This window comes from Pristis pectinata, chromosome X (genome assembly GCF_009764475.1).
Source record: "Pristis pectinata isolate sPriPec2 chromosome X, sPriPec2.1.pri, whole genome shotgun sequence".
NCBI classification, from domain to species: Eukaryota; Metazoa; Chordata; class Chondrichthyes; order Rhinopristiformes; family Pristidae; genus Pristis; species Pristis pectinata.
In genome coordinates, this window is record NC_067450.1 from 9,910,458 (window position 1) to 9,970,086 (window position 59,629).

At 41.3% G+C, this 59,629-nt stretch overlaps 1 long non-coding RNA gene across 2 annotated transcripts; it reads left to right on the plus strand.

Annotated features, from left to right (window-relative positions):
• Nucleotides 1-15,065: 15,065 nt before the first annotated feature.
• Nucleotides 15,066-50,037, plus strand: LOC127567026 (uncharacterized). Of its 2 annotated transcripts, none has more exons than XR_007955833.1 (3): nucleotides 15,066-15,103; nucleotides 19,852-19,963; nucleotides 48,529-50,037. It is a non-coding gene; the product is annotated as an uncharacterized LOC127567026 (long non-coding RNA). The 2 variants fall into 2 exon arrangements; XR_007955832.1 differs by having other exon boundaries at nucleotides 48,613-50,037.
• Nucleotides 50,038-59,629: the final 9,592 nt, after the last annotated feature.

The window sequence follows — 59,629 nt, forward strand, 5'->3', positions numbered from 1 at the left end:
CCATTTCATTTTTTCTCCAAAATATAGTTTAGGACTTTTTTTTGAAGTGCTCAAAAATTCACAATGAGAGCAATTTGTTAGTAAGCCACACTCCCCTGCAGTCAAAAGAAAATAATGTTCCCTTTACATTTAATCATTAACCCTGCTTTTTTCCCCCCTAGTGTAATGCAATTGAAAATTCATATTTCCCCCAGACTGAAACACAATAACAACAGGGTCATTTTGCATCACTCTGGAAATTGAACCAGCAGTTCCAGACGCGACTCATCCTTGCTTGGCTGATACAGTATCTGTGGTAGGGACAGCAGGATGACATTGCTCCCCATGCGACACTCCAAATGGAGTACTGAGGGAGAACATGGATCAAGTTGTATAAAAGTTGGTAAGTCATGTTGCAGCTGTACAAAACTTTTGTTAGGCCACATTTGGAGTATTGTGTGCAGTTCTGGTCGCCACACTACAGGAAGGACGAGAGGGCTTTGGAGAGGATGCAGAAGAGGGTCACCAGGTTGTCTGGATTGGAAAGTATTCACTATAAGGAGAGGCTGGACAAACTTGGGCTGTTTTCTCTGGAGCATCAGAGGTTGAGGGGAGACCTGACAGAAGTGTACAAGGTTGTGGGAGGCAATGGATAGGGTAGCTAGTCAGAGTCTTTTTCCCCCAGGGTGGAAATGTCAAAGACTAGAGGGCATAGATTTAAGGCGAGAGGGGACAAGGTTAAAAGGAGATATGCAAGAATGGTAGGTGCCTGGAACGTGCTGCCAGGGGAGGTGGTAGAAGCAGATATGATAGCAGCACTCAGGAAGGATTTAGACACATGAACAGGCAGGGAATACAGGGATACAGACTATGTGCAGGCAAACGGGATCAGTTAGATTGGCACCATGGTCAGTGCAGACATGGTAGGCTGAGGAGCCTGTTCCCATGCTATGCTGTTCTATGCTACCAACCCCACTACCCTTCCCCCTCCAAGGTCCTAATTCTCAACCAATCCTCCTCTACCCACTGACAACCCGACATCTGGTCTCCCCTCCCCCAAGCCTTGATCATCTGACTGGAAATCATCCATTCCTCCACCTGATCACCAGGCTTAATCTCATCTCTCAACCCCCACTGGCTATGGCTGACTGGGCCCAACCCATCAAAATCCTGATTTCAAGAACACTCTCCTTCAGCTGGCTCACCAACCACCTCCAAACTTCCATGTCTGGAACTTTCTCCCTTGCAACCACTTAGACCCAACATTAATTGCTTTACATTTTGCATGCTGGGCTAACAGCACATTAAGGGATTGCCTTTATTAGAGCAAGGTTGATACAGAAGTGCCTGGTCTTTGGGTGCTAGCAAATTCCCAAACAACAGGCCAAATCATTGGCATGTCATGCAGCAATGAATTAATGCACCTTTACAGACAGTTTCTATGATGGTATATTCTGCATCCATAAATATTTTAGGAGGCAGAAGTTAACCCAATTTGAAAAATCCTTCTTTTAGACTTTTCTTTTACACCTGAGGTTTTCAATTCTTTAGTTTGTTTTATATTCACTGTGGCATAGGTACACTTCAAGAATGTTGGTAAAAAGAAAATGGCCCAATACGATTGTTACCTACCAACAATCCTGGTCCATCCAATCAAAGTCATGTGTAAATGCAAAGGGCCACAGAAAAAAAAACTGCTCATTTACGGTTTTCCCAAAGAGTGGACATCATGGCAAACCTGAATCCCAAAATATTATATAACCAAGGCCTGGAAATTCTATCACATGGAGTGGGTCTCACATCCTGAGGCTGCCTTAACCAGGGGGCTAAGGCCTGCCAGGTGATGGAGAGGCGAGGCCTCAACCTTACCTGGCCTTCCTTGGAGTCACAAGCATCCACCCTTCCTTTGGGTAGGTCTTCCTTCAAGTATTTTTGTAGCGACTGTTCCCATCACACACTCCCTCCTGTCACTGATGTTGCCAGCTCATACTGATCATCTCCCTGGCTAACCCAGTTCCCTCAATGCTGGCACAATCCTCTCCCCCAGCAATTTTAATTTCCTTTACCAATCCAAACCTGGCCTGAGGCACTCCCCCATTCTCAATGCTCTCTTCCCCTCCTGATTCTCCCCTCTACACCAATCCTCTCTCCCCCCCCCCCACCCCTTCAATCTGGTGCCCAATTGCTTCCCTCTATGCAGGTTTACAACATGGAAGCTTTCATACAAACAAAGCCTTTTCAAGTGTGTTACAATTTCCAGTCCAGAACATCCTATTTCACTGTTAATCAGTAATCCTGGTCATTACTCATGTATTGCGTGGCAAGATACAACACCACTAATATTAAAACAGCACATCCACAAACTCTGCGAACCACAGGAATTTAAACATTTTATGAAATTTCTATTGAGCACACTTTGGCACAGTTCAGAAATTTATATTGCAAGATACCAATGTCATTGCTGAATAATCTTTGAAGAATGTACAGGAAAAGACAGCAGTTTTGCTGCCTTTTCCTGAACTCCAAAAACAGAGTCCCTCCCCAAGGTGACACTTTTCAAGCAGCTGCAATGGAGACAAGACATCCACACAGTTAATGAACAGGTCATGTTAGCAACTAACATTATTCCTCAGCATTATGGCAGGTTAGCTGGTTTCCATAATTAATGCTGAAAGTAAACCAAAGACCATGGAGATAACCAAAGGTCAGGGCTAAAAGGACTAGCAAGTAGGCTGTGGAGAGCCAAAAGGGAAATTATCAGCAGGAGACAGTACTCTCCATATTAAATCTGTTTCCACATTTAACATCTTATACATTTTTTGAAGGAGCTAGCTTGTGTACAATTTAGCAAAATAGATTCAGTTATTGGTACTCAGGGTTCAACAAGTGTTAGAAAATTAAAAGATAACTTGAAATGTTAATTAATTCTTGCCCTTCCTCACCCAACTCAGTGAACTATGAATAATTGCATCTTCAGTGTTAATAATATTGTGCATACAAGCTGATCCAAGAGGCTTGGAGGAAAATACGAATTGAATTGTGTGTGTGTGCAGCTTTAAGTAGTTAACTGCATGCTAGTATTGTGCATTATGCTCTCTATGTGCATTTACTCTATATACTATGTTTATATTCAGAATGGTACACAGGTCAGTTCCTGGTGCACACTGATTCCTCACTTCATTGATATGACACTAGATTTCAAAGTGAAAGACCAAGATCTCACTAGGTGATACCTTGGTTCAAGATCTGCAGAGGAAGAAAGACTCCAAAATAGACTTGCTAGGAATCATCCAGGCCTCTTATCTCAATTTTCTTGGAGACAAATTCTGCCATAAGTTGCACAACAGTTTCTGCCAAGTTGAGGAGACGTCCAGCGTTCCAACACCATATGAGCCTTCTTACCGATGCACCACCTTCCCAAGCATCACTCCCTTGCATACTTGCTAGTTTCTTTACTAATGTTATCAGAAGCAGACAGCTTCAGGAATTATGCCAGTCTCGCCTTATGTATTTTAATCAAGCTTCAACTTGTGTAGCAGTAATATTTTTCCAGTGCTAAATCTGTACAACAGACAACTCTAGGTCCTGGATGCAGACTGGCTTTTGAGGAAATTCCAACACAATGTGCAATAAAGTCGAAGCATAGTTATTTTGTAGCAAGTTTAAATTAAGCAGCTAAATTGAAAAAAAGTACAAAGAAATTATCCTGATCACTGAAAAGATGGCAGATGAATTAAACAGGCATTTTGCATCAGCCTTCACTACAGAGGATGCAAATAATACAACAGAAATGGCTGTAGATCAGGAATTGGAATGGAGGGAGGGAGGGGAGGAGCTCAGGGGAAAATTACAATTACTAGGGAAGTGATACTGAGCAAGTTGTTGGAGCTATGGGCTGAGAAGTCTCTGGGTCCTAATGGTCTTCATCCTAAGATCTTAAAAGAATTGGCTCATAAGATAGTCAAAATGTCAGTTTTAGTTTTCCAAAATTCAAGTACAGTTAGATTGGAGAATAGCAAATGTAATTATTCAAAAAAGGGGACAGGAACAAGAAACTACAGGCCAGTTGGCTGAACATTTCTCAGGGAAAAATATTAGAGATTATTGAAGATGTTACAAGCAGGCTACAAGGTAATCAGGCAAAACAAAAATCAACATGACCTTGTGAAAGGGAAGTTATTTGATGAATTTACTCGAGTTTTTTTTGAAGAGGTAACACATGCTATGTATGAAGTGGAACTGGTGGATTTATTATACTTCAATTTTGATAATATGCAACATTAAAGAGATTATTGCAGAATATAAAAGCTCATGGTGTAGGAAGTAATATGCTGTCCTGGAAAGAAGATTAACTGGATAACAGGAAATACAAAGTAAGCATAAATGGGTCTTTTTCTGGCAGGCAAGATGTAATGAACGGTGTGCCACAGGAATCAGTACTGGACCCTCAAGCTTTACAATTTATACAAGTGACATGGATGAAATTACTGAAGGCGTGGTTGCCAAATCTACTGATAACACAGAGATAGATAACAGGAAAGTAAATTGTGAAGAGGACGTAAAGAGGCTACAGAGCGATATAGAAAGTTTAAGCAGGCAAACACCTAGCAAGTAGAGTACAATGTGGGCAATGTGACATGGTTCATTGGCAGGGAAAAATAAAGAACATTGTCTAAATGGTGAGAGATTGCAGAGCTCTGAGATGCCGAGGGATCAGGGGTGTTCTGTTTAACATTGCTGAAGAGCAAATTTTGGACATGCAAGAAGAATAAGACACTGAGCCCAAATCTTCTTGTGCAGTTCAGAGGAGAAGCAGCAAGTAGCTGATTGAAGGCAATGCCTTACAAGCTGCTCATGTTACTGCCTAGAATGCCTTGATGAATGCAAAGTTCACCCAGGTTGCACCTGTGGAATAATGCCAAAACCACATGTAATGGTCAATTTTCCTGCACTCATCCTCAATCAATGCCACCAGCCCAAAACAGTCCTGCAAACAACCAACTGCCCCTTGTATGTCCCCTTAATTCATAACTTTCATTTAGCAAAGAAGAATGAGCAAAACAAAAAAAAAGTTGGTGAGAAACAGTAGAGTTCAGGTGAATTAAACAAAATCTTCACACAAGCGGCACGGTAGTGTAGCGGTTAGCACACACAATGCTATTACAGCGCCAGCGATCGGGGTTTGATTCCTGTCACTGTCTGTAAGGAGTTTGTACGTTCTCCCGTGTCTGCGTGGGTTTCCTCCGGGTGCTCCAGTTTCCTCCCACATTCTAAAGACGTACGGGTAGGTTAATTTGGGTTTAAAATGGGCGGCGCTGACTCGTTGGGCTGAACGGCCTGTTACCATGCTGTAAGTAAAAAAAAAATCAACTACAAAGCTTTATGCTGCCTTCTTCCCACCTCTCAAATACAGAGTAATCTGTGTTCAGCAATGGTAGAGGTAGGCTGCCCAGATCCATGCTTTGGCTGCTGACGTGCTCTTAAGGGACACTACCTGGATTGTGAAGGCCTCACCAAACTGCTTCACCCTCACTTATGCAGGAGCAGACGGTCACCGAGACGTGTGGTAGCACGTCAGCTACTGACTTCAGGAAGGAGGGGGGGCACTGGCATTGGTGAGGTGGAAACACTGGGCAGAGCTCCTAATTTCATGCACCACTTCCCCCCCACATCCATTTTATTGCCAGGCTGCATGTCATTGCTACCACTTTGCTGGAAAGCACTTCGTTGCAGATCAGCAGAGCTCCAAGGCTAAAGTTAAGATACCTGCCATCCTGTTTGAAGTAGTAGGCACTTTGTCATTTAGATTTTGCACACACATTCAAGGCATGGGCTCAAGCAATTGCTTCTTTGTTTCACAGCATCTCGATCCATGCAAAAATACATCACTGCAGTTCCCTGAAAGTCATAGTTCTAGTTGAGGCATGCTTTTCCAATCTCTATACACTAGTGATCAGTCTGCTTGGATGGTCTGTCCATAATCACTCATTGCTTGGAAGCTCTTCCCCTTCCAAAGCAGGCTGGGCACTCCCAATCCTCCACCAGCGATCATTCTGTCTCACCCATGAAATGCCATCATCAGGCGAAAGACCCAACCACCCACCCACCAAAGTGTGAGTATCTGAACTGGTGTACAATAAACACATCCTGTGATAGTGCACCCTTTGAAGGAATCAGTCCCTCTAAGGATATTGTCTGCAAAATCCAAGGACTGCTGGTACACATGTAGAAGGCTCTGGTACAACATATGATTAGAGCTGTCAAGGAGAAACATGTTGCAATTTATCATGATTTTGTTGCTGTTGAAATCAAGACAATTACTATAATCTTCAGCTTCTTCTCATTTGCAGTTAGGAAGGGAGAAGGACCACCTCCAGTATCCCCCTCATGTTCTATGCTCTCTTCTCCTGCAACAGTGAAAGAATACATCTTTAAGTCACCAACTGCATTTGTTCACCCAATGGATACAGTCCATTTGGTTAGGATGGCTTTAAGAAAAAGGTACAACATTGCATAAGAATAGGGTAAAATGCAGTTAATGACAAATAGATGAGCATGCGAGTCAGTATACTGAAAGAATAGTCTGGGTGCACTTGTAACGTAAGCGAGTTTGAGAACTGGTGTGTTGGAAGAGTTCTGACAAGTCAGGGAGAATGTAGTGAAATACACAAGATAATAAGTGAATGTGCAACTGTACTTGCCTTTCCTGACCGAGTTAGGTCATTAAGACATTTCTTGCACTAGATCCAGGACAGTCCACATTGCTCTTGCTGCAGATTTCTTGGGCAGTTCCAGCCGTACAACAACTTTGTTCTTCCTGTTGCTGGGGAGAATCTCCCTCTGGGTCCTTGTTGCCCCCACCAATACATCAATCAAACATTATTATAATGGGCAGAGCCATTGGTCATTCTGAATAGATGCTCAGATTTCTTCCTCTTATTTCCAACTCCAAGCTCCTGCCAGTTGTATCATGGATTAACCTTCATGCCACAGGCACCTTAAACTTCCTTCCAGATTTCCCTGCCCTCAATCCATCACTAAGGAAACATCTGGACCCAATTTGCTGCAAATTTCCATGTTAAATACTGCCCAATTTTTTTTCTGAAAATCAAGAAGATTGTGTTGATGTCAATAATATTTGAAATGCTCAGCAGGCCACCAATGTAGACCATCAACTTTGCCATTCATCACTCCTGATTTTGTTTGGTTCCAAAGCATCACCTCCACTTATGCCAGGTCCTTCTTGTGTTTATATTCCTGCTGGACTGTATCCTACATGAATGCATTCTATAAGTAGATTACCACAACTGTCTAATTTGAAAAATAAACAGTCAGGCCTTATAAGTGGAAGTGTACAAGTCCATCATCTTGGGGATACTTAAGACCAAAACAATTATGCTGGTCTCTGCAGCAAAATACTGCTGTTATACCTTGAGGCAGCTTAGGCAATAAAAAGCTAAATTAAACCCACTCATAATCAATTACAAAATGGCAGTCCCACATGTGCGTCACTTGGCAGCTATATATTGTTACCACCAGAATTTTGCATCAAATATAAAGTATCTCTATCTCTCCAAAGGTACTGCTGGTGGCTCCTTTAGATGGTAGGTCTTGACTCACTGGCAACACTCTCCCTTCAGAGTCTATAGAGCAGAGGGTCATGACCTCCTCCAGAGGCAAGCTGAAAGAATATGATGAAAAGGACGGGTTCCATTTCATGGGGCGCTGACACCAGTTATGAGATAGTGAAGAAGCTCCCTGCTGGGATGAAGATTCTAGCTCAACAGGACTATTGAAATTTAGATAAAACAGATTTTAGTGTGAGGAGGAGCATATACTGGAAAAATGCAAACATACTTTTAAGCAAGAGGGATGAAAACAATTTCTTGTCACAAGGTATTAATAGTATGTTTAGCCCCATTTATGTTCATAAAATAACTAATAACAATACTTGTTTTCATCTCTCCTGTTATAACAGCTCAGAAAATACAAGAGAAAAAATACACCAGACAGAAACGACAGAGCAAGGTCTGTGGTCCCATCAAAAGTCTTAAACACTAATGCATACAGGAGAAGAAATAAATGAAGTGAATGAGAAGCACAGACTCAACTCAAAGAGTAAGAGATAATGGTCATAAGAACTGGCTACAAGTGGTGAGAAATAGAGGTTATATAAAAAAAGACAAAGTAGAGGTGGTATGCTAGCTGCAACTGTTCGTATGAGGAGCCACAACACTTATGACAGATTGAATGGCCTCTTCTGATTCTATGGTAGGAAAATAGGAATAGGATTAAGAGTAGTGATAAAAAGATACTATTACAGCATTAGAAAAAAAATAATAATGTGCACAGGCATAGAAACTGGGTAAAATTGAGGACTGGCAAAGCATGCAAGAATTGTTGGGAGCTTCTACAGACTCTGGATAGCCATGATACAATAGTGGGATGGCGAGCAGGAAGCCTGTTCCAAAAGCAATGGTTTTAATATGAATTGTTAAAATTTCAAAATGATTGTGATGAGAATCCCTAATTTTCATAATGGAACGAGAAGCAGAACAAATGGACTCCCAAAAAATGTACAGAGAATTTGGAATGTATCTGGGACAGTTTTCACATACGCTCTTGAACCATCAAGTCATGAGACTGGAGTGACAAGTGATAAGCCAATATTGATCAATTGTTCTACAGGGAAACAACTGGCTAACTGATTATAACATCATTAAATTGGTTGGGTGAGAAAAGGCTTTATACTTGGGGGAAAGTGGAGGGTTGTGGTAGAAACCAAATCCAATAAACTGTTAAAGATTACCGTACAGGTGTTGGCACAATATAAAACTGGTATATTTCTCCACAAGACAAGAATTCAACTTGTTCATTGTGGTGTTTAATTAGACAAACAAAAACGCAGGAGACAGTAAACACAAAAAATAATAACTAGTATCAGCCTGCTCTGCCTTTCAATAAGATCATGGCTGACCTACTTTTCAGCTATAGCTCAATTTTTTCACCCTATCTGTATAATCTTTGACTCTCCATGCCCACAAATCTTGAAAATACTTAATGACTCAGTGTCCATAACTGTTCAGAGGTAGTGAATTCAAAAAACTCAACTCCATGAGAGAAGCAATTCCCCCACAATTGAATCTTAAGGAGACAACTGTTTCTAAATTCCCCTACCAGGGCAAAATCCTCACAGCATCTAACCCCAAGCTCCCTCAGAGTATTACAGCAAAACTCCAATAATCCAACACATTTGAGACTTTGGTGGTGCTGGAGTAGCAGATTTTCTGGACTATTGGATATCATATCTAGTAGAATAATATTCCAACAGTTTTAAAAATCACTATTTTTTAAAAAAAATGTTAGGAGTGTGACAATAATTTTTTCCATTGAACCAAGTTTAAAGGAAGCACAGGAACTTGGGCCTTGGGTGAGTGGAAAGTGAGCGCAGCAGTTACTGAACTGTTGGGATTTCTGAAGAGTCGATAGCAGATTATCGGAGCTTTATTGTAATGTTCCAATGAGATCACCCTTCATTCTTCTAAACTGCAGGGTATCAGCCTAATTTACTTAACTTTTCCTCATAGGACAATCCCCTCATCCCACAAATCAATGTAATTAACCTTTACTGCACTGCCTCCAAGACATCTTGGGCCAATATCCTTTTTTTAAGTATACAAAAGTAAAGAGACCAAAACTGCATGCAATACTCCAGCTGAGGTTTCATTGAAGCCCTTCGGAGTTCCTTACTTTAATACATAAAAGAAACAAATTCAATGAATAGTGGATCCTGGGAGAAATACAAGGAGTAGCAAAAGGATATACAAAAAGAAAATACTAGTAAAATGAGGGATATCAAGGACAAGACCAAGTTCCATGCCTTTCATACAAGTGTCCCAAGGTACTTCACAGGTGCATTACCATGCAAAATTTGATAGTCACACAAGGGATTGCAAGGGCAAATGGCAGTTTTAGAAAGCACTTTAAAGGTGTTTAAGAGGAAGCCAGCATGGCTTAGGTGTCTGAATAGATTCAGCATGCTCACAAGGATGCTCTCAAAATTCTACAGATGTGTTATAGAAAGTAACCTGACAGGTTGCATCTCAGCCTGGTACAGCTCTTGACCATCAGAACTTAGAGTGCCCTGTCCTGTCCATCACAGGCTCGTCACTTCCTTCATCCAGTCCATCTTCACCGTGCGTTGCTTCAGGAAGGCTGACAGTATCGTCAAGGATGCCTGCCACCCTGGCCATTCCCTTTTCTACCTTCTAGGAGAAGATACAGAAGCTTGAAAGCCCGGACATCCAGACTTAAGAACAGCTTCTTCCTCACTGCTATCAGACTTGAACCAATCACCTCTTTTACATTCCCTTCCTGGTGGTGCTGCCACATTCTTGGACTCTTAATTCTACTTCTCTCAGTTATTCTGTTATTGTCACCTTAGCATTTCTTTTTGCACTACAATCTTTACACCATTCTGTTGTTTTGCGCACATTGTTGTACTTATTATTACCACATACACAGTTTACTCTGTGAGCTTCATGCAAACAAGGAATTTCATTGCACCCTGGTGTACGTGACAAACTCATCTGAATGTCTACAAAGGGTAAGTCACGTCACAAGAACCTGGTTGAACTTTTGAGGTAACAAACATGGTGGATAAGGACGCATCTATGTTGGTACTGTGGTCTTCCAGAAGGCAGTCAGTAAAGTTCTACAAAATGGAGAGTTAACAACTGAGGTTGAATGGAATTGAAGATAAACCATTCTGAACTCGTGCCAATAGTTTAGGAGGAAGATGGAGAGCAGCGATAGTAAGTATGTACTCCAATTGGCAAGATATGACCAACAGCAACAATAAAAACTGTACTTGCATTTCAGCTTTTCACTACGTTTATCAATGCCCTCAATGATGAAGTAGAAAACCTGTAATCCAAGTTCACTGAAGACACCAATTTGGGTGACAGTAATTAGTCTTGATGGGAGCATGAAGTAGAAACAATTGATTAAGTGAATAAGTAAAACAGGGACATAAGTAGTTCAATGGTCATCCATTCTGGACACAAGAAAGGTAAATCTGTGTGTTGTCTATATGGTGAGCAGCTAGGAACCGGAGGAGAGCATTGATTTGAGGGTCTTTAAAAAAACCAAGAGTTCAAAGTTAGTGGACAGTCATAAAAGGTAACGAAGAAGGTTAATGAAAAGCTGGTCTTTATCTTAAGAGGGCTAGAACAGATGAAGGGTGAGTAATTATGCCAATTTTATGAAGCTCTGTTTAGAACCCATCTGGGATAACTGCTTTCAATTCTGGAAATCAGGAAATGGTGCTGCGCAGATTTACCAGAAAGATAGTACAGCTGAAAGGGTTAGACTATGAATGATTGCACATATTCCCTCGAAGTGGTGATCTAAATGGAGTTTACAAAATAAAGGAATTGTTAAGGTAGCAAGAAACCATTTGCCCTGATAGGGGAAGTTCAGAATAACAGGGGGGATATCATTTTAAGATTAAAACTAGGTCATTTAGAGGTGGTAACAGGAAGTACTTCTTCAAATGAAGGTGGGTGAAGTCTGGAACTGTTCCCCTCACAAAGCTGTCGAGTCTGGGGTCAATTAAAAATTCTAAAGCAAGGATATTTATAGATATGGAGAAAGGATAAGGCAGGTAAAGAATATTAGGATACAGATCACATGATCTTATTGAACATGGAAAAGGCTCAGGAATATGAATGGTCACACCAGATACCGCCATGTATAATAGAGGCTCACATTTCAGTGTGAGCACTAGGAGAGGCCTGTACTTTCAGAGCTGCCACTTTCTGGCTGAGATGTTAAGCCAAGGACTCAGCTGACCGATTTGGCAGATGAAAAAGATTCCATGGCATATTTGAAGAACGCTGGAGTTCCGGTGACCTGGCCAATATATTTCCCTCAAACTCAGTGAGTGAAGTTGATTATGTCATTATTTTCCAATTGTTTTCTGTGGGACTTGCTATATACAAATTTCTGCTGTAACAGTAACTATGCTCAAACTATATGTCATTAGTGGTACAGCATTTTGGGATGCCCTGATGTTATGAAAAGTGTTATAGAAAGGAAATTGTTTCCTTTATGATGCAGGTCTGCAGTTGAAACTTGGATTATTTCTTTACTTCAAGTGGGTATGAAATTTTCATTTATGTATATCACACAAAAAGACATCAGGAAACAATCTTCAATCTATAAACCGATCTTAAAGCTACAAATGTGCATTCTGAACAGATGGCTGTGTGTTTAAGATATTTGACACCCATCTCTTTCATTGCCTTATAATCATTTTAGTTATCCACTGATCATGCCATATCCCATTTGTATGATGTATCAATTTATTTCTGCCTTACATTCAAACACTTTTACATAAGCCTTGCATCACACCTATCCCACCCCAGTCTAGACATCAACACATTGCTCACATCTGGTCCTTACACAGAACAATGCAGAGCAATGACAGCATTCACCACAATATTTATCACTTCTATTTGAGTAAGACTTTACAGTAAAAACAAAAATTAACTGAGCCAAATAACAACAACTCTCTCACCCACCCCAATGACACTGGAGATGGATAAACACAGACTACCATCTGGAAAACTTGTCCTGTCATAATTGACTCACACAAATTTGTATGAATGCAGTAAATACCTGTGAAAAGCAGAGAATTAAAAATTACAAAAAAAAAATCATTAAGGGAATGATTCATGTGCTTTAGATCAGCTCTTCATTCAACAAAACTTGGAGTTCTAACGCAAAGCTCATTCTTCAGAGCTCATACACAATAAAGACCTACCGACAAAATATGCAAATAGGGAGCTGGTTTAACACCTAATCCAATAGAAATCTGGTTTTAATCACTGGAAGTTAAACTTCAAATATTTCCTCCATTCCAAAAGGCTAGTAATGTTCCATATAAAGGAGGATTAATTGATGGGTGGCATTGTGGGTTGTGAACAGGACAGAGGCTTCAGGGAGAAGTGGATAGGCTAAGTGAATGGGTGAGGACACGGTAGTTGGAACACAATGTGGAAAATGTGATGTCATCCACTTTTAGTAGAGAAAAAAAAGAAAAGCAGAATATTATTTAAAATCAGGACATATTGAAAGATGGTGTTCAGAGGGACCTGGGTGTCCTTGTGCACAAATCACTGAGAGTTAACATGCAGGTACAGCATGCAATTCAGAGGGTAAATGCAAGTTTATTGCACGAGGTTTTAAGCACAAGAATAGAGATGTCTTACTAAAATCATACAGGGCTCTTGTCAAACTGAATCTGGAATATTGTGTGTGGATCTTATCCCCCTACCCAAGCAAAGATATACTTAGAGAGAGTGCAAACTAGGTTCACCAGACCAATTTCTGGAATTTGGGGTGGGTGAGGGAAAGGAAGAAGAAGGCAGAAGGTAGTTTGCCCCATGAGGAAAAATTAAACAATCTGGACCTATACCTAGAAGAATGAAAGGTGATCTCTTCAAAACAACATCCCTATGGGGCTTGACAGGGTGATAGGGTAAATGCAGTGGTGATGTCTCCCCTGGCTGTGGTATCCAGAACCTGGGGTCACAGTCTCAAAGTCAGTTGGTCAGCCATTCAGGACTGAGATGAGGGGAAATTTCTTCACCCAAAGGATAGTGAACCTTTGGAAATTTCTACCCAGGAGGGCTGTAGAAGCTCCATCACTGAGAATGTCCAAGATAGTTATAGATTTTTGGATATTAAGGGAAATAAGGAATATGGAGTTAATGAAGGAAAGTGGTGAAAGATCAGTCGATCTTACTGAATGGTAGAGCAGGCAAGAGGGACTGAATGTTTTATTCTGGCTTCTGCCCTCTTCCTTTCCAGTCCTGATGAAGGGTCTCGACCCGAAACGTCAATTGTTTATTTCCCTCCATAGATGCTGCCTGACCTGCTGAGTTCCTCCAGCACTTTGTGTTGCTCCAGATTCCAGCATCTGCAGAATCTCTTGTGTCTCTGAATGTCTCACTCTTGCTTCTACTTCTGATGTTATGTTCTTACAATCATTGTCATTCAAAATGGAATTACTGTACGATAATGACACTAAATTTACACAAGACCTATTATTAACTGTACCAGTTTTATTCCAATACAGAAGATTACAACAATTGTTCTGTCATCGTCTTGAAACGCTCCCCAAAGGAAAGATTAAAAACTACGTGGCCCAAGTACAAAATACTTCAACGCAAGTTATTGTAATCCTAGAAGTGACAAGGCTAGGTCTTCACCTGTTGGCACTTCGGCAGATAATCAAAAATATAAACATTAATATTCGGCTGGGCAATGAAGGATTTCGGAAAGTCATTTAGCTTCAGAGTCAAGTTAAAGTAAATAGCCATCAGATGAAAATTATAACTACTTTAAAAGAAAATTGCTCTTTCTACACTACCACCATGGTTCGGATCTTCCTCGTTTAACCTTGCAACGCTCCCCAAACATGCAGCCCCCTTCTATACTCACTCTGCTGAGAGTTCCCTTTCTCAGCCTTTATTCCCCAGCCCCAAACCCTCCTCAAACCCACCCCCAGCCCTATTCCCACCACGCCGGCTCCAGGTACTTACCTCAGTTGCTGCCGTGGACAGGCCCTGTACACATGACCTTGTTCTTCGTCTCCTGGCGCGTGTGGTGCAGTATCAGACTGTCAGGACGAGTGATAGCCGCTGTCACCGTCACCGTTCACTTGGACCGAGAACACTGACTTAGCTCAAGCTGTCAAGGAGGGAGTGGCTGTAGTTCCGGATAACTATTCGCCCCCGACTCTCTCACTGCCTGCACCGGTACCTAAAGTCTGATCGTCCCTTGTCCTCTGTGCCAGGATTTAATGCCTCAAACTCCTCTCCTTCGATCTCTTTTTCCGCCACTCACTGTACTTCAGAATCCGTACAACAGAACCCACCCTTCTCTTTTTTTATTAGTGCATTCTAATGAAACACGTCCAATAGAAATACGAATTATGGTATTGCCACTTTTTATTGGCCTTTCCTCATGTCAATCAAAAGGACCAGAACCAGTTGTCCACGTGATCTGTTGGAAAGGGGTGTGTTTGTGCGTCACGAGGAGGGATCAGCCAGAAAAAGTAAACAATTGGTCAAATTAGTGATTTTTGACAGTTAAAAGTTTATTGAAACTGTATGTTTGTCTCACATCACATTGCTTTCCATCCTTAAATATAAATTCTAGGTTCTTTTGGGGTCGGTTTCGGTTTCCAAACGGTTAGTTGCTGTTGCTATGCTGCACGCTGGGAGTTGTAGTTCCCAACTTCTGAGGTGAATGTTTGTAAGCGCGGGGTGAATTCTTCCACAGCAGGTTTCCAGCTGGACGTCAACCCCTCAGAAACTGTGGTGGCAGAGGACCCAGCAAGGGCAAAAGAGAGCTTCCAAGAGAAGCAGCGTACAAGCCCCACCTCCTGCCTCCAGTAACAAAATCTACGCCCACTCTCAAAACCAGTCATAAACTGTTTATAAATATGCTTCTGCTGTTCCTAAAGAGTATGCTGGCAAGCCTCGATGCATAATTGGGAACTGGAGTTCGCGCGTTTGGCCGAATATAACATTAAACTCAGAGTAGCATTATAAAAGAGGACAATCACTGATGGCTCTTCCTTTGCCAACGTGATTATAACACGTCTTAAATATAATAACTGGAGTAATATTTATGCATTGTGGAAAAACCGAAATTTCGATGTTTTGGGTTGCTGTCGTAGATGTTTTTTCAGATACCCTTAACCAAAATAAGACAATTTGGTTAAAAATCGTACAGCTGGCTACCCGACTTCAGAAACGATAGTGAGATTTACCACCATGAAAAGAGTAATAGAAGCCAACGCTTTTTCAATAGCCACTTTAAAAATATGTACAAAAATACACAGCCAAAATGACTAGTCTCAATCCAAACTAGTGGCAGGTTGTTGACAGATAGTACTACTTATAAATTATTTAAAGACATGATTTTTGTTTGAAAAGCATGTAGATACACTTTTTGTGTTTTTCACAGTTGGTTTACATTACAGACCTCAGCACTCTAACAAAAGCAAATTGCATTTATATAGCAGCTTAAACACAGTGAATTACCTTTTGGCTCTTCATTTGAGGGTTATCAAACAAAATTTGACATTGAACCACATAAAGAGGTACTAGAAAGCTTAGTCAAAGAGAGAGGTGTTAAGGGGCCTGTTAAAGGAGAGAGAAACAGGTTTTGAAAGGGAATTCTGAAGTAATTAGTGTTACAGTATTTTAATGTTGCTGAACTCATGATTGAAAGTAAGTTCTCTCGTCCTCAATTTTTCTCCTCTCCTGTACCTAAGGACTATCCTACATTTCATTATTGACTACACTTCAATTGACTTCAAGTGCATTGGGATGATCTGAGCCTGCAAAGGACAACAAAAGCAACTAAAACTTCTGGTTACATAACTTTTCTAACAAATCAAAACATCCTAAGGTCCTTCCTAGCCAGTACAGTGGTGCAACTAGTAAAGCTGCTGCCTCAGCTCCAGAGACCTGGGTTCAATCCTGACCTCTGGTGCTGCTTATGTGGAGTTTGCACATTCTCCCTGTGACTGCATGAGTTTTCCCCAAGTGCTCCGGTTTCCTCCCATATCCCAAAGACATGCGGATTGATAAATTAGTTAGCAACTGTAAGTTGCCCCTTGTGTGTAGGTGAGTGGTAGAATCTGGGGGGAGATGTTGGGAATATGAGGAGAACAGGTTACAGGGAAAAATTAGTGTGAATTGGGATTGCTCTGTGAGCTGCATAGACTGTATGAGCCGAAATGGCCTCCTTCTATGTGGTAAGGAAATACTGAAATCGGAATGTTGTCAAGAAAAATTTGACACCATATAAGATCTTAGGGCAGATGACAAAACGTTTTTTTGTATCTTAAGGAGCAACAAAGACAAAAAGGGAGGTACAGTGATAGAGAGCTTTAGAGGAGAAATTCCAAAACCTGGGATCTTGACAGCTGAAGGCACATGCACCAATAAATTCTGGGATGATTAAGAGGACAGAACTATATTAGTGCAGATAACTTGGAGGGTTGTAGGGTTGGAGAAAATTACAGAGCTAGGAAGGGGTGAAATCATGGAGGGATTTGAAAATGGAGGAGAATTTTAAAATCAAGGCATTGATTAGGTGTGTCAATTTTGGTCAGCAAGGTACCATGTAAATCTAAGTCTTTTTTGCCAGGTATGGTATCATTAGTGCTAGCTGCCCTTCAATCTAAGAAAGTAGTTTTTTGTGTATGAACTTGAACAATGAATATCAACAAGGAAGATCCCAGCAGACCCTGATCCTCTTCTCACCTGTTATTCACATACATACACTTGCCAGCATGAATTTTTGGATTGTAATTCTGGTAAACTTTCTTCTGCATGCTCCAGAGATACTGACTCTACTGTTTCATCAACTAACTCAACATGGACTGGTGATCAAACTAGGGGAGCTTCTAGGTCAATGCTTTTACAATCAGAGGAGTTGCGTGTATATATTAATTTAATATTGTAACCTAGCCCTTTTTACCATATTTTTAGGATAATTTGAAGTCCTTCAAACCAAACTTTTCAAAGAGCTTTCTGAAGGTGCCTCATTGATAACCTGATTAAGAATGGGAATTTTTTATTCAGGAGGATAAAAAAATGGCCAAATTTCAACTGTGTATCTGCAAAATATTTTGCTTTGTTCTCACAGATCTTATTGAAACATAAAAGACTCTGAAATGGCGTGCTGGGGAGTGGATTTATGCCTTTAATGGTGAACTTGTCTGTGACATTGACAACATGTATATGACTTTAAAAAAAGGTTATTCAAGGTTGCTATGAAGGAACTGCAGAAGTAGAATTCGCAGTTCCTGAAATAATCTTTTTTTTCTTTCAATTACTGACCAACCAATTTTATGTTTCCAGTATTTTCTCCTATTGAATGGAGTTACCGTATTTATATGGGATAATTAGGAGCATGAAGAGTGTTTAGCATAATGAATCATGATAATAAAAACTCAGAAGTTTTTTTTACTGTTATCTATCTCCATCCCCAAAATGTGATAGTGTCCAGTATGATGTTCTGTACAGTTTATAAATTAGGATCAAGAGTAGACTGTTTGGCCTCCTGGATCTGCTCTGCCATTCAATAAGATCATGACTTATCCTGTACCATAGGTCCACTTTCCCACCTGATCTCATATCCATAGATTTCCTTATTGCCCAAAAACCTGCGGACTTGAAACTTGAATATTCTTAATGACTCAGCCCTTTGGGTTAGAGTATCCCAAAGATTCACAATCCTTTGTTTCAAATCATTTTTCCAAATCTCAGTCCTAAATGCTGACCCCTTCTGCTGAGACTGTGCTCCCTAGTTATTGACTTTCCAGTTAGAGGGAACTCTCTTTCAAACCACCTCAAAATTTTGTATGTCTTAGTGAGATCTGTGAGAGCATAGCAATATGTATTGCAATCCACGCTCTGCTGAGATCTACCTAACTTCTACTGAAACAATCCTTTTCTTGCTCAGGTAACCTTCTGACAATTTTTCAGAAAGTTAAATATGAAAGACTTCAAATAACCTGAAGGACATTATAAACAGGATGGAACAGAAAACAAGGTTAACATTGGTTAACAAATAAACAGAAATCAATGAAAAAAACTTGTGAAAGATTGAGGAAGGTGCTGAGTTGTGTCCTATGGGAATCAGTACTTGCAGTTATTGTTTCTAATGTGTAGAAACGCAGAAATCAATTTCAAATTGCTAACTTTGCATCCAAGACTATCATAGGAGGAGCAGTCGGGACAGACTATGCACCAAATTGTAGAAAAGCTTGGATGAGTATGCAACTGGAAGGGCAGATGGGAAAATCATTTTCATGCACTGAAATGTGAAGTGTTGGACATTGGGTGGAAACATGTGAGTCATGAATATGCAGTGCATGGAATGGAATTAGATATGGATATTTAGTACAGGACCTCGGGATAGCATTAGACTTTCAATATTGAGAAAATGTATTGAACTAGTTAAAAATGTACTTCAAGTGTGGTCTAACCAAGGGTGGATACATGTTTAGCATAATTTCTCTACTTTTCAGTTCTGTCCCTCTGGAAATAAACCCTAGTGCTTGATTCATGATTGTTATAGCCATACTGATCTGCTTTGTAACTTATAGTGACTTGTGTATTTGTCCTCCCTTCTCTACCCCCAATTAGATTCTTATTTTTCAAATGATATGTGACATCCTTATTCATTTTACCTTCGCACTTTTTAAACATTGAAATTCATTTGCCAATTTTTGCTCATTCTGCACGTTTGTTATTAGCTCGGACTTTGTAGGATAATGATGGTGAAGTTGTCACTTTTCTTCATCATTACCCTGTGTAACTGAAAGCAACATTTTGATTTTCATGTTTGCTCATATAAATATGGAAATTCTGAGGATTCTAACAGCCGTTTGCTGCAGGACAACAGGTTGCACTTTGACATTGAACTTTTCACAGAGTCCAGAGTTAAATGCCCCACAGTTAAATGTTTGCGCTTTCCATTAAACACTCTATCAGTTCCAAGAAAGTGCAAAGGGTCTTCTCTCCTTTATTTGAATGGAAGAGAGCAACTGTGGGAGTTTGGTAATAGAAAAGATTTTTAGATAAGTTATTAGTTTAAAAAAACTCTCTCAAGATTTTTCTAAATTTCTAATTAAACTTAATTTCATTTAAATTTTAATCATGAACTGTTTTTAACTTATTTAAAATCATAGTTCTTTTAAATGTTTTTGATATTATTGAATGTCTCAGAAAAGCACAGTGTTTTTTGATAGTTTAACAGTTCTATTTATTTTGAGGGCAGTATTTGTTTTGGCTGTCCCATATCCTGCCTCATATGACGTGGAAGGTCCTTTTGATGTGCAGGGCCTCACTATGAAGAATGCTGCTTGTTCCTGCTGGGATGAGTGTCTAAGGTAAGTTTGGAATTCTTTAGTAGCTTATGTAAGTTGACAGTGCTCAGTGCTGACCACAAAATCAGCCCTAATGTCTTGTAATTATTAAATTTGCTTTTCTTCGCAGTGGTGGCTATTCCTTTCATTGTGGCATTTTCTGCAAATTTAGTTATTTAAATTTTTATTCTGAAGTATAAATTGTTAATATAAATTGTAAACAGTAGTAGTCTCAGCAATGATCTTTGTGGGATCCCAGTTTCCACCTACTACCATTCTGAATAGCTACCCTTTAACTCTGCTTTCTGTCTTGTGGTCAGCTAGCCATGCATTCTGCAATTATGTCTCCTGACTCTGTATGCTCTGACCTTATTCATGAATTAATATGTGGTATCTCATTGAAGACCTTTTAAAAATGAGATATATTACATCTGTTGCCTTGTCTACTCTTTTGTATTGCCTCTCTAAAGAATTCAATGAGGTTGGACAAGCAAGACTTTGTTCATGACACATCCTTATATTTTTGGTTTCTAGATGCATTTCTCCTTTAATGCAGATTCCATACTTTTCCTTACTACTTATATGAAGCTGACTGGTCTATAGTTCCTGGACACGTTCTGTATTCCTTATTAAATATAGGTATAGCATCAGCCATTCACCAGTTCTCTGACACCACACCTTCTTCTAACAGATTGTTTAATATGTGCAATAGTGCCTATGTTACCTTTTCCCTTGATTCTTTTAAAATGCACACATACAATCTATGCAACCAAATGATTTATGCACTTTGAATTTGATTAGATCATTTAATAGTTCTCTATTTATTTAAAATGCAGATATATCATTTCTAATTGCATATTGCACTGTCAAATCCACCTTCACCTTCTCCTTGGTAAATAGCGAATCAAAATAATATGCAATACTTCTACCATTTTGTTATCATTGCCTGTTTATGACCCTGCTTCTATCTGGACTTTTCTTTTCCATTTATGTGCCCTTAGATTTTTTCACTATATTGATTTATGTTCCTAAATAATTTTATTTCATTGTTCCTTTTTTTGACATCTACTAATCTTTTGATATTCTTCCTTGCAATGTTCACTTATGTACTTCATGTATGTTGTAGATCTTATCTTCAAATTTTACCTTTTCCCAGTCACAATTTTTTTATAGCTATATTTAACTAGCATCTAGTTCATTTGTTTGTTTGGCAGGTTTTTGGGGGGGCTCTGTTGTACACTGTTTTAAATGTTTCTCATTGTTGTCCTACATTATTGTTTGCCAATATTGTTGTCACGCTTATATCCTTCTCAATTAATATCCTAAACCATATTGCATTATGATCACTATGGCTTGGGCATTCCCAACTTCTCTTGTCTACTCTGGCCAATTACCCAATACCAGATCCAGCAGTTAATCCTCCATTTTTTAATTCTTTCATGGAATGTGGACATCACTGGCAAGGCTAGCATTTGTTGCCCATCCCTAATTGCCCTTAAGAGTGCATCTTCTTGAACAGATATGGTCCTTGTAGTGATGTAACTTAATGCTGTTAGGTAGGGTGTTTTGGGATTGAGACCCAGGGACAATGAAGGAACAGACATACATTTTCATGTCACATTGGTGTGTGACTTGGAGGGGAACTTGCAGATAGTGGTGTTCCCATGTGCCTGTTGGCCTTCTCCTCTAGAGAGTAGAAGTCATGGATTTGGGAGGTGCTGTTGGAGTAGCCTGGGTGAGTAACTGCAGTGCATTGTGTAGATGGTAGTGCACCAGTGGTGGAGACAATAAATGTTTCAGGTAGTTGACAGGGTGCTGATCAGGTCGACTGCTTTGTCCTGGGTGATGTCAAGCTTGGTGTTCAGTTGAGTTTCCAGTCAGCGGTGATTCTCAGGATATTCACGGTGAGGGAATTTGGCAATGGTTATACCATTGAACATTAAAGGTAACTGTTTAGACTCTTGTTGGAGATGGTCATTGTCTGGCACATGTGTAGTGCAAATATTACTGGCCATATTTCAGAACAAGCCAGATGTTGTCTTGATCTTGCTGCAGGTGAGTACAAACTGCTTCATACTGACCCATGTGCAATTGTCAATGATCATCTTGACTCTTGACCTTCTGGTGGAAGGGAGGCTATTGATGAAGCAGCTGAAGATGGAGCTCCTGCTGTGATGTCCTGGTGGTGGGATGATTGACTTCCAACAACCACACCCATCTTTCTTTGTGTGAAGTTTGACTACAGCCAGTCAAAAGCATTTCAAGTGATTTAAGATTTTCTTTTCTCAGGTTCCTTGATACCAGACTGGATAAATGTAATATTGATGTCTAGGGCAGTCACTCAACCTTCATGGGATGTGACTGTAGTTGGCCAAGCCAGAGTTTAATGCTCATCCCTAATTTCCCTTGAACTGAGTGGTTTCCTGGGCTATTTCAGAGACCTTTAAGAGTTGATCACATTCGTGTTAATCTGAAGTCACATGGTGCTAAGGTAAGAATGCAGGTTTCTTTCCCAAAAGGACGTTGGGGAACCAAATTTTTATGAAAATCTGGTAATTTCACAGTCATCACTACTGACATCAGCCTTTTAATTTTGCACTTATTTAATTAACTGTAAATCAATTTCCCAACTACTTTGAAGGTATTTGAACTTGAGTTTCTAGACTGTTAGTCCAGTAAGAACCACTATGCCATCATCTTGAATTTTGAGACCAGGATATACTGAGTAATTTTCCATTCTGTTGGGTAGATGCTAGTGTTATAGCTATACTAAAACAAATTGGCTAGAGGGGTGACTATTTCTGGAATACAAGTTTTCAGCAGCACAAGCAGTATTTTATCTGGCCCCTTAGCTTGACCGTACCTTGTGTTGTTTCTTGATAGCTTGTAGAGTGATTTGAATTAGTTGAAGGCTGGCTTCTCTTATGATGGAAACCTCAGGACTGGGCCATAATTAATTTTCCTCTCAACATTTCTGATTAAGATGCACTTTATCTTCATTTTTGCACATGCAGTGGACCCTGCCATTATTGAGGATGGATGTTCTTGGAGTCTCCCATCCTGTTAGTTGTTAGAGTGAGCACCATAATTCATGACCAGGTGTGGCAGGAAAACAGAGTTTTAATCTGATGAACTGATTATGGCATACCTAACATTGTCTTTTACGACTTAACACAAATGTGATTCTACTATATTGTGGGTATACCAGGTTGGCACCTCATTTTAGGTACATTTTGGTATTGCTCCTGGAATACTCTTATGCACTCCTCAGTGAACCAGGAGTTGGTCCATTGGCTTAATTGTAACAGTAGTGAGGAATATGCCAGGCCATGTAGTTAAAGATTGGGGTGTCAGTAACCCACAGCACCTCATGGATGCCTAGTTTTGAATCGCTGAATCTGTTCTGAATCTATCCCTTTTAGCACAAAGTAGTGCCATGCAACACTATGAAGGGAAAAGGTAGAACTTCATCTCCACAATGATTGTACAGTGGTCAATCATTTGTGACAAATTGGTGAGAATGACCCTTGTGTTGGTTCACTCACTACATGCCACAGGCTCGGTTTGGCAGTCATGTCCTTCAAGACTCAGCTAACTTGGTTTGTGGTGGCTACTCTCAGTGCTTCTTCCAAATGTTGTTCAACGGGGAGGAGCATCAACTCATCAGCTGAGGGAGAACGGTAGGTGGTATTCAAGAGGAAGTTTCCCTAACCGATGCAATGTGATCTGCAGTCAATGTTAAGGATTCCCAGGGCCACTCCCAACTCTGTACCACTAGACTGAGACCTTTTATGGGTCAGGACATCACCAAGGATCATGATGGAGGATGCCAGGTCATTTTAAAAGGTATGCTTCTGTGAGTATGTCAGTGCCAGGTTGTTTAAGCAGTCTGTGGGGAACATTCAATTTGACGCAAGTTCCAGAAGGTAATGAGAAGAATTTTGTAGGGATACTGAGGTAGGATGTGCCTTTGCCAGTATTGAATCCTGTGCCTAGGTTGGTGCTGGGTAGTCCATCTGTTTTTACTCCTATGTTTGTTATTTTGTAGTTGTTTAGTACAACTGAGTGATTTGCTAACCATTTCAAAGGGCAGTTAAGAATCAGCCATAATGCTGTGAGTCTGTCGTTGCATAGGACACATTTTCTTCCCGAGAGGACACCAGTGAATCAGATTTTTTTTATATTACAGCTTTGTTATTTTATAGTCACCACTACCTACACAGTGCACATTGTACACATTATTCCCTTCACTCAAATCAAAAAGCAGTAAGTTACAGATACTGGAAATCTGAAATAAAAACAGAAAATGCTGGAAATACTCAGCAGGTGAGGCAGCATCTGTGGAGAGAGAAACAGAATTAACATTTCAGATCGATGACCCTTCATCAGCATTGGAGAAATTAAAGGCAGGTTGGATAACTGTCTTGCAGAACACCTCTGTTTTGTACACAACAGTGATCCTGAGCTTCCAGTTGCCTTTCATTTTAATTGGTATTTCAGGTCAATAACACTTCATGGTGGGGGGGAGGTTCATTGAACTGGGGCGTTAGCTCTGTTTCTTGCCACAAATGCTGCCTGACCCAGTGAGTAGTTTGGGTTCAGGTTTTCAGCACCTGCACACTTTTGATTTTTAATCCCTGGGCAGTTGTGAGGTAATGCAATTTTACTTCTCTTCACATATGCTGCTTGACCTGCTGGTCTTTCCCAGCATTATCCTCTATTTCAGATTTCTAGTAACTGCTGTATTCTGTATCTCTTACCACAATCCAAGTGAATTCTATTTCGGTCTCGCTTTTGGCTGTGCTGCTTCTGTCCATTCGCATTATGCTATTTATAATTTTCAAGCACCGTGATTGTGCCTCCCCTTTTTCTTACCTTATGATTTCTAAGTCTGTTATGTCCTGTAATGTTAAATTCCCAGTACTAATTTTTTTTCTGTAGCCATAAATCAGTATTCCCTGCTATGTATCTGGTTTATTGCAACAATTTCCCTGTTTTATTATAGACACCGTGTGCATTGCTTTACAGAGAGTTTGACTCATTTTTAATGGCAGTTTCTTTCACTTTATTTCCAACCATCATTTCACTCCTTTGTTCTGTCAGTCTGTGTATTCCCTGACTATTTATGTTCTCCTTCAGTATCGTCTGACCAATACTCTCCTCTCCTTTTTCATTTATATTTAAGCTCACTTCATTTCTTGTCAATCCCTCCTCATGTTTTACTGTTTCAGCCCTTTGCCACTTCTCCGTTTACTGTTTCTGCTTGGACTTTCGTTACAGTCTGGTTCAGGTGGGACCCATACTATCCAATTCCAATACTGGTGCCAATGTCTCACATCAGCCCTTAAGCTACACATTAACTAGCCTGACCTGTCTGTCTCTCTGCCAATTTACACATGGTTTGGTCAATAATCCCGAGATTATTATCTTTGAGTTTCTGCTTTTTAATTTAATTCCTAAATCCAGATATTCACCCAGTAGGCTGTCCTCCCCCTTCCTAACTACAATATTTATTTCAACATATACTGTGAAAAATGGATTCACCACATCTTTCCCAAATTCCTCTTGAGCCACCTCAAAAAATCACTTACCCTGGACCTGAGTAGGGAACACACACTTTCTCTTGCTCTTTTTAAACTTTCTTTTTATACTACTCATTATTTTGAGTACTTTGGATTCATCTCTCTTCAATTGTGCTGATTATCAAATGGCATTGTGATTTTTTTTCTTCACTGCATTGATTAAATGAACAATCCATGAACACTACCTCATTATTCCTTTTTTTTGCACTATTTGTTTATTTTTGTAATTTATAGATTTTTATGTCTTGCACTGTACTGCTGCCGCAAAACAACACACTTCACGTCATATGTCAGTGATAATAAACATGATATAAATATAAATAAAAACTGCACCAGTGCCCACTCTTAGAGTCATTGAGTACTACAGCACAGAAACAAGCCCTTCAGCCCATCTAGTCCATGTCAACCTGATCTTCTGCCTCGTCCCACCTACTTACTGTACTCTGAATCTTACACTTAAACTTCTCTGATTCCGATTCTTAAACTACTCCATTGTTCACTTTTAAATTATTCCATTTTCCACTTTTAGCCTACTTTGGCTCCTGCTTTTAAAACGACTATGGTTCCTGCCCTTAATTTAGTCCATTTCCAATTCTTGAATTACTTCCTCAACTGCTCCAATTTCTGTACTTAATCTAAGTACAGAGTACTGGAGTACTTCTAAACTACTTCAGTTCATGCTCTTAAGCTATTCCTGCACTCGTCTTCCCTATTTCTTGCTCTTAAACTGCTACTCCAGTTCTTGTTCTTAAACTACTCCCATTCCCACTTTTAATCTTCATCAGTTCCTGCTCTTAATCTGCTCTGGATCCTGCCCTAAACTATTTCATTTAGTGGTGGAAGGGTGTTATTCTGGCTGGAGGTCTGTGACCAGTGGTGTTCTGCAGGGATCAGTGCTGGGACCTCGTTTTTGATGTATATAAATGACTTGGACAAAAATGTGTTTAGTAAGTTTGCAGACGATACAAAAATTGGTAGAGTTGCAGACAGTGAAAAAGGTCGTCAAAGGATACAGTAGAATATAGATCAGTTACAGATATGGGTAGAGAACTGGCAGGTGGAGTTTAATCCGGGCAAGTGTGAGGTGTTGCACTTTGGGAAGTCAAATGTAAGGGGAAAGTATACAGTTAATGGCAGGACCCTTAACAGCACTGATGTACAGAGGGATCTTGGGGTCCAAGTCCATAGCTCCCCGAAAGTGCCAACACAAGTAGATAGAGTGGTAAAGAAGAGGAATGGCATGCTTGCCTTCATTGTTCGGTGCATGGAGTACAAGAGTCAGGAAGTCATAATGCATTTGTATAAACTCTGGTTAGGCCTCACTTGGAGTATTGTGTGCAGTTTTGGCTGCCCCATTACAGGAAGGATGTGGAGGCTTTGGAGAGGGTGCAGAAGAGGTTCACCAGGCTGCTGCCTGGATTAGAGGGTATTAGCTATAAGGAGAGGTTGGACAAACTTGAATTGTTTTCTCTGGAGTGGTGGAGACTAAGGAGAAATCTGAGACGTTTATACAATTATGAGAGGCACAGATAGGGTAGATAGCCAGAATCTTTTACCCAGGATAGAAATGCTGAATACTAGAGGACATCGCTTTAAGATGAGAGGGGGAAAGTTCAAAGGGGATGTGTGGGGCAAGTTTTTTTTTTACACAGAGAGTGGTGGGTGCCTGGAACGGGCTGCCGGGGGTAGTGGTGGAGGCAGATACAATCATGGCGTTCAAGAGGCTTTTAGACAGACAAATGAATATGCAGGGAATGGAGAGAGATGGATCATGTTCAGGTAGAAGGGATTGGTTTAGTCTGGCACAGACATCATGGGCCGACGGGCCTGTTTCTGTGCTGTACTGTTCTATGTTCTTAAACCTCCCTGGTCCTCGATATTGATATACTTCAGTTGCCACTCTTAAGCTAGTCTGGTTCCTGCCCTTAAACCACTCATGTTCTTGCTCTTGAGTTAGTCAGCTTCCCACTACTAACCTTCTCCATTTCCTGCTTTTAAACTAATTCAATTCCCACTCTTTAAGTACTCCTCATTCTTAAGATTTTCCTGTGTTCTGGCTCTTAGAGTGCTTCATTTCTTGCTTTTAAGCTTCTCTCATTTTTGCACTGATACCACCCATATTACAGCTCTTAAATGCCTCCAGTTTCTGGTCTTAAACCTCACTGGTTCCTGCCTCTGGACCACTCTGGTTCCTGCTCTTAAATGTCTCTGGTTCCTGCTCCAATTTCTGCACTTAAATTGCTCCAGTTCATTCTCAAACTGCTTGTGTTTCACATGCTAAACTCCTCCCTTTCCCACTTTCCATCTGCTCCTAGAAGCGCTTTAGAAACTCCAGTTTCTGCTTTTAAACTACTTACACTTCTGCACTTGAACTACACATGTTCCTCCTCTTAAACGTTTCTGGCTCCAGCTCTTGAACTATTCCAATTTCTGCTCTAAAACGGCTCAGGTTCCTCCTCTTAAACTACATTTTTTCCTTATTCTTCAACTACTCCAGTTTCCGTACCTAATCCACACTGGTTGCCTCTCTTAACCTACTACTGTTTTTCAAGTCTGAAAGTTAAAGTACTATCTCCCACTCTTAAAGATCTTAAAGTTCCCACTCTTAAACTACTCCATTTTCCTCTCCTATTCCTGCTCTTGATCTAGTCCAATTCCTACTCTTGACCTCCTACAGTTCTCACTCTTAAACTACTTTTGTTCCTGCTCTTAGGTTTCCGCACTTAATAAATTACTTGTATTCCTGCTCCAAACCACTCCACCACCAGCTCTTAAAGCATTTCAGTCCCTCCCTTTAAGTTGCTCTAATTCCAACAGTTAAAGCACTTGTGTTCCTGCTGTTAAGCTACTTTGGTTACCACTCTCAAACTATTTCCAATTCCCACCCTTATCCACCTCAGGTTCCTAATCTGTAATTACTCAGGCCTCTAAAACTGTACTTGTTCCTATTCTTAAAGTGCTCCAGTCCCTGCTTTTAAATGACTCACAATTCCACACTTAAACAACTCCAGTTCCTCCTCTTAAACCTCTCATATTCTTGTTCTTAAATAACTTAGATTCTTGGTCTTAAGCTACTGTGGTTCCTGCTCTTAATGGTCACTGTTAAACCACTCTTGTTCCTGCTCTTAAAGTACTCCTGTTCGTGCTTTTAAACTACTTGTATTTCTACACTTAAATCACTTGTGTTCCCGTTCGTAAACTACTCATTCCAGCTCTTAAACTACTCTAGTCCCTCCCCTTAAACCATGTATTCTTGCTCTTAAACTACTCCAATTCCCACTCTTATACCACTGCAATTCCCGCTATTAAGCTGTCATAGTTTCTGCACTGGATACTGTTCTTAAACTACTTTGGTACCCACTTTTAAACTGCCCAGGTTCCTGCTCTTGAGCTATTCCTGTTCCCACTTCCCATGTTTAAACTACTCCAGCTCCCATTCTTAAACTTCTCCATTTCCTATCCTTAAAGTACTCCAATTCCCACTCTTAAACTCCTTTGGCTCCTGTCCTTAAATTACTCCAGTTCCCACTTGTAAACTACTCTAGTTCTAGCTCAAGCTACTCTGGTTCCTGCTCCTAAACTATTTCCAGGTCCTACTCTTAGAAAATAAGAACATAAGAAATAGGAGCAGGAGTAGACCATTTGGCTCTTCAATCCTGCTCCACCATTTATCAAGATCATGACAATCTTCTAGCTCACCTCCATTTTCCTGCCTTATCCCACCTCCCCGCACCCCCCATCCCCGACCCACCAATTCCCTTAATATCCAGAAATCAATCAGATCTTAGAGCAGGATAAAATGTCAGCACAACTTTGTGGGCCAAAGGGCCTGTACTGTGCTGTAATGTTTTATGTTCTATCAGTCTCTGTTTTAAGTGAACTCAGTGACTGACCCTCCACACAGCCTTTTGAGGTAGAGAATTCTAAAGATACACCATTCTCTGAATGACAGAATCTCTCTTCAACTCAGTCCTAAATGGCCTATCCTTTATTCTGAAATTGTAACCACTGGTTCTAGATTCCTCAGCCATGAAAAACATACTCCCTGCATCCAGCCTGTTGAGCTCTGTAAGCATTTTGTAAGCTTCAATGAGATCTCCTCTCATTCTTTTAAACTCGAGAGAATACAGGCCTAGTCTTCTCAATTTCTACTCAGCAAAGTAGTCATCTGTGGAACCAGTCCAGTGAATCTTCACTACACTCCTTTTATGCCAACATGTCCTTTCATAGGTAAGAAGACCAGAATTGTACATACTGTAATACTCCAGGTGTGGTCTCACCAAAACCCTATATAATTACAGTAAATCATCATTACCCTTAAGCTCAAATCTTCTTGTAATAGCACCTGCCTTCTTAATTAACTACTATACCTGCATGTTTTCAGCGACTTGTGGACAAGAATACCTGGGTCCCCTTGAACATCAACACTTTGCGCACTGAAGTGGATGACCTAATTTTTTCCATATTATATTCTTAAACCACTTGGGTTCCTGATCTTATACTACTTCAGTTCCCACTCTTAAACTACTCTGGTTCCCACTCTTAGACTACTTCTTCTTCTGCTCTTAATCCACTGCAGTTTTCACATTTAAACTCACAATTCACACTCTTAATCCTAAATGCCTCTGGTCCCATTCTTAATACACTCTAATTTCAACTCTTAATCTTCTCTGTTTACCTCTAATACTCCAATTCCTACTCTTAAGCTAGTGAAGTTACAGCTCTAAATTACTCTGGTTCTTGCTTTTAAACTACACCAGTACCCTGGGAGTAACAATAAATTTTGCTTCATTTCCTTAGTTTACATAGTTTATTTGAAAACTGCATGTTTGAGTTATTGAGTTAAGGAGGTGCTCCATAACATTTTATCAAAATGCAAAGTATTGGTCTCTCATACTGCAGATTAAAATGTAATTTCCCCATATATAAAAGACATAAGATCCCATTACAGAAAAACATTGAGCCCTTCTTAACATACATGAGCTAGATTCACATAGAAAAATGCAAGACACTTCGAATATACAAAAATGCAATGCACATTCTCAGAAGAAATGAGACTCCAAAATAAGAACATAAGAAATAGGAGCAGGAGTCAGCCATCTGGCCCATCAAGCCTGCTCCGCCATTCAATAAGATCACGGCTGATCTGGCCGTGGACTCAGATCCACCTACCTGCCTTTCCCCCAAAACCCTTAATTCCCCTACTATGCAAAACTCTAGATAACTGTGTTTTAAATATACTTAATGAGGTAGCTTCTACTGCTTCCCTGGGCAGAGAATTCCACAGATTCACTACTCTCTGGGAAAAGCAGTTTCTCCTCGTCTTTTCCCCCGAATCTTGAGGCTATGTCCCCTAGTTCTAGTCTCACCTACCAGTGGAAACAACCTTCCTGCCTCTACCTTATCTACCCCTTTCATGATTTTATATGAAAAATGCAAGATCCTTAATGCCCATAAAAGCAAGTCTATTATATAACTGCTATATGTTCTGATACACTGCTAAGTGACTGGTAGGTTCACCTGAGAAACTTTTCCAATTGTATAAAAATTCTTGTCTGTGGTCACTTTGATTGCATGCCAGGCTGCAGGATATGGAAGTGCCTTCAAACCAACTTCTTTTAAAAAAGACTGGTTTCAGGATGTCACAACATATGTCAGTGATAATAGACCTGATTAAGATTCTATGTAACTCATCTCTAGGCATGTATCTGGAACTTTTCTTGGCTTTAAAGCCCTTTAAGGAAACGAAAAAATTTACAATGGAATACTCTTTCTAATGAACCTACTTTGCACCTCTGGTAATTGCATAAAAATGGAAAAACAAGCAAAGACATTTGCAAAAATTAAGGGATTAAATTTCCACAAGGTTCTTCCACATCTGTTTATGCTGTTTTCCAAGATTCTTGTGGCTAATCCACCAAAGATGAGAGGAAATCCCTTTAGAAACTCATCCCTAAATCCAAACCAAATGAATAAATGATTGTAGCAGACAACATACAAAAGCAAGTAAATGCAATATGTGAAAAATCCAATTGTCTTAAACTCTGATCAGAAGCCAATACCTCAAATAAAATAACTGCCAATGTCCAGAAGGTAGTTACTTGACCTTCCCATATCACTGCTTGACCTCCAGATCTCTTCAAGGTTAGACTGAACCACAGATTTCATAATCCACTCTGCAACCGAATTCACACTCTTAAGTACTTCTCCAGTCTCAGTGTCTTCGTCCCAATGTCTCAGTTTGTGACTTGCCTGTTTTCAGATGAGACATTAAACCAAGACCCTCAGGCTCTATCTGTGATCTCAGGTAGGTGTAAAAGATCCCATAAAACTATTTTGAAGAGCAAGTGAGTTCAACCCAGAGTCTTGGCCAATATTTATCTGGTTATTATCTCATTGCTATTTGTGGGAGCTTGTGTAAGTATTTTGTTTTTTAATTGCTACGAATAAATTAGCCGTTGCTTCCCCTAAATTACAACCATGACTACATTCTGAAAGAACTTTATTGACTGTTAGGTAATTTGGAATGCCCTAAGATTATGAAAGGCACTATATTCATGCAAGTCTTTCTTTCCATTTTCCCCAGTATATTATTATCTCACCATCCAGACAATTATCCACACCTGAAATGGATCTAGAGAAATGCAATAAAAACAGAAAATGCAGGAACTATTCAGCAGGTCAGGCAACATCTGTGGAGAGAGAAACAGATTCAATGTTTTAGGTCGAAGCGCATTCATCAGAGCTGGCAAAGGGTATTCCCAGTTCTGATGAAGGGTTTTTTGACCTGAAGCGTTGATTTGATTCCTCTTTCCATAGGTGCTGCCTGACCTGTGTGTTTCCAGCATTTTCTGTTTTCCTTTCTGCAGTTTTTTTTATATATTCACCTAGAGAAAGGGAGATGCTGAATGACAGATATGCAGAGAAAGAAAGCAGCACAAACAGAAAGAGCAGAGAAACAACGTTAACAGTTCAGGTTGATGACCTTTCATCAGAACAGATAATGAAAGTCCAGTTCTGATGAAAGGTTATCAATCTGAAATATTAACTCTGTTTCTCTACCCACAGATGCTGTCTGACCTCATGAGCATTTCTGGAATTTTCTTTTTCCAGCATCTGAAGTATTTGGCTTTTAGAAAGATTGATAGTTGAATTCGAGAACGCAAAGAGGCTTTTTCCTCTCCAAAAATCTTTGAAATACTTTTTCCACATTAAGGGTGCCATATAAATCTGACATTTTGTTTCAGGTTTTTTGTTGAGAGGAGTTCTGGCAAGAGCAACAAAAGTCAAGATTCTGCATTTACATCATATACTTGGCAGATCTTCACTTGGAAAGCAAGGAGCAATGTGTCCTCATGAGAAGTGGATGTAATGGCAAGTCTTTGTTTGTGTGCAGGCCATTGGTATCCACTAACTTTTTGTTGAGGTCCACAGTTGCACTCATTGACTCATTTGAGGGTTCCTCTTGGAAATGCTTCAACACAGTGAACCTCTGGTTTTGATCATTTCACTTTGGGGTGTTGCCAAACATAAGCACTTTACCACAAAATGATAATAAAAAGCTTCAGAACCAAAATTACTGCACTAAACATTCAATTAAGCTCAATTACAGTTATCTGCAATAATAGAGTTGACCCGTCCCAATTTTGTGCATAATAGAAATGAGGAGGTAATTGAGGTTCTAATTGAGGTTCCACAATATAGGACATGTCATCCAGCACACCTTTCTTTAATCAAACTTAAGTCAAGAAAAAGAGCATTGGCGTTTAGTGTAGAAACATGCAAATTTAACAGTGGCTGCACCTTGTACGCAGCTTCCAAGATTTGGCTCCATTGAAATCAGTACAATAAGCAGCAATTGAGGATGAATTTCTCGACAGCAAAACTAAAAAGCATTAGAGTAGTTAGATTACATTAAAGGTTGAGGATAAGTGCAGCAATTTGCAGAGACTTGGAAGAAGAAATTCAATTGCAAACACTGGTATCCTGGTAAGCGCCAACCCACAGACTGAATTCACTATAGCGCTCTTGGTCCTCCGGTCTGAATAGTCATAGGTACAGATGAATGTTGCTGTGTCAGAAACCTGATGCAAATCCATGCTGTCTGCTGGTACGCCCCCAGCAATGAGTCGCGCCCCCCTGCTTCCCGCCACCCCCCCCCCCCCCCCCCCCGGCTCAGTGTGGAGCGCTGCCTGTGGGAGCTGGTATTGGACAGACCAGGGAGAGCGATGCGGCTGCTCAATTCTGGGACACGGGGCTCAGGACTGCACCCAGGCCTACACGGTGAGTGCAACCATTGCTGGGGACTGACAGGACCTGCTCCATGTTTTGACAGACAGCACAGATCCTACCGCCTCCCTCATCATCTCCTGTTGCATGTGGTGGAAGCTGCCGTCTCCCCGTCTCTCTGTTTGTCTGCACAGATTCCCCCAGACCAGAGACTTCTCTGTGGGAACAAGCTCAACTGAGAGTGGGAGAAAGCAGCTTCCATCACATCCATCATGTGGCTGTAGTTTGTTTTGTTGTCTGCTTACTGCCCACATATACATGGCTTGCCCACCAGAGTCATGGACAGTGTCCTGAGTGGCTACCAGTCATAGTGGTTCAACTACAGATGATGTGGCAGTCTGAGCAGAATGAACACATCATGACTGCTATCAGGGTATTCTGAATTGACCTATGTGTTACACTGCCTTGGTTACACACCAGCTGGAAATCATGGTATATCTCACAGTTAACATGTGGCACCCACGAAGTGCCATGTGTGCAGTCAATGGTTTTCTAACCATGAAGAAGCCTGCAGTCCTTGCAAAGAAGTATGTGCTCACTCCACCTGCTTCTTCTGGCAAGAGAGAAACAGAAATTTATGTCATAGAGTGAAATGTAGTTAGCTCTGTTTGTATAGGAAGTGTCAATGACTTTCCTAATACATTAGTAAACAGCACATTGGGAGATGTACTGCCAATTCAGAAGGAGATCTTCACATAAATGTTCATCCAGTGACTATGGATGGAAAAAAAGAACAGCACTTTTTAAACAGTGAGAAGCTAAAGACCGTAGGAGACTTCTCTTTTGGGGCAAGGGGTGATGGAGGGGAGGATCCAACTGCATAGACTATCAAAATATCACAGGTATAGAAAATAATCAAAAAAGTGTAAGGAAATGCTGTTTTTGTATCTAGAGGACTGGAGTATAAGGGGATAGAGCTATAGAAAGTCCTGCTTAAGAATGCACAGTGCACTAGGGATGGCGGCAAAAGATGTGGATAGTGGTATAAATGGATAAGTTACTAGACTAGCAATCCAGAGACCAGATCTAACAAACTGGAGATGTGAATTCAAATCCCACCATGGTATCTGGGGAAGTTAAATTGTTAATTTGGTTATCTGGATTAAATTTGAATTTAAAGCCATTTTTACTAATGGCGACAACAAAACTACTGGATTGTCATGAAAACCCATCTGCTTAACTAATGCCCTTCAGGGAACAAAATCTGCCACCCTTACCTTATCTAGCCTGCAGGTCCTTCCCAGGTTACGGCAAGGTTCTATTCCTGAGAACTGTTTGTAACTTGCAGTAGATGGCAAATCCATCCCACTGGCCTCCCAAACGCTCGCTCGTATGTACAGGCTGTACATAAATCGGGCATTTGTAAGATAGGAGGACCTGCATATATAACTCCAGACCCACAAAGATGAGGTGGATGAGAGACTAGCCCAACAAACCTTTTGATCAAAGCAACTGAATGGACCACTTGGCACCTGATTTTGGCATGGCAAAGTCAATTCCAGTCTAGGGAAGGGCTGAAACCTGCACTTACACCCATCAGACAGGTTTCCATAAAAGCTATAATGTCAATGCAGTCATCTACAAGGATCTCATTGACGATGAGGGTCTTTGTCTCAACTGAACAGAAATTCTGCAGGGAGTTACAGGGGAGGGGGTGGGGGCAGTGACAGCTAATACGCTAGGCAGAGAGCCAATAACTGGTTTGGTGATTTATTTGCTGCTTTGGTTTGGTTTCATCACCAAATCAATTTTGATTTTGTTAATATCCCTTTTTTTTTAACCAAAATAAACTTTATTCGTCATGAAACACAAACTATACACAACAATAAAACAGTGCAAACCTTTACATTCGTGTACGGATCAATCATTAGTGTTACCTTTTTATAGATATAAAAAAAACACAGCACCGATGCCACTCGTGTGGCTCCCTGGGGTGATACCCCAATCCCATATTTACAATATTTAAGAGGCTTCCTCGCCTGACCCTGCCCCTCCCTCTCCAGTGGCAGAAGAACCTTAAACTGTTGTCCTTCCCCACCGAGCCCTTGCGTTGGCTGCACCCAGCTTCAGTGCATCCCTCAGCACGTACTCCTGCAGCCTGGAATGTGCCAGTCATCAGTATTCCCCTACGGACATCTCGCCGTGCTGGAAGAACAACAAGTTTCGGGCAAACCAAAGGGCGTCTTTCACTGAGTTGATGACCTTCCAGCTGCAGTTGTTGTCCGTCTGTGTGTGTGTCCCCGGGAACAGCCCGTAGATCAGAGAATCCTCTGTTACGCAGCTGCTGGGGGTGAAATGTGACAAGGACCCTTGCGACTTTCGCCACACCCTCCTTGCAAACCCACAGCCTGCAAAGAGGTGGGCGACTATCTCGTCCTCAGTGCAGACCTCCCGGGGGCAGTGTGCACTGGGACTGATGTTTTGACCATGCAGGAAGGATCTGACTGGGAGGGCCCCTCTCACTGCCAGCCAAGCAAGGTCTTGGTGCTTGTTGGTGAGTTCTGGCGATGAGGCATTCTGCCAGGTGGTCTGGATAGTCTGCTCATGGAACCACCCCACAGTATCCATCGAGTCCTTCTCCTGCAGTGTCTGCAGGATGTTCCGTGCTGACCACTGCCTGATGGACTTGTGGTCAAATGTGTTGGTCTGGAAGAACTTTCTCACGAAGGACAGGTAGTGTGGCAGCGTCCAGCTGATTGGGACGCCGTGTGGCCACGGGGCCAGGCCCATCCTTCGCAACACTGGGGACAGGTAGAACCTCAGCACAATGACACTTGGTGCCCACGTACTTGGGTTCCACGCACAGCCTGATGCAGCCACAGACGAAGGTGGTCATCAGGATGAGGGCGACATTGGGGACACTTTTGCCCCCATTGTCCAGGGACTTGTGCATAGCGACCTGTCGGAAATCTGTGGCTGTTTACCGAGAGAGCTCTAATTGCCAGAACCTCGACAGAATCTGTGGGTATCACGCTCTTTGTACCACGTCAAGAGCAGGGACAGCTTCATGAGTGCTGTCGGGATTTCTGTTCTAAATGGTTTTGCAATTAGTTCTTCCCAGTATATATCTGCAAAATCTCTCAGCTGCAGTCTATGTTTCATTGTGCCAATGAGGGCCCAGTCTGGGATTTTATTAATTTCTGTGTGAAAACCAGCCAACAAGTTGACAGAGATCTGCACTTTTACCTCTGTGCAGGATATTGTTGGTGGCACCTATTCTTCCAATACTGCACCCTTTGTAAACAGTTTGTGAAGCTGGTTATTACCAAAGGTACATAATCACCTACAGCAATGTTGCCTTCCTAATTCATCCACCCTCACATTGTTCGTCCTTGCTTATGCTTGCTGAAATCCTCAGTATAGCTTCCTCAAACTTTCTAAAATACACAAGGATGGAGAGTTTCCTCCCAATATAGAAGTTTAGAATTCCAACTGTCAATGAGAAATAAGCATTGACATAAAAAGTTAAACCATTTTTAAGAGCTTTTCATTTAATAAAGATTAAAAATATGGAAATAACCATTATTTAACTTATGTACAAACTTCTTTCGATATTTAAGACACATTCTATAATAACAAATGGAAGAATTCAATTTAATGATTTGTAAAGCTCAATTAGAACAATATAATATTTCTTCATTGTACAGATAAATTATAACATTATAAAACCAAATTAAATGTTGGCATGAAAACATGCTTCTTGAAGAATTTATTACAATGAGACAAAAGCTTGCACACAAAACAGAAAAGAGTTTTAAATTCTCCCTACTTTCTCAAGGGTCACCGTTCAGTCCCTGCACCCAAATGAAATGATCTGTTGATTATTTTTCCATATCTGCCCTCCCGCTCCCTCCTACCCACCCCCAGCACACACACAAACAAGCTACCTACTAGCTTAGATGGTGTGGTGACCAGTGATCTTAATTATTTAAAACCTACTAAATTTCTCCTTAACAGTCCTAGTATCTGTAGTCTCTTCTCATAGTTTTCACTCCCTGGCGCAATCTTGGTGAATCTATGTTCCACGTTCTTTATGACTTCATTGCCCTTTTTTGATGGGGTTTCGATGTTAGTGGTGGTGCAGGTGGGGGATCCAAAAGTGCACACAGTATTTTATTTTCAGTTTAACTAATGATTTGTATGAACTTATCACTATTTCTTTGCTCTTGAAGTACAAAAGCCCCAGTTTCTAAAACCTAAAGTACCACTGATGTCTTTACATTATCCACCTGTACTCACACTTTCGGGGAATTATCTATTTGAAACTCTGGGCCACTCTCTTCTACATCCTTAAAACAACTCCTCAATCATTATAGATCCCTTTCCTACCTTTGTGTTAAGTTACGTCTGTAATCTTCCTGCCCATGTACTTAACCTGTTCTTGTCCTCTTGAAACTCTGAATCATTTGTATTGACTGAGAACAAATTGGACCCAGCATTGACTCCAAGAGATACCACTTTTAACCAATTCTAGCAACATCCATCAACACATAACCCATTGTTTCCTGTCAGTCTTCCAATTTTCTATTGACATTGCAACACTTTCCTGCTCACTATGTACCTGAATTACTGTAATTTAATTTGAACATCCATATACACTAGCCTAGCAATTCGATCAGTTTGCACATAAAAGTGATTTAAACCTGATTAGATCCCACACATGACCATTTCCAGTCAAACTGTGGACATTGAGAAATTGCCCCAGGTTCTTTCCTACGACCTTTTCCCAGCATCAGTCACACACCTAAAGACACCTCAAGTTGCATATGGGATAATTCCTTGCTGACGTAAATTGGAACTTTTGGGTGTAACCTAAGACTTTAATTGAACACACAAAAGAGTAAGGAGCACGTCAGTTGTGAACTCTAAACGCAGCTAACAATGTGTTAGACCAAGTTTGCAGAGCTTTTTGTGCAAAAGTCTATCAACACTGCTTTGGGGTTGTAGAGTTTTGAGCGTGGAGGGGTGAGGATGAAAAGATTTTTGAGATAAAATTACATAGAACCAGCCCCCTTTGCAATGTCCATTTGTATGGGAGTCGTGACACTGATGTGCTTCTCAGCGCTGGCATTTATATATTGGTTGCAAATGGAGTATTGACAAGTCATGTGTGCTGTTGGTATACAAGCTCCATACGTCCTCCTGCATTAACAGGATTCTGTGCCTTGTGTGATGTGGTACTTTGGTACAATTGGATTATCAGTCATTATAATTCTGCTACTGAGATAAATCATCACATCTACCTCTTAATCTGCTTTCAGCTTCTTGTCTTACACATACTTCAGTTTGATTCTGAGATGGATCTTTTCTCATTAGTTCTTTTCCTATTCTTCATTTCCTGGTATATTTCTTGCTTCTTTCTATGAAAAGATGGGGTCTCAAAAGAAACTGGTCCTCTGTTACACCTGACCATCAAAATGAGCCACATCTCTAACTTCAAACTTGGATTTTGCTTTTGACTCATATAGAAGTACTTTTGCCTTCTGTAAGTTTCACAGTAGCAAATTATGGACAACACTAAATTTCATGGTTAGGATAGTTCCATCTCAAGTTTTATCTCAAGGATTTTTGGAGCCTAAAAGTCTGTCTCATGCTTTAACCATCTATTGTTAAAAAGATTTCTCAGGAACAGTCATAAACACAGGAAAGTTTGGGCTTGATTTACTGCTCTGGCCTTTCAGTATTTGGCCATCTGGCTTTTCAGCGGTTTAAACACAAAAACTGCTCTGTTTAACAAATCCCCAAATATCAAATATGGAGTTTTAACCCTATCCTGTCTTGTTATCGTCAAAGTTTTTACGGGTCATGTGAACTTTACTCAACACTAAACCCATTTCATTACTGACCCAGGAATATTGATGGAACGGTTCCAATTTTGCAAAAAAAAAAGATTTTGCCAAATTTTGGAATGGCAATTCCTTCTTTACATTCAATTGGCCATTGGGTCATGAAATATGTACTTTTATAACGTCACTTGGCTGGGGAGCATTAAACAGTCATGATTCAGCTCCTACAGCACTGTAGCTAGCTATTGGAGGAGGAGTTGTGTAAAATGGACCCAATTGCTTATGCTGACACAGCAGAAATATGTAAACTACATTGCTCCATTTGATAGTGAAGAATTGAAGGATCTGGTGCAAAGATTACCCTCCAATAAAAACAAAGATGCCAGCTTCTTGGAGGGGTGGGGAGATTTGGTGGGGGGGGGGGTGGGTGTGGGTGTGGGCATGGTGATTGTTGGTAGAAGTTGCTGTGTGAGTCGCCGCCTTCACCTGTCCTTTGTACCTGTTTTTAAATGAAGAAGGTCATTGTAGCAGGAGGAGGCCAAATGAAAATACATTCCTTAGTTTTGGTCACATTCGTTGTAAGGCCTCTCAAGCTAATCCTTTATCAAGGAAAGGGTTGATCGTGCCTCACTCCCTTTGATGCATGATCAACCCTTTCCTTGATAAAGGGTTGAGGTCATGCAACAGGAACCAAGAGACATCTATCCATTTGGTGTGGTGACGAAAATTAGTGGGTATAGTGGACTGTCTCAGCATGAATGAGTCATTAGCTTCCTGGGTGCATGGCATTGATCATAACAATTTTTTTTGCGTTCACGCTCCATCTGTACATTCAGGAGTGATAGTCTTTGCAGTTGACGTAAAGCTTTGTGGTTACATGTTATTCCCTGAACCACTAATATGCAGCAACAAAAGGCTCTTGGGCGTCATCCAGACTTGCAACAAGACATAAATTGCAGTCTTCAGCCCTTTTGGATGTAACTTGCACATGCTCCAACATACCTGTAATTAATGATTTCTAAATAATCCAGGTGCAGGGTTATCCTTGCTTTTATGATCTGTTTTCCAGTGAATGAATATCTGTGAAGCAGTTTCACAGGGGAGTTACTATTTGGGCGTTGCAAATGTGTTGGTAAGACCTATGTCTTGTGCCTTGTGCATATAGGGTACATCATATGCACAGAAGCATGTGTTCAAAGTTCCAATTTGTTTTACACATACTGGGAATCATGTTTGATTTTATACCTCAATTCAGCTGTATAGTACATGAAATTCAGGCAAAATCTTTCTTGAAATTGCTTAGCTGATCCCACCTATTTGAACACTGCATTACCTGCTGCGTCTGGGTTACTGTTATAACTGATTACTCAAAAAAATAAGGAAAAATTAATTTCTGTTTTGTCTGTTTTTTTCAAAGTATAGTGGTCCCTTTATCCCAACCTTCTATTTCTTCAAGTAAAAATGCCACTACATTTGTCATAGGGAGTACTTTAGAAGATAAGACCACTACTCTGTGACTTTCTCCAGACTTTCAGACTGCTAATTTCTTCCAGATTGCTAGTTCCTCAGCATCTCCACCCTGGGATCTCACCATTACCAGTACAGAGACATTCATTTGGCAGCAATTAGGTAAAATTGTCAGTTGCTCAGAGGAGCAGCCACCAGGAGAAGTGCTGGCCACGAGTGAGACTGAGGACCTGGGAATGGAATGTGCTGTTTTTGAGAGAAACCAATGTATTAAGATGAATTGTCTTGGGGTTCAGATCTCAGTGGCCCAGATCTGAGATCCAGATCACTTTGCCTAGACCTGCCTGGCTTATTTACTACTGCAATCTGACCTGTGTCACAATGCTTTTGCTGCTGATCTCCTGAAGTCCAGCTGAAACTGCACTCAGTGGGAAAACTCTACTGATTGCTACATTCAGCCAAATGATGTCAAGAGCAGTCTGATTAATGGTAGCATGAGAATTTTGAAAGTGGGGATGGAGGCCAGTCACCCCATTCCCAGGATAGCACTGCAGGAGGCAATGTTGTAGACCCAACCACCTTCAATTGCTTCATCAATGACCCTACCTTCATCATAAAGTCAGAAGTGGGGATGTTCACTGATTGCACAATGTCCAAATCTATTCAAAATTCCTCAGAAAGTGGACCACATGCAGCACGTCTTAAACATTCAGTCATGGGCTGATCAGTAGCAAATAACATTGGTGTCAGCAAGTTCCAGGCAACGACCACCTCTACTCAGTGAGTCAAACTAACTCCCCATGACGGAGACACAAGAAACTGCAGATGCTAGAATCTGGAGCAACAAGTAAGATGCTGGAGGTCAGGTCAGGCAGCATCTGTGGAGGGAAATGGACAGTCAACATTTCAATCCAGTCGAGATGAAGGGTCTCAACCCGAAATGTCGACTGTCTATTTTCCTCCACAGATGCTGCCTGACCTGCTGAGTTCCTCCAGCATCTTGTTTGTTGTCTGTACCTTCCCCCTGACATTCATTATTAAATCCTCACCTTTCTACATCCTGGTCACCATTGCTCAGAAACTTTACTGTACCACCACTTTACTGTACTACCACAAGTAGATCAGAGACTGGGTAGGGCAAGATGAACTAAGGGCAAGACTGACCTACCAAAGAGAACTGAGGGACTGTTGTGTACTATGTCTCACTGAAACATGGCTCACACCTGCCTCACCTGACTCCGCTATTCAACCTGAAGGCTTCTCAATTCATTGAATGGACTATACAGAGTCCTCAGGCAAAGTTAAGGTGTAGGGGTCTGCTTCTTAATCAATAACTTGTGGCGCTCAGACGTGACGGTCCTGGCGAGCTCCTGCTCACCCAGCCTGGAATATCTAACGGTGAAGTGTCAACCATTCTATCTGCCAAGGGAGTTCACTTCAGCTGTCCTGATGGCAAGTCTACATCCCACCACAGACGGACATGAAGCCTGCACTCAATGAGCTATACTCCGTAGTCAACAACCTTGAGACAGGATACCCTGAGGCCCTCTTCATCATCGCAGGGGACTTCAATCAGGCCAACCTCAAGGGTGTGTTACCAAAATACTACCAGCACATCTCCTGCCCCACCAGGGGCGCTAACAGCCTCGACCACCGCTATACACCCATCAAAGGTGCCTTCCGAGCCACCCCTCGTCCTCACTTTGGGAAATCAGACCACCAGGCTGTGCTCCTCTGCCTCATACAAACAGACACTGAAACGGGAGGATCCGGTACAGAGAGTCGTGCAGTGCTGCTCTGAGGAAACAGATGAGCTTCTACGTGACTACTTTGAGTCAGTGGGCTGGTCCATGTTCAAAGACTCAGCTGCCAGCCTTGATGAGTATGCCACCACCATCACAGACTTCATCAGCAAGCATGTGGAGGACTGTGTACCGAGGAGAACAATATGGGTGCTCCCAAATAGGAAACCATGGATGAACCGAGAGATCCACTCCCTACTGAAGTCAAAGACCGCTGCACACAAATCTGGTGATCCTGATCTGGACAAGAAATCGAGATATGACCTTCAGAAAGCTATCAGGGACGCCAAGAGGCAATACCGACTCAAAATAGAGTCCCTGACCAGCCGTCAGTTATGGCAGGGCTTACATGCCATAACAGGCTACAAGACGAAGTCGGGCTGCATAGTTAACAACAGCGCATCCCTTCCGGATGAACTTAACGCATTCTATGTGCTTTTTGAACAGAAGGGAAGTGGATTGTCACCACCCACCCTGACAGACTCGAATGCAACTGAACCTGTGGTCACCGTTGAGGATGTAAGATCACTCTTCCGGAGGGTGAACACAAGGAAAGCACCTGGCCCAGATGGTGTCCCTGGCCATGTGCTCAGATCCTGTGCTGATCAGCTGGCGGGGGTATTTGCAGACATATTCAACCTCTCCCTGCTTCAATCTCAGGTTCCCACCTGTTTTAAGAAGACCACTATCATCCCAGTACTGAAGAAAAGCAAGGTAACGTGCCTCAATGACTACTGACCAGTGGCTCTGACATCCACCATCATGAAGTGCTTTGAGAGGCTGGTCATGGCACACATCAACTCCAGCCTCCCAGGCAATCTCAACCCACTGCAATTCGAAACAGGTCTACAGCGGACACCATCTCCCTGGCCCTACACTCAGCTCTGGAGCATCTGGACAGTAAAGACACCTACGTTAGACTATTGTTTATTAACTACAACTCTGCCTTCAATGCTATAATTCCAAGCAAACTCGTCACCAAACTCCAAGACCTAGGACTCAACACCTCCCTCTGTAACTGGATCCTTGACTTCCTGACCAACAGACCGCAATCAGTGAGGACAGGCAGCAATACCTCCAGCACGATTATTCTCAACACTGGTGCCCCACAAGGCTGCGTCCTCAGCCCTCTACTCTACTCCCTATATACTCATGACTGTGTGGCCAGATTCTGCTCTAACTCCATCTACAAGTTTGCAGATGATACCACCGTTGTAGGCCGTATCTCAAGTCATGAGTCGGAGTACAGGAAGGAGATAGAGAGCTTAGTGGAATGGTGTCATGACAACAACCTTTCCCTCAATGTCAACAAAACAAAAGAGCTGGTCATTGACTTCAGGAAAGGGGGCGGTGTACATGCACCTGTCTGCATCAATGGTGCTGAGGTCGAAAGGGTTGAGAGCTTCAAGTTCCTGGGAGTGAACATCACCAACAGCCTGTCCTGGTCAAATAACATAGATGCCACGGCCAAGAAAGCTCACCAGCGCCTCTACTTCCTCAGGAGGCTAAAGAAATTCGGTACGTCCCCTTTGACACTCACCAACTTTTATCGATGCACCATAGAAAGCATCCTATCTGGATGCAGCATGGCTTGGTACGGCAACTGCTCTGCCCAGGACCACAAGAAACTGCAGAGAGTCGTGGACACAGCCCAGCGCATCACGGACACCAGTCTCCCCTCCTTGGACTCTGTATTTACCTCTCGTTGTCTTTGTGTAGTAGCCAGCATAATCAAAGACCCCACCCACCCAGGTCATTCTCTCTTCTCTCCTCTTCCATCGGGTAGAAGATACAGGAGCCTGAGGGCATGTACCACCAGAGTTAAGGACAGCTTCTACCCCACTGTGATAAGACTATTGAACGGTTCCCTTATATGATAAGATGGACTCTGACCTCACGATCTACCTTGTTGTGACCTTGCACCTTATTGCACTGCACTTTCTCTGTAGCTGTGACACTTTACTCTGTACTGTTGTTGTTTTTACCTGTACTATCTCAATGCACTCTGTACTAACCCAATGTAACTGCACGGTGTAATGAATTGACCTGTACGATCGGTATGCAAGACAAGTTTTTTGCTGTACCTCGGTACAAGTGACAACAATAAACCAATACCAATACCAATAGTTTGTGGCAAATAACTCACTTCCTGACTTCTCAAAGCCATTCTACCATCTAGAAGGCATAGACTGTAATGGAACATGCTCCACTTTTCTACATGAGTGGAGCTCTGACAACACTCAAAGATCTTGGCACTGTGTAGGACAAAGCAATCTGTTTCGCCAAAACTCATCCACCATCTTAAAAAGCTGATTGCTTCTACTACCAACACACTGTGGCTGCAGCATGCACCATATACAAGATGCACTCTGACAATTCACCATGGCTTCTTTGACAGCACCTCCAAAATCTCCTGCCAAAATCACCTAGAAGGTTGAGCAGCGGCACTTGGGAGCACCATCAAATCCAAATTCTCTGCAAGTTGCATAACGTCGTGACTTGGACATTATCATTGTTCCTTTATAATTGCTGCGTCAGTCCTGGAACTCCTTACCTCAGAGCTTTGCAAGGATTGCAAGAAGTTAAGAAGGCGGCTCACCACCATGTTCTCAGAAACAGTTAGAGACAGTTCATAAATGTTGGTCTTGCCAGCGATGCCCACATCCACTCAATGAATAAAATAGGTGCCACACCACGGCAAGAATGGTAGGAAAAGGAAGTGTAAAACTTTGTAGTTGTGCAAAGACAACCACATGGGGGCTTTTGAGAAATGTTTTACTTTGAATCATTTACCCTTGTTGCTGATTCTCAGTTGCCAGACCACAAGTTACCATTTCAGCTGCTTGTTGATTAATGGGAACTGATTGTGAACAGGTGATTGTGAATAGTGTGCAATGAGTCACATGACTACATTAATAGGACTGGGGAGAAGAGAAGAGCGTTTGCTGGGTGTATTTTTTTTAAACTTTATTTACGGCACAGTAACAGGCCCTTCTGGCCCAACGAGTCTGCACTGCCCATTTAAACCCATGTTTAATCAGGTCCAAAAAGATCAATAAGCTTGGACTTCCTCAGGAGGAAATAATCATGGTAGTTCCTAGGAATCTAGGGCACAGACAGATTAATATATTTTCTTGGTTGGAGGCCAAGTGCACATTGACAGACTGGAAGCCTTGTAGTTCATGAACTTGATTTCACCATGAGTATTTTCAGCAAACCTCCTTGTTTGTAGGTTTAAAAAAAAGCAGCTGTAAGCACTGACTATTTCTTGGTATATTTGCCTCTCTTTTAATGAACCCGCCAACCTGGTGTTCTCTTCTGTCCCTTCTTTTCAATGCTGAATTTCAGGAAGCTCAACAAACCCACGCATGACAGTTTAAATGAGGTTGCAATACACTGAATTAAACATTCAATTCACTACCCTGCCCTTCAGAAGAGTGTTTAGGTTGAACCCAGAAGTTGTTGTGTTAGAACCAGCTTCAGAATGCACTGACATTTTAAGCAAATGTAACTCCCCTATCCATCTCTTAAAGTCACTCCCCCCTCCCTCCCCCCCACCTTCCTCCCAGTCTTTCTGGATGGTGGTCCTGGGCCTGATTCATTACCCCTTTCCAAAACCCTTGCATAACCGAGCCTCAGACACAGTTGCAAAAGTTGCTCCCTTGAGATTAGCAGCTAGCCTGAGGGGAGTGTCACCTCGGGCCTCAGAGACTCGAATTAACTCAGCCCCACCCAGCCCCAGTTTCCACTGTTAAGCCCCTTCACATTTTGGGAGAATTTGACACAATTATTAGATTAGTAACAGTAAGAAGTGAGATGGCACAAAGGATAATCTGTGAAAGGAAGTAGCTGCAGTGGCTGAATGGTTGCTGAACTTTCGGCTGAATGGTTGCTGAACTTTCTGCTGAATATTGCTGTTTCCAGTTTGATCACATTAATTTCATTTATGAGTCTGCTTTCAGTTGGATAACACAGATCGGTCTAAGCAAGAGTATTAAGACAAATGAGGAAACTGCTGAGGGTATGTTGTGAAAGGGAAAAGTGGGCAGTTATGAGTGACTTGACATGGTGAGATGGCAGCTGTCAAGTACAAATAAAATTCTGATAAATGGACAAACGGTGATAATTAAGAAAGGAATCCAGCTCTGCTTTGAAAGTTAATCTTTGAAACAAAGGTCAACAGCAGTCTAATTCTGTTCATACTCACTACAGGCAAATTTAAAAGACTGAAGGTGGAAAGCTGCAGGTTTTTGATAAGAAATGTAAATAGAGATTGTAAATGTACAAAGCATTCGGTTAGACCACATCTGGAATACTGTGAGCGCCACACCTTTGAAAAGGATATATTAGCCTTGGAGTAGAGGGAGTGCGTTGTATATTTACCAGGACTCCAAAGATCAAATTATGAGGAGCAATTACACAAATAGTGCTGTTTACCCAGGCACTTAAGTGGCTGGATTGAAGTTTTCATGGTGTTAACAGCAAATTATAGGGTAGATAGAGAAAAACTATTTCTGCTCTTTGGGGAGTTTAGATCTTAGGGGCACAGCCTAATAATTGCAGCTAAGCTTTCCATAAATAAAATTAGGCACCATTTTCACATGCAAAAAGTGGGAGAAATTTGAAGCTTTCTTCCACAAATGGTTATTGGTGCTAAATCACATGTCAATTTAAAATCTGACATTAATAGGTTTTTGTTAATTAAAGATATTAAGGTATATGAGGGAAAAGGTAAGCATATGGAGTTAGATCACAGATCACAATCTCACTGAATGGCAGAACAAGTTTGAGGGCTAAGCAATCTATTCCTGTTCTTATTTTCCTATATCAGAGGCATAGACAGCCGCTGTATTCTGGGACTGCTCATTTCAAAGAAAGAAAACTGCCTTATTAGATTAAGTGAATGTCATTTGTTCTCAAGACATCAAAATCAAAACCTTAATATATCAACTGCCTTTACTCCCAGTGGTGTCCCGATTTAATGAATGCCCGAAATCAAGATAAGTTCCAATGCTACTTTTGCGAGGGCCAACTTTAAACAAAAGCTCCGTGAAGAGCAAAACCCATTAGGTCTGGGGAAAAATGCTCAGTTTCTGCCTCAGAAATCCTGCTTGTTAGCTCTTCCAGCAAATTGGAATTCTGCAGTTAATACAGATGAATATTAATTTCATCCAAATGTACAGACTTCCAGAGTATAATTCTCAAATTTTAAAATGTCTTCCCAGACTAAACTATTTTACATAAGACCACTTCCTAGAGTCACAGAATTTGGGGAAAGACACAAATATAAAAGATTTCAGTTTTCACTTCTGCTCCTCCTGGCACACAAGGATACCTGCAAAGCAAAATATTGAATTTACCTTATTGGAGCTCATCCAACCCTGGCTTGTGTCTCTGGTAGATTTAACCTGGCTGGGAAGCCTACAATTTAAAATTGCATTCAGCTATATTTAGGTAGGAAAGGAATGTATAACTCCCCTCCCCCCCTTCTTTTATAATAGGTTTGCTCCCTCCACCAGAGCTCCCACTAGGTGGGTTTGGGGGGGCTTAAAATCCTGAATTGGAGGTGGAGTGGTTCACTGAAATGTTTCATTGTATAATTCACTTGGAAACATTTCAACCAAAATGTTCACCTGGTGTTTTCTTTCCTCTGTTAAATTCAGAAACCAAGATGAAGAGCTAAGACAAGGCTAACGTCATGAACATTAGAAAGAGTGAAAAAATAATAATTGCTTTCTGTGTTTAAGCCAGCCCAGCACATCCTGGGTACCACCTCCTGGCGAAGGCAGATAACGATGATAAAATTCACCACTCCCTTCAATGCACCAGCACAGCTTTTGGTCCACTGAGGAAAAGAGTGTTTGAAGATCAAGACCTCACACTTGGCACAAAACTTCTGGTCCACTGAGCAGCAGTGATCCATGCCCTTGTGGACCAGCTATAGCAGGGATCTCAAGGCACTGAAAAAAGACCATCAATATTTCTGAAAAATTCTCCAAGTTCACTGGAAGAATAAGCAAATCAATGTCGGCATCCTCTACCAGGTCAATGTCCCCATTATTGAGACTCTAGTTACTCTCAGTTGGTTACAGTTAGGCCATGTCACACACATGCCCAACACCGGACTCTGAAACAGACACTCTATCCTGAGCTCAGTTATGGGAGAAGATTAATAGGTGGACAGAAAACAGATTCAAGGATGTGCTCAAAGCTTCCATGAAGACATGCAACATCCCTGGGAATACCTGGCCCATGACCATTCAAAGTAGAGGAGGAGAATTTGGGATAGTATTAAGAATCTCAAGGTCATGCATTGGGTGCACACAGAAGCCATGCATGAGTGATGAAATGGGTGTACCATCTCACAAACTAACCACCATCAACCACCAACCCCATCAGACGTCTCCTGCCCGTCTGTAGAAGAGTCTGGGGTTCCCACATTGGCCTCATCAGTCACCTCAGAACGCACAGAACCAGCGTGGAAGCAAGTCATCCTCAATCCCGGGGACTACATAAGAAGAAGAGGCGCAGTTGTGTTAGTTCTGCATTAATGCTCAATAATATTGTGTGTCAACCGAGCAGCCACTAACTTTTGCCCACATATCTAAAATTGTGATGCTTACATTAACCTACTGACTTGGTGTTAATGGTTCTTTCATTAGTGATAGAATCCTAGAATCTTACAGCACAGAAGGACACCTTTTGACCCATTGTATCTCTACCAGCCCTTCGAAAGGTTTACTCAGCTAGTTGTACTCTTTTTCTCTTTCCCCATAGCCATGCAACTTTTTTTCCTTTCTAAAATTACTGTTACATGTACTTTCTCTACCACATCAGGCAGTAAATTCCAGATACAAACACCTTGTTGCTTAACTAAAGAGCTTTTGCTAGGCCCCATTTGGCCATTATCTTAATTCTCTGCCCAAGTTACTAACTATCTGCCAGTGGAAATAATTTCTCCTTATTTACTCCATCTATACCTTTCATACCCTTGCAGAACGTCTCCCCTTAACCTTTCCTGTTCTTTGGTGAAGAACCCCAGATTCTCCAGTCTCTCCACATAACTGAAATCCCTCATCCTTGGTATCATTCTGGTGAATCTCCTCAACACTCACTCAAGGCCTTGATGTCCTTCCAAAAATGTGGTGTCCAGAATTGAATACAGCAACCTATGTGAGGCCAAACCAGTTATTTGTAAAATGTATTACAAATGTATTAATACACATGTATTAAAGCAAAATGGTTATTCTAAAGGCAAGGATCCAGTATACTTTTTAACAAGCTTATTAACTTGACCTGCCAACTTCAAAAATTTGTGTACATGAACCCTAGTTCCTGCCCCCCATTTAAACTTCTTACATTTGATAATGCCTCTCCTTGTTTTTGTTTCCAAAAAAACTTCATGCTTCTCTGTATTAACAACCTCTTAATTTACGTAGCACCTTTAACACAGTAAAATATGCCCAGGCACTTCACCAGAGCAGTAGAAGACCAAATATGGTACAAGCTACATGCTAAAACAGGTAATTAAAGTCTTGGTCAAAGATGTAAGTTTCAATGAGCATCATAAAAGGGGGGAAAGAGGTAGAGAGTTAAGGGGAAAATAATCAGAAAGATGGAGATTTATTCAAAATGTACTTCATTCACATGTCACATTAATTTCATACAAGTGAAGCTGATTTAAAAGTATCAGAGGAAGTCAATCAAGTTTAAGCAGTGGAAAAAAAGAGATCATAGCAAGTGGTGGTTTATGGATCTAAAAGGCATTTTTTCTGTAAACAGCAGCAAAGAGGTGACATTTTTTTCTGGGTGCTTTGGAAGAGCACAAGCAGAAACAGCAGAAGCAAAGAGGGTCAAGGTTTAGCCAAAAAATATATAAGAAAATGTTTATCTTACAAGAAATCCTCATAACACATTCTTCTTGAGGGAAATCAACTCTTCTAGGGGAAAAACCGAAAGCACAATGGTTCAGGGCAACATTAATACCCTGCCTCAAATAGAAGAGACCTTCCTGGTTGTCACAGGAAAGGGTCTATGATGATAAACATTTGCAAACCAGAAATATAATAGAGTAAATTTTTGGTCTGTTAAAACATTGCAGATTTTGAACTACTTAAATAGTGCCTTATACAATACTATTTTTGGTAGTGTTCCTACTTCTTTGTGGGCATGTTTACATCTTGGCTTTGAGATGCATTTGTTGGCTGTAGCTTTTGACAAGTACCCCTAAATCCATATAATTCATTGGCATATAACATGCAATTGGAATGTTGCAATGGAGTTGAGAACTTTTTATGAAACTCTTTGGACAGGGTTGCATGGCAAAATGTGTTGTTTTGTGTATGTGCATGTGTAGTTTCAAGAAAAAAATGAAGCACATATTTATATAGTGCCTTATCCTGTCACTCTGAAATGCCCCAAAGCACCTCACATGCAATCACTTTGTAGCACGATCATTTGTAGTATGGTATATCTTCTGGCATCAAATATTATGTCCAGGAAATTCAACTAAGTAAGAGTGCTGAACTAGCTCTGTATGCTTAACATATGCCTACTAATGCCAGTGCAGCTGGGATACAGTACTTGGTGGCATTACTACTAAGAATACCTGTGCATTCTTTAACTCACAACACTTTATTTCCCTTATTAAAGCATGATAAGCAATCATTGTGGCTTAACACCACATACATACTAATCATTTCTTGTGCTAATTGACATTATGGCTCCAAGTCTTGAAGGACAACAGTCCACTGAATCACAGCACTGCTGGAGGTGTCTGTGGTGTGTACAGTTCAAATAACTGCAATTGAAATGTGCAATGTGAGCGAGCACTCACTCAGTTTCAGTGATACAGAGCTTCACATCCCAGTGGAAGAGGTAGAGAGAATGAGACAAAAGGACACTCAGAGCTCAAAATGCAAAAAAAGGTGGTGGCAAGAGAATACTGCTGAAATTACCTTAAGAAGCAAGTCCTCCTGCAGCTGGGAGTATTGCAGAAAGAAGTCCCATAACTTGATAAGCTTTGTCAAGGTGAGTTTTCTGACCTTCTAACTGAAGACTGCAAGTGCAGCTTTTCTGCAGACACAAGCCACAGCAACAGCACTGACAAACACCTACATAGTTATCCCACAGTAATCCAAGCTGTTGGGGCCTAATGTCTCAGCACTTCTTAACAAGTGATGCAGTTCAAAGCACCTTTTCTGTCTCAACAACAGACAGATGCCAAATTGCTGTCACTCAAGAACGGACTGCTCTTCAGGAGCAGAGAGGTGCCACACGGGAACAGATTGCTGTCATCATGGAAGCCGGATTTAATTTATGTGTTGTTGCAAATCTGGAGACCGTGGTGTCAATGTTAACTGGGTCACATTGTATAAATGGCCTTTTGTCTACCTGGCCCCATATATGTGTGGCAATGGCAATGTGGGGCTTGAAGTTGTGTCTTCTCTCAGGATGTCGAATCTCTGCTTCTGCTACTGGTTCTCCAGCAATCCCTTGCATATGCTCCACAGACAGCTATCCAATCAATTCAAGCTGGTGCAATCACTACCAAGTCTTCTAGCCACAGAATTAGTTGTCCATCACATTCTTCTGCAATTGCAAAGACAGAGAGCAGCCTTCCTTCAGTCTGGCTGCAGATACAGCAGGAGATATTATATGGAATGATAGAAAAATAGGAGGCTAGGTGGGAGGGAAGGGTTAGATAGATCTTAGAGCAGGATAAAATGTTGGCACAACATTGTGGGCCGAAGGGCCTGTACTGTGCTGTCATGTTCAATGTTCTATGGAGGTTGTAGGCTCAGCAGTCCTAGTTGGAATGCTGTCACTAAGGAAAAATAAATGGGTGAATAATTAACATCATTGTATATTTACTTTCATTTTATGTTTGAGAAGTTTTATTTGAACTTAATATTCAGAAATTTATGTTAATTAAAATATTTTCACCAATTTATTGTAGGCTCACCTCTTCAGTGACATGTACAAGGGTGATAAGGGAGGCTTTGGAATGATAGAGCACTTCATGGTGCAATGGAATTTGTCTATGTAGCCTTTATCTTTAATGAATGCATGTAAGACCTGACACATTGTATAAGTAACTATTCTTTTCAGTGTTGGAGTTGCCAGAAGGAACTGGTGCAGGAGTGAAGTGAGTTTTCTGGCAGATGTGTGTGATCTTGGAGCTTTAAAATTGCCACTACACCACATCGTGTCATTATCTGTGCCAATGGATTTTCTTCCTGCCCTTTAGTGGCAGGCACCTTAGTTCTCCTCAGAGGAAGCTCCTGCTCTAGAGCATTCCCTAGGATCTGCACCGTCAGTGGAGAATTGTTGGCAAGTCACATGTGGACAGTGATGGCATGGAGTGCTAGGACAAGGTCAACAGCCATAACTAGTACAGATTGTCAAGTGATTTGATGAGTAGGGCAGGGTACTCACCCATATCACATTGTGCACAATCTTTGTGCTATGCTTCCAATTAAACATTGAAGTAAAATCACTAAGTACATATTACCGCTGCAGGGTGATCAGTACTTCAATGGAATGGGCAGCCTCCTTTCTTTGTTTGCACTGCCATTGGTTCTCTAATGCCCATGGAAGTGGCTCTGCTGTTCTCCAGAAAGAAAGAAAATACCTGACATGCCTGAGGAAGTCCTGTATCTTGGAGTCTTTGTGATCTCCATTCCTTGCACTGGTGATGGTCAGTGCTTTGGGTAGCTGATCCGTATCCCATTTGTGTTGTGGTATTCAATGTGACAACATCAATTTGCCAAGGTCAAGGATTAGTGCAGTCTCATAGTTTGCTGGTCTCTCTGATAACGTGCCACTTCGTACTCAGTGCTATACCCTATAACATAGCAATTTGCATGGTAGAGCAGGTGCTAAATTTGTTGTGATTGAGTTGAGAGAATCACAATGTTCTTGCTGTGACCTGTACCGAGACAGCCAAGTGTTGTCCAATTGTAGATGCAGAAACTTTAATTATGAAACTTCTCCCTAAGGATCCTTAGCAAGGTCATTGGATTGCATGGAATGCTTCCTCTGGGTATATTGAGAAATCCTTGTGAGCACAATTACTGACAATAAAACTTTTCATCAAGTCAGAACCATTAGGACTGTTTGGCTGATTAAGGTAGACGGTACTTTTGAAGGTAAAGAACTGATGATTTTTCTGTTTGAGAGTGCCTAAGAACTTGTTAGGTCTTTAGTAGAATCATTATGCCTGTCATGGTCAGCTTACTACAAGCTGGTTCCAGCTTTTAATTGTCATGGCTTGCACAGACAACTGGAGATGAGGTCCACTGCAGTTGAACTGCATAGTCCAAATCACACTGTAACATTGTGCTATCGGACTTTGGGCATTGAACACCAAAGCCAGGTGAGGTGAAAGCATATGGGGAAACCAGCGATTCCTTGGTTACTATTTTTCTGCCTGGATGTGGAACCCATGGAGTTGGATCCTCACAATTTGTAGGGAATGCAATGTGCCCTGACTGCATGTCCTGAGAGGGCTTCACCTAGTCACTGTCTGCCAACCTCCTCTTGCCTCCTGGTCAACTACTCCTCCAGCTCTTCTTCCTCCTCCTCTTGTTGTAGAGCCTAAGAAAAAGGCAGGACCCTCCTTTTGGTAAGATTAAGGGGCATGCAGCAGGAGACAATGATGGGATCTCACCTTGAGGACCTTGATGGCATTTTCTACTAGTTCCTTGTGTTCCTATGGCTGTCACTACAGCAGCACTTGGCAGTAGTCAAATGCAGATGACACTTGCATTCGTGCATGTTAAGAAGCCGAATTCCAAGCCATTATAGACACTTTCACTGAAGCATATGAGAGGATGAGCTTTACACAAAAAATATACAAGACCAAGGTCCTCTCTGCCCCTGCTACACCACACAGCCCTCTGGCAATAAAGGTTCACGGCAAGGCCCCAGAAAATATGGTCTACCTCCCATACCCTCGGGAGCCACCTCTCAGCAAAGGCAGACATCGATGATGAAATTCACCACCACCTTCAATGAACGTTTAGCAAATTGAGGAAAAGGGTTTTTGGGAGATCAAGAGCTCACCTGACACAAAACTCATGATCTACTGGGCAGCAGTGATCCCTGCCCTCCTTTATGTTTTTGAGACCTGGATTACCTACGGTAGGCATCTCAAAGCATTGGAAAAATACTACCAACACTGTCTCCATATAATCTTCCAAATTCACTGGAAGGATAAATAAATCAATGTCAGCATCCTCTCACAGACCAACACCCCCAGTGTTGGGGTCCTGATTACACTCAGTCGACTATGTTGGGACAGGCCACATCATTTGCATGCCTAGCACTAGATCCCTGATACACTCTATCCCAAGCTCTATCGTGGGAAGAGATTACCGGGCAAACGGAGGAAAAGATTCAAGGATGTACTCTTCGAAGAATCTACTTGAAGAATCTCGTTGAAGAAATTCAACATCTTCACTGACGCCTTGGAATGACCTCTCAAAGTGGAGAAGCAGCATTCGGGATGGTACGGAGAACGTCAAGGCCATTCATCAGTAGTGCACAGAAGCCCTGCAATAAGTAGCAGAAGGAGCACACCACCACACAAACTACCCACCTGCCCACCTTATCAGCCACCTCCTTCCCTCTCTGTGGAAGAGTCTGCAGTTCCTTCACTGGCCTCATCAGTCACCTCAGAACCCACAGAATAGGAGTGGAAGCAAGTCATCCTCGATCACAAGACTGCTTAAGAAGAAAAGACTGTGTTGCACAGAAGGGGAGGCAAGAGACATAGACAGATAGGGATACCCCTTGATTCTTATGGTCACACATCTTTTCTGCTCAGAGAATGATAGCCTTTGTGATTCATGTCGAACTTCATTTCCTTGAGAGTAGGCTGAAGCATCACCTGAATAGAATCAGTCATTTCTTGAATCTTTGGGATCCCAAAATCATCAACAATCTGCATGCCCATTCTACCTGATGGTCTCTGCTACAGGAAAAGTGCAGTGTTGAATTTTATAAATTATATAGTTCACAATGACCAAGTGCATTTCCACAATTTACACCTAAAAGCACTGAAATTCAATAGCACAACACTGAAATGAACCAATCTCATGGTCTGTATTTAAATCTACAAAAGCAATTTTCAGTGAATGAAGTCATGTAACAAATTCTCAGTTGCAAATAAGCAGCAGTGAAATAAGTTATATAGAAGCACTAGGGGATTAAAAATGATGATCCATGATAGGTTTCTCTTTAAATCCTCACCTCATAAAATATGGTGCCCATACATATTCATGTTGGATCTAGCTTACTATTAATGAATAATTTAGATTGATTTTTCTGGTTAGTGCTGTATTTCAGGATTAACCTTTACACTTTGGTAATGCAACAAATATTTATTGAACTTGGACAGTTCTATGTAGACAAATAATAAATTATTTGACCATTCTGTGAATTAGGAATAAGAAAGGAATAAATTTAAAATTCCTGCCTAAACTTCGGCCAGTTTTTATCTTTCCACGAATGAGGAGGAAACAGTAAGAAAATGTAAGGATTTTCATTGGGTCAGATTCAGATTCAGTGAGCTTGATAGAGCTGGAAGAGATTATTGCAGAATGACCCATTTTATCCAGTTTTTAATTATATAAGCAGATAAGGAATTACGAAATAAAAAGGTGCTGCATTTATCAAGCCCTCCAATAACCATGCAGAATATGTCCCCAAAGGATTCTACATAGCACTTTATTCTCCTGAGGGAAGATGTGGCAGATTTACTCTCTAACTAATAAAGCAATCTGCTGAAGACCTGGCTGTGATACTACCAGACTCCTTGAGAAGGTGAGCCTCACATCAGCTGTGGGAAAGTTACTGGAACTTTAGCAAGGCCTTTGACAAGATCCCGTATGGTAGGCTGGTCCAGAAGGTGAGAACACATGGGATCAAGGACGAGCTAGCCATTTGGATACAAAATTGGCTTGGTGGCAAGAGGCAGACAGTGGTAGTGGAGGGGTTTTCAGATTGGAGGCTCGTGACCAGTGGTGTACCGCAGAGATTGGTGCTGGGTCCTCTGTTGTTTGTCATATATATTAACGATTTGGATGACAATATTGTTAACATGGTTAGGAAATTTACAAATGACACCAAAGTTGGTGGTACAGTGGACAGTGAAGAAGGTTACCTGAGGTTACAACAGGATATTGATCAACTGGGAAAGTGGGAAGGAAATGGCTGATGGAATTTAACTCTGACAAGTGTGGTGATGCATTTTGGGAAGTTAAACCAGGCCAGGACATACACAGTCAATGGCAAGGCCCTGGGGATTGTCATTTGAACCGAGCGACCTTGGGGTGCAACTACATAGTTCCCTGGAAGTGGCAACACAGGTAGACAGGGTGGTGAAGAAGGTGTATGGCATGCTTGCCTTCATCGGCCATGGCACTGAGTACAAGAAATTTTTCCAAGTTCTGACAAAGGGTTGCAAACTGAAACATTGACTGCTTGCCTTTCTACAGATGCTGCTTGACATGCTGAGTTTATCCAGCAGTTTCTGTTGTTATTAATAAATTGCATCACAGCTTCACACACAGTTTGCAGCAGCTCAAGAAGAAGGCTCATCACCATGTTCTCAGAGTGACCAAGAATGGACAGTAAATGCTGGCTGTGTCCATGTTGCCCATGTGCCAGTTGTTGGAGTACCTTCACTATTCAGACTATACCACTTCAAGTGGCTCACAACCACCTTCTCAGTGCAATAAATGCCTGCCTGCACCTGCTGGTAACAAAGAAATTATTGTAGCAGATTTAATGCTGAGTAGTCACCCAAAACTGGTTGGTGAACTGGGAATTGCTGTTGATTGTTATATACGGTTGTACAAGACATTGGAAGAGCAAATGCTGAGTCCATGAAAAGACCAGAGAGGATATAAAAGAACAATGAAAGTCTTGTATTTTTCAGAATCTCAGGATATCCCATAGAGCTTGATAGCCAAAAATTTCCTTTGAAGCGTAGTCACTGTTGTGTGTGAAGAAGGAAATGAAGTTAGGAAATAAAACAAGAGAAATATGGATAATTTAAAAGACAATTTTCAGGAATATACAGAAAGGGTGCATATCCCCATAAAAGGAATTGGAATCCCACCATCTGTAAATTCCCCTCCAAGAAACACACCATCCTGATTTGGAAATATTTTGTCGGTCCTTCATTCTCATAGGTGTAAATCCTGGAACACCCTCCCCAACAACACTGTTACTACACAGGCTGCAACTGTTTAAAGGGGTGGCTCACTCCTACCTTCTCAAGGGCAGTCAGGGTTGGGCAATAAATGCTGACCCTTTGCCAGTGATGCCCAGATCCTGGAAATCAAAAAGAAATAACCTGATGAAAATACTTTAAACAAGAAAAAAAGAGCACAACGAGGAATTGGGGTTGTATTATAAACAGTTGAGGACAGTTAAAATATTGAAAGAGATTAGAAAGCAATAGAAAGGTAGACTGGTGATAACAGTAAGAGAAAGCCAAGTAAGTTGTTTAGCTTTGATAGCAGTAGGTCACATATTAAAAAAGGTAGATCATTCCTTTAAAGAGCACTTGTGGAGAAGTATTGCAGAGGATGAGGAAATGAATTCTTCAAATCAGATTGTAGATAAATTCTAGATCCAGTGATGGGAGCTCAGGAATTCAAATATATACACATCAGTAAAGAATGTGCCATGAAAATATTCAAAGAATTAATGAAATTGTTTTTGCCATATCTACGCCAACAATATTATTCACTGTTGCAATCCTGCACAATATTATTTGGGATTACGAAAATTAATTGAACTCATAGACCTGTTGACCAAACGTTGAATGTAGAAAAAAATTGAGAAAGTCACGTATGATATTATTAATGTCTATTTGAAGAATGTAAAAGCCATAATGAACAATGCAGTATGATTTTTGAAGTAATAGATAATGTCTTAGTCATTGCTAGAATTATTTGATGAGGGAATTTAATGTGGTGGACATAATGGTTAATCCCAGCGGAGAGACCAGACTCAAAGAGAGGGCAGGGCTGAGGTCTGAAGCGCCACAGGAACAGAGGGTTACAAAATTATTCTTTTTGAATACTTGAACATTCAGATACCACTTGTTAAGTTTCCACATCGGAGAGATTTAAACAACATTTCAGGTTATAAAGATGGAAGTATCTGAAAACTTTAAACCACCTTTTAAGAAAGATTGATTTCAACCCCACCCCATGCCTTCTGGCATGTGAGAATGGTATGTGGGGAAAGCTAAAACCAACTGAGTCCATTAGCTTCACTGATCCTCCCAGATGCATTCACTGTTCATTGATTTTGAAAGGAACTGAGCCTATCACTACAAATACATGGGGGTGAAATTTCAATTTGAAGGCTGCAACCAGTTTAGTAACCAGTGCAACTTTACAGCAGGGGAACTCCAAATCCACCAGCAAAACCTGACAGGATGCAGGAGAGTGGCAAAAGAAGCCCAAGGTAAGCAACATTTTTCATCCTGTGGAAGGATTCCTAGGAGTCGAGAGGAGCAGGTGTGGAATCTGAGCCATGGAGGAAATTCTTTGGCCTTCTGTTTCCCCACTAACAACCACTTCAACTCACCACTAAGCACTTACTTGATGTCTGGGGCCATATCTTGGTTCCTGCCCCAGTTCCCACACTTATCTACCAGCCATGACATCTTTTCTGGTGACTTTGGGCTGATGGACAATTTCACAATGAAAGGTCTCATGAGCTTTTAGACATTTGGGTACA